Source organism: Nelusetta ayraudi, unplaced genomic scaffold, assembly GCF_046127955.1.
Source record: "Nelusetta ayraudi isolate G7.1 ecotype Tasmania unplaced genomic scaffold, CSIRO-AGI_Nayr_v1 ptg000106l, whole genome shotgun sequence".
Classification (NCBI taxonomy): Eukaryota; Metazoa; Chordata; class Actinopteri; order Tetraodontiformes; family Monacanthidae; genus Nelusetta; species Nelusetta ayraudi.
The window spans coordinates 433,269-504,957 of NW_027466156.1; the positions used below are offsets into that span (position 1 = coordinate 433,269).

Consider the following 71,689-nt stretch of genomic DNA (forward strand, 5'->3'; position numbering starts at 1 on the left):
TCAGCTAAAGATGGAGTGGTGGGGGGCCTGGCCAGGTGGGATTTCTTGTTGATGTCCCGATGAGAACCCTGCAGGTCTGATCTGATCGGGGGTGGGTTGGTGGGGGTGGTGTATGGAACCTTGCTCGGGGGAGGCCTCTCTCCGTTTGGTTTACAAGCTCCGCTCTGCTGTCGCATAAATGTTTAAACACATCCCGAGGATCGCCGGCTCCTAATGGGGCGTTTGATTGGTTGATCAAAGCGGGGGCTGTGTGTGTGTGTGTGTGTGTGTGTGTGTGTGTGTGTGTGTGTGTGTGTGCGCGCGCGCATGTGTGGATATTGGATGAAGTCCTCCCACACCTGACAGACCTTGAAATGGCTTTGTTAGCGTCTCTCTGCGGTGGCCGGGTGTCATCAGTATGCGCGCTCTGTTGAAAATTAATTTCATTAAAGGACCCCCTCTCTGGCCCTGCCTCAGCTTCTCCTCTTTAGAAAGCCCCTCCGTCCCACCCCCACACTGTATGATTAGCGCACCCACCCCATCCCAAAAAAACCTGGCTAGGAGTGGCGGCTAGGTCGGTGGGGGTCGCGCAAATGAAAGAGAACGACTTCATTGTGAGATGACTGGCCCATAAATCATCGGCCGTTTCCTATAAATCACGGCAGATGGCGGGGAGCGAAGCCGAGGCTCATGGGAGCTCGTGGCGGACCCCGTCTGCGCATGACGGGGAAGGGCCGAGCTCGGCAGGGGGAGGACGGAGGAGGGAGAGGGAGGCTTTGGGGAGGGGGTGGGGGGTGGGGGGTGGTGCTAGTCGCTGGCTCGGGGTCACTTCCACACTCGCAGACGAAGGCCGCGGACGTGAGGGTAGCGGCGGGAGGTGGGCGGAGCTCAGCTGATGAGAGTCAGACTGATGACACCCCCTCGCTTATCCGGTGTAATCTGCCTGTTTAATATGGAGACACCTCCACCTCCCCCCTTCACCCCCGCCATCATCCCCAAGCTGCACTGAGACCTGTCAGGTTGACACTGAGTGTCGGAGCCGCACACCTTTATTATTCATCATGGTTATTTAACAGAGCAGGATTCAGCCGCACTGCTGTTTGCTGCTCTGTCAACTCCGCGTCAGGACAGAATTGGCTCTTTTTTCACCTTCAGTTTACTCCAAAAGAAACGGCTTGAGGTGGGGCGCTGGGACAGTTCTTTTTCATATTTTCCTAAAATAAACAAATATTTCAAAGCACATTTTGTGCTGAAAATTATACAGGAAATGTACAACAAAACTTGTCAATTTTAAAAAAATACATTTAAATCATTTTCTCTGGAAAGTTTAGTTTTCTTTATATTTTATTCATATCTAAGTTTTTGTGTTTAATCCTCACAAGGACAGACGTCGTTCATCTCTCGGCCATTGGAGGGAGCTTGAGAGCCGCTGGCCGTCGCAGAGCAAGTGCGAGTCGTCTTTGGAGCATCTTCATAGTGGAACTACTCGATGTCAAGCCGTCCGGTCCCTATCAAATGCTTCCTGAGCTACTTCTGGTTCTAATTGACTTGCCCTAATATCCACATGGGGATGGAAATAAAACTTTCAAAACAAAACCATTAGAGAATCAAAACTTGCGTTAAATTTCTAGAAAACATTTAAGCTCATAGTTCCCCTGAATGTGGAAACAATCAAGGTCCCGCATATTTCCTCTCACCCGCTCCCTTGACCTGTTGGAGTTCATCGGAGGCCTCGGCTCGGGTCATGATTGGTCCGTGCGGGGTCTCCGGGATCAGGGGAGGAGCCCGGCCTGCATCTGGTCCAAATTGTCCCTGTTCAGAGAGTTTGTTTTGCTGAAAGGCCGACAGAGGAGCCATTGTTTGTTTTGTTCTCCTCTCTGCTCAATTTAAGACATAAAAGACACAGCAAGTCGCTGCTCCAACCTACATTTGTAGTCTGTATATACCACTGTTTTTTTGTGTGTTTTTGTGAATATATACGTGTATATATATGTGTATATATGTATGTGTATATATGTATGTATTTCCACGTGTGTCTATATACACCGTGTGCACAATTATTAGGCAAGTTGTATTTTTGAGGATTAATTTTGCTATTATACAACTAGAGTGCTCTTGTTCAATCCAAAATGTGAACAAACCATCAAACCTGAACATTTAAGTAGTAAAAGTGGAATTCTGGCTTTCTTATGAGAATATCTTTATATACACCATTATTCAGCAACTTTTAGTGTGCACAATTATTATGCAACTAAATGAAAAACAAAGATTTTCGCATCTCACTTGTTTATTTTTACCTTTTAAAGTGAGAATAATAAAAAAAAAACAACTCAAAATGAACAACAAATTAAACATTTCAGAAATTAAAAAAAAAAAAAAAAAATTATAATAATGATGAGAGCAGGCCTTCGCTGAGGCTCAGTCCCGAATAATAATAAAAAAAACAAAACCCAGTCATCAGTATAGCCACCCTTCTTTTTAATAACATTCACAAGCCTTCCATTCGCGGAGTTAGTCAGTTTCTTGAGCTGGTCAGAATCAACTTTTTGTGCAGCTGCCGAAACACTGTTCAGAGAGGTGTATGGTTTACCTTTACTGTAAATTTCCTGCTTCAGAACGGCCCAAAAGTTCTCAATAGGGTTTAAGTCAGGTGAAAAGGGGGGCCATGTCATTAGTTTTTCATCTTTAAGGCCTTTACTGACCAGCCACACAGTGGAATACTTTGATGCATGTAATGGAGCGTTGTCTTGCATAAAATCAAAGTCCTCTTGAAAGATGCAGACGTTTTCCTGTACCACTGCTTGAAGGAAGTGTCTTCTAAAACTTGGCAGTAGGTCTGAGAGTTGATTTTGAGTCCGTTTTCAACCCAAAAAGGTCCAACTCGCTCATCTTTAACGATACCTGCCCTTACCAGTACCCCCCCCCGCCCACCCCACCTTGGCCTCTGAGTGGAAGTGGAGCTCTGTAGCCATTACTGATCCAACCACAGGCCCATCCATCTGGTCCATCAAGAGTCACTCTCATCTCATCAGTCCACTGAACCTTTGAAGAATCTGTCTTCAGATATTTCTTGGCCCATTCTTGACGTTTCAACTTATGTCTTGTTCAGAGGTGGTCGGGTTTCAGCCTTTCTGACCTTGGCCATGTCTCTGAGAACTAAATACCTTGTACTTCTTGACACTCCAGGTAGGTTGCAGTTGTGAAATATTGCAGAACTGGAGGATAATGGGTTCCTGGTGGCTTCAAGTTTGTTTCTTCTCAATTTTTTGCGGTTAATTTGCATCTTTTCTTCTCTACACGTTTCTTGCAACCTTGTTTACTATTTGCTACAAAACGTTTGATGGTTCTGTGATCACGCCCCAATATCTTAGATATTTCAAGTGTGCTGCATCCCTCTGAAAGACTTTTTTTTTTTTACAATTTTTGTATTTTCAGAGTCAGCCAAATCTCATTTCTGGCCCATTTTTCCTGAGGAGAAGAATCTGCCTAATAATTATGCACACCTTGATATAGGGCGTTGATCTCCTTAGGCCACACCCTCCCTCATTACACAAATACACATAATCTAATATGCATTATATCCTCTTTGCATTCAAGTTTATACAGCTTGGGGTTGGAAATTAAGGATAAAGTGATGATATAGTCAAAATAGTCACTTGCCTAATAATTGTGCACACAGTGTATATATATGTCCGTATATATTTATGTATACATATATCTATATCTATATATAGATATGTATGTATGTTATAACACCTAATTGCAACAACTTTAAGGCTCTAAAAGTTAAAATAACGTCTCCAGTGTTGCGCGATCAGACATGTGCCGCCCTCTTGCTTGTCATGTGACGAGCATGTTCTGATGTTGCCACGTCGCTGCTTTGAACAAGGGCAGATGGAGCTTCTCAAGGTGGACGACCAGCAGCCCCCTCCCCCCTTGTTAAAACAACCGTCTCACCCCACTCACCCTCCCTCCTCGCTGCAGCCTCGGCGCTGGCATTAATGCAAATTATGGCCTGATAATTTAATAACTCTGCCCGCCTGATCTGTCCCTTTTATTACAATTATCATCAGGCAGGGGGTTGCGTTCCATCATGGCAAAAATAAACACCATCCATCATCCTTCTCGATGATTAGCTGTTGACAGGCCCGGCCACGCTCGGCATAAATGGACTCTAATTCAGAACGGGGAGAGGGGGAGCCCGGCCAGCCCCCCGCCTCCACCCCCAGACGCCCCCACTCCCAACTTTTATTAGCCCTGCTGATAATCACACTGTGCTTCAAGACAGCTACTATTACCGATTGGTGTTTCTAGACCAGGCATGGACAAACTACGGCCCGGGGAGGAATATGCATCCCTTTAAACTTTTTTTAATCCAGCCTGCCAAACTTGAAGAAATTATATTAATAGTCAGTAAGTCATAGAATAGCTGTATTTTATCCATTTTCTTCAGTGTTCTAAGTCATTTCAATAATGAGCTACATATCATGGGGCTTCAGAAACACATTTTGTTGTAACGCTTTTGTTCATTTTCAATAGACATTAAACCGCAAATCTTCTACATATCCCACGATATATTTTTTCCTCCTTTGAGGTGGGTCACCAAAACACTCCATCCATCTGCTGCACATTTTAATACCCATTGTGGCAGACGGGTCAAAAAGTTTGCTCACCCCTGTTCTAGAAGGAAATAGTGGAGCTAGCAGCATCCACGGACGACGGTGGTACATTTTTCCTGCCTGTGTAAAGAAAACACGCCACCGCCGCTCCTGCAAAGACGAGGCCCATTTCTAAAGTGGCGAGTCTCCACGAGTCTCCCGTTTTCACCGCCAGCAGAGCAGCATTAAGACTTAAACCGGCATTGCGTCAGTCTGTGAATGTTTGATGCGCACCGCCTGGTGCAGCCCTCTGGCGCCAAGGTGTTTCAACCCCCCCCCGCTGATCATCAGTCGCCCTACTGATGAGTCTTAGACCAGGGAATCGCCGATTTATGATTCCCAGGTTATGTTCCGCTTCTCGTCTCTGTCTCTGTTTGCGCGGGCTATGAAATAATAGCGTTTTTGCTTCCCCTTTAGCGGCGATGAAGGAGTCGAGATTGAGACACGTCCGCCCCCTGCTTTGTTCTCTGCTTTTTTTTCACTCTTTTTTTGCTCCTCTGGCTTTGAAACCACAAGTACAGATAAAAAGCAATTCTTCTCCCCTCGAGGAGCACTTGTTTTCTCAACACAATCCTCAAAAATCATGTCAACGTCTGGAAAAAAGAAAGAAATGTTCAAATCTCATACTGGCAGCTGAAAAGGCAGTTGCCCCTTACCCTCAGGGGTTGTCAGGTGGGGAGAGAGGGGGCGCTGGTTGCACCTCCCCGTGGAATATTTACAGCCATCGTGTCAATCTTTAAAGCAAAACCAGACCAAGCAGACACGATTTTGGCACGGGAGCTTGTCCCCAGCTCTCAATTGCAACTTCCAAGGTAAATACGATAAAACTGAGGCTTGAACTTCCTGTTAGCTTCAGTGACGGCCGGTTCAGACCCTGCCCATTAACGTGCAGAAGGAGTCCCATGCAATATAAAAATACATTCTTTTTCCAATTCTAAATATCTGGTTGAAGTCACTTGGGGACATGAAGCCTATTAAGAAAAAAAAAAAGAAAAATACGGTAAGGTTATTCACTTCCTGTTTCAACGAGTGCACCTAAAAGTTTCAGTTGGATTCTTTTTTTTCTTTTTTTCGCCTGAGCGTTCTAATCAGAATACGGCGGGTGTCGGCAGACACCTGCTGGATGACACCTGGACCGTCCTGGCATACGTTTAGCACTGGGACTTCCTCGGAGGAGGAGGATGAGGTGGAAGAGGAGGGCAGAGCCTTGGGAGGCTTTTAATGAGGACCTCCATCCTCCACACCTCCAGAGAGCTCAGACCTAGAGGACCCGGCAGGCAGCCGAGTGGCCGCCACTGACCTCCGCTCAGCTGCCACCGGGATCCCCGACACCACCTCAGCTCCTAGTTGGCTCCCTGTCCTCCCAATTCCCTGCTCCCACTTCATGCATTTAAAGTCCAGCTCCAAGTTTTGATGGACAAGTGCCGATTCAGAACATCCCGTCAAACATCGAGAAGCAAAGAATAACATCTGAGCTGCTGTTAAGGGCTCGTTCAGATTGTAGTTTCTCCGTTCTGGAGATTTCATTTAGTCCAGTGGCTCTCGACTGGTGGATTCTGAGGACCCACATTTTTTTTCCCTTACAAGGAAGTCGCCACCAAAATTTATTTTACAAAAATTAAAACGCTAGCCTACTTTCTATTATGTCTAGTAAATGAATTATGGAAATTATTGAAATGAATTGTGTCTTCTGCAAAATAAATGCCCAACATTTTCTCTCGTATAAATATAAAGGTATTAAAAATATCTGTATTTAAAAAAAAGAAGAAGTAAAACTGCCCATGAAGCCGCGACCCAATCAAAACATCTTCTCCACTTAGTTTTTCAGTCGCGACCCACCACTTGAGAAACGCTATTTCAGACGGGGTCCTCCTTATCGAACAAGTGCATGAGACTGTCCATGCATCTTCTTAAGTTGCTGTGTGTTTTCATCACACACACACACACACACACATATACGCTTTGTTTGCTCTGCTATAAGAACTTGGACGTGCACGACTCTGGAACCCAGCGATCCCCTGATTACATGTGAATCTTGGTGGGGACTTTGCTCCAAGATAATAAGCGCTGTAAATGTGTGTTTATGCCTGTGTGTGTGTGTGTGTGTGTGTGTGTGTGTGTGTGCGCGCGCGTGTTGTTTTTTAATTTATTTTTTGTTGTTTCCCCTGCCGTGATGAGCCGTTAATATCGCAAAGTCCCTCAAACAGATGGCACGTTGTTGGAAAGCAGATGTTATTTTGCATAGAACCGATCATGAATATGGATGCCATATTAGTTCATGACACCCAAGGCCTCATGGCTGATTGGCCGCCTCGCCACTCTTTGAAACAACACCGAGAAGCCTTTCGCTGGAGTTTTGGCGTCTTGCTCCTAGCTGACCCTGGAGTTGATGCTGCGGCTCATGCATTTGGGGTCTGGAGAAGAATTGTCTCCAGGAAGGAGGCTTTCAAAAACAACCTTGTTGAGAAGAAAATTCTCTGGCAGGCTTCCCAAACACAGTTTACTGGAGCGGGCTCAGGGAAATGTAAAGAAAATAGCAGTGACATTACCTCACAGTGCTCGAAGCTTTCACTGGTGCTGCATCCATTAAAGATTTAACACTCTGTTCTGGGTGTCTTATTAAAAGACTATACCACTGTTTTCTTTTTTTTTATGGTCTCCAAGACCTCATAGCAGCATTGACCTCCATCTCTCAAGATGAGGATCATTTAAAAGGGGCCTGAGTTAATATTAAGCAGCCGTTGACTTGGTGGCCCCTATAGGTGGCCCTATTGAAATTAGGAGGAGCTGTGACTTAATAATGCATGTGTCCCTCTGGGGTTCCATATATGGCCAAAAAGGTATGGTAGTAAAGCTTTAGATTGTGCAGAAAAATATTACCTTTATACCTGGAATAGCTGTTGTTGATGGCTGCCCTTTGTCTTTAGTAAATTCGGAAAACTCTATGAGGCAAGTGTGATAAAAAAAAAACAACAAAAAAATCAAAGTTCTCTGCTCATAGGAAGCCCACAAAGGCCCATTTCCCCACAAAATATCTTGTTTATGACTCACATGAACACGGTGTGCAAATATGCATTGCAGAAAGCGCTCAGACGTATCAACAATGCAGTATTAATTTTCCTCAGTACATGCCCCGAGTCTATATGTCCTGATACACGCTTACATCATTTTTTGTGTTTTTTTTTTCTTTTGCTCGGTGATTATATTTTATCACCTCATGGTTACCAGACCTGATATTTTTTGTGTGCAATGTGCATCGCATTTGGGATTGCATTTCAGTCCACTAGATGGTGCTAAGTGCCACTGCACACCAGAGGCCTGACCTTTGCCAAATTTAATAGCTGAAAAGTAATTTCAAGAAATGGCAAAATACGCTGTATTGCAGTACTCAGCATGTTACAATTTTGTGTTGTTGTGACAATAGTATTTTTAATTTCAAATATACTATGTTAACGCACAGACTCAGGAAAGTCTTGATGGCCTCAGTATTGAGCTTGATTTCATTCTCTTTTTTTGTGCCTTTTTTTTAATCCTCTCCATTGCTTGCAGTAGAATCACATGTATCACTGTAGTTCTGATTTGGGATGACACAAATCAAGATGGACTCTGAAACGGCCCCATTTGACCAGAAGCTCCTGAGATTGATTCATAAATTAATTTAGTCGCTCAGCTTGAGGAGGCTGCACTCCAGAGGGGATTTACATATCGGTCTAATAGAAATGAATGAGGCATCGGAGCACTATCCAATGAATGAGGCATCGGAGCACTATCCATCATCGGCGCTGACACCGGGAGCTGTCAGCGCCGTAATGACAACGCGCTAACGGCGAGTTTCTCTGTGACATCGTTGTCATCGCGGAGGGGAGGAAGGACGGAAGGAAGGAAGAGGGTGTTGAAGGTTGCAGCGAAAGTCCCCTTCACGTTTGCGTCCGCCAGGCCATCGCCGTCACAGACGTAATTGAGCCGTCCGCCGTCCACGTCGGCCTGCTCGTCACTTTCTATATCGTCATGGTGATCGCCCTGGCGTCAGACCGCACAATAGGCAGAGACTGGAGATCGAGAGCCACGGAGGAGGAACGTCTTCCAGGGAAAGTGGAACTTCAACTTGTGTAACTGGAAAAAGGATTTCACCCCCCCCCCCCGCACTATCCCCCCCGAAAATATAAATATCTCCAAAGGCAACCTCAAGACAGACATAGATGTTTGTCATTTTCAGGAAAAAAGATGAACCTTTTGAAGTTGAAATACCTGGACCAGTCTGAGATGAGTGCAGATGGAAGAAGTGAAAACAAAGATTTAACTATTTGGAAATTTTATACAAGCTGCTTTAGAGATTTGGAGGGTTTTTAAAAAAGCTTGTTGCTCATAAAGAAAAGGATGCCAGAGAGTTGTTGAACATAACGGAGCTCAGAGTAAAAGACATTCCTGCAAAGCTCTTTAAATCCTCAGACGAAGGTTTACAGCCGCCCGGGGACCGGGGTCGTAAAAAGCCACCGACCTGAAGTGCTGATGGGAGAAACCTCGTAAGCAAAAGACACTTTATGTAATTACATAATCGGACAAACCAGAGAAAGTCTGTGGATGAATACACAAATCCTCAAAAGCTCCTGAAATGTATTATGTGCAGACACTTGGTTATCCAAATGGTTATCCACGCTGATCATTTTTCATCTTTTCAACTTGCTGTGTGTTTTACTTTAAGACTTGGACAGTTGTCATGATATTTAATCATATGTGCTCTCTCATATGTGCTATCAAACCGTTCCTTTATTTTTTTTTTATGTTTTTCTTTTGTTTTCTTTTTTTGCAAAATCGCCCACTATCGTTCCCTTGACTGGAATTCCTTTTTCACTTGCAATCCATGAAGTCCGTCTTCACTCAATCCTCAGTCTTTAATGAAGAAGTAGCTGGTTATACTCGATCTTTGCAAGTCTCATCTCCACTTCTTGTTCCATGTTCCGTTTGGATTTCACTGCCCGCGGCTATATTCTCCCCCCACTTCACATCTCCAAGACAATAAAGAATACCAGTGGCAAAAGCAATCACAAACCTCAGATCAAACGTATCCCCGGCTGAATTCCCTGACAGACTAAAATCATTTGTTCCTCCCGCTGAACGCTGAGCGCTGCGCTCCCCCGGAACCTCCTGCCCCTCTGAGCCGCTTTGTTTTATGTGGTTTCAGCAGCGGCGTCCTCTGGGTCGCCTTGTCAGAACTAATATTGAAGTACACACGGGCTAACCGCAGTTAGCGAGCAGCCGCACCACACGCGTCCGGCCTTTTCCCCTCCTGTTAGCGTCCCTTTTCATCAGCCTCCTAGCGAGGATTTACATGGTGTCAAGGCTGCTCTCGCAGCCGAGGTGAGACGAGGTCAGGGAGAGCTATTTCAAAGAGGTCGAGTAAAGAGTGTGTGGCACCTCTGTCTGACATGAAGGTTTGAGGAAAGTGCATCGCTGGCAAAGCAAGTGTAAGGCCGTGGCTTCAAAGATGAAAAGTTCCGATGTTGAATTATTGAAGTGACTGACACTTCTTTTCACAAATCATTCCAAAATCATGATGGCTTCAGATGGCAACCATGTAGTAGGAGTTGTTGAACTAAAGAAATGATTATTGGCAGTGTTCAGTAGAAGGTGTTCATTCTTATCTGTTGCAAAGCATTTTGAGAAAACCTTAAGGATAGCATAGGTGTGGAATAATCATTATAATTTGCAATATCATTGTGAGTTTTCTCTATTTTGGATGTTAAGAAGAACAAAACAAATAGCAGTTTAAAAAAAAAATAAAATAAAAAAATCAATGTACGCTTTGTATTTAAAAAAATGTACAAATGTTATATACAAGAAAACTGCACACAAACTGGTGTATTAATGTACAAAAAACAAAAGAAGTTTGATCCTGTTTTCACATTGCCAAAGCATAAACACACTCAGTACTGTAAACATAAAAATGAAGTGGTGACAGAGAGGGTTACAAGTCAATGGTCTTCTGCTAAGTTGCTCTTGTTGGTATATCTTCACAATCACCAGCTTGGTTTCACACGTTAGATGCAATCAAGATATGTGTTGGCTGAGCCAGGCACTTAATCAACTCATCTCTGTAGAAAAACAGAATTTTTTTTGATAGTTTCGGTCATTTTCAGAACCCAAAGCAAAATAAAAAACACAAGTATTGCTTTCCATCAATATACAAAAAATGTCATTTTTAAATAACATTCAGATAAAAGTACAATAAAAACGGTCACAAACTGCAGAGGCTTTTTGGTACATTATCACATTACATTTGAAGCGGATGAACATTTTCTGTGCATCAGCAATTACATTTATGTCTTTAAGACATCAAGTTGAGGAACTTGCTCTCTTCTGCTAATGCAGTCAGCAATGAGCTCATGTCCCCAACGGCCATGTTCCCTGTTGCCACTGGCGCAGGGGGCAGCGTGACAGAGTTCCTGGGTGTCGTCAAGCGGGAGGAACTCTGAGACAAGCTCTGGAGCAGACTGGGACTCAGGGTTCCAGACATGATGCTGGAGTGATCCCCATCGTCCAGCATGCTATCAAAGTCAATCTGCACTGGCTCCAGTGCTGTGCTGCAGTCAGTCCTGGAGGCCTGCTCGTGGTTGTCGGCTGAGTTGGGAGACAACGCATTTTCAAGAATTGATACATTCACCACAGGAGGAATGTCCAGGTTCTCCGTGGGCTCAAATACTTTGATCTGCCCTGTGTAATACAAGGTGTTGTCTTTAGAACAGCCACTGCAATCAAGTCCTAAAACTCCACTTCTTGTTATCTTAAAAGCATTGTCAGGTTTGGCATTAATAAGGTGCCTTGTATGCTGCAGCACTCTTGGTGCTGACTGCTCATCTTTTGTAGATTTTGGTATATCTGGCGGCCTTGGTTGCAAGTAGCTGTGATTCCCAGTTTGCACTGGATTCTGGAAAGACATGTTGCTATTTTGCTCTCCGGAAATCCTTAGTGATCCGTCATAGTCCTCTGTTTTTATCTGGACATGCTGACAGCCAGTGCCAGCAAAAGAAATGTCAGCTGTTTCCATGTCAACAGCTTCGTGTTTGTATGTTTGGTTGGACGCACCTGCCCTGTTGACCGTTTCAACGTTATTGCAAAGCGGATAAGTGGTGTTTCCATTTTTATCATAAGGACCTATGCCGTCACCAAATCTGTTTTGGAAGGTTATTCCTTCATTGAGATTTGCCAACGTCTTAGATTTCTGTTGTGCTGTGCTACCATGATGTTGGATCATCTGCTGGTCAGAGCCGATATTGTTGTTCAAACAACCAAAGTTCTGGTTATGTTGAAGGACAGTTGCTCCTCTTCTGTGCTGGTGCTGGTGGGTATCCATTTGCCCCAAACAGGCCCTGCCGCTGTGAGGAGGGAAATTAGTCTTGCTATTCCTCAGGAGAGACTGACTCATTGCTTGATGCTGGGTGGGACCGATGTTAGATTGGGGGAAAACTGGAGTCTGCAGGTTTATGTTGGTGTTCACTGTGGCCAGCTCACTCTGGTCTCTCTGTGAGTACATGTGTTGCTGTCGATTAGGGTTGGTTAAATCTCCAGGAGGCATCTGGTTTTCCTCAGGAATGTCTCTACTTATTGTCTCCATAGGGATATTCTCTAAAATTCTAGGAGGTTGAAGACTGTAAGCGTAGCGGTGGGGACTACCAACCAATCCAAGTCGGCCTTGTTGGGTCAAATGTCTGCGATCTTCGGCAGAAGGTGGATGTGCATGGTTTGTTCTATTAAGTGTTCCAATGCTATTGTGGCGCTGCATTTGTGGGAGGCTTTGTGAGTCTATGGCCAGCCGTCTCACGGGGTCACTGGCTCTGCGGGGGATGTTTGCAGGAACCTCATGCGGCATTAGGCTCCTTGTGCCGTAGCTGCTGTACTGGGAGTCACCATGCAAGGATACTTGGGTCTTCCGACACATTTGGTCCATGTATGGGAGAGGTGTAGGCGGTACGCCTCCAGTGGCTGCAGCATATTTAGCCTTGAGACGGTAGTGTTGGGCTGGAGTCAAGCTGAGTGGACTGGGTATAGCCATTCCCCCATAACCTGCTACTCCTTCACTGCCCTCTCCACACTGGCTGACCTGGCTAGAACGGCGTGAGATGTCTGCAGAGATTGGGTCGTAAGAGTCGGCGGAGCTCACGTTGCCTGGGCGGTTGGCACCAAACTGGGAGGTCTGACTTGAACGCCGACTTGAGTAGCAGGGGGAGATTCCCGAGGATCGACGGCTCAGGGTGTAAACTGAGCTCAGCGTACTGGAAGTGCTGTCGCGACGCTCTGAAAGGTTTCCCAAAAGAGTTGTTTTCCCACAGCTCAGATCAGCCAAGCTGGAACCAGAGAAGGACCTCAGACCACCCCCCATCTCCAAGATGGACCCTGTAAATCAAGATATATCAGATTAGCTGGTGGAGAACAACACAGAGGCTAAAGGACTTGTATCACTGGTAAAGATCAATGATGCTCTTCACTAACCGCTTGTTTGAATGGGTGGAAGTTTGGTTCCAAGAACAGGGGGTGTTGTGTTGCTGGCCCACCGGCACGAGTCCCTCACTGTCTTCAGCTTCTCTTTCTTCAGAGTCTCCAGGCACTGACTGGTGTTGAGGTGCTTCCGCAGATGGAGACCCACCACTGCGACTCCGCCGGCGGAATCATCGCAGGCCAGCGGCTCCACAAAGGGCAGTTCATCCAGGTTGCTAAGGTCCCCCAGACTTCCCCCGCTGAGCGCAGCCATTTCTACTCCACTGTCATTGTTGGTGGCACTGCCAAGTGGTGACGGTTCGCTGCTACATGATGACTGACCGCCAGGGCTGGACTGATACATCTAGGACAGGAGATGAATTGAAGGATGGATAAAAGATCACCAAACTGGAAACAGAAATGCAACTGTTTTATTTTAACATGGCACAGAGAACAGAGAACAGCAAATCATTGGTTCTTTTCTCTTCCCGCCTAATTGCAAATAATGAATGTTTTTTGGATGTGAGTTGGGGGTGTGGGGGGGTGCATCATAGATTACAGAGTGGCTTAGTCTGTCTGTGAATAAGAAATGGGCAGGATGAAAGACTGCTTGGGCTGGAGCCAGTCCGATCGTCATGAGATGTGATCAGATTTTTCAGAGGCTCTGAGGCTTTTTCAACATGGAGGTAAGTCTGGTGCTCAGCGTGTCACAAGGACCCTTCTCAGATACATTTACAAAGAAAAGCCTTCAGGGTTTCTTCAGGATAAAACCAGACTGCTCTTTTCAATGGACAAATTCTAATATTTGGAACAAGAAATCTATGTAAAAATCTACTCAGATTTTTGCCTAAAGACTTTATGCTGTCATGCTCATACAGTCTCTTCCTTCATATTCATCTTCAACAGTGTCGGTGGGTGTCAGTTTGTTGCATGTGAACAACCCCGTGTCTTTCCAGTAGTGTTATGCCTCTATGTGAATTAACCCCGACCAGCGTCAGCTTCCCTGCATGCTATAATTTATTCGCCGCTAAAAAGCTGTCTTGATCACAGCTTGATAGTTGGCCGTGTTTGCACAGAGTGCCATAACCAATTCCCAGTGTTTGAATATTAATCCAGGAGTGGCTTTTATCACGTTCAGGATCTGGCTTCATGATTTGAAAGGTCTCTGTTGTCTGTGTGGAGAAAAAGGTGACGTATCGCTGATGACATGCAGTGTGAATCAAAATCCTGCCATGGCCCATGATGAAATGAAGAGGTGTGAGTCCAAAAGACTTTCTTCATTTTGAATTTTTCTCAACAGTAAGAGAGACTGAATGGAAAACAAGTATGTTGGTTAATGGTTTGATGTACTTAAGACAAAGGCGGGCTCACCTCAACAATTTCTGTCCGGGAGAAGAGTTTTAACAAAAGGGAGAGAATAAAAACAATCAAGCAGTGGAAAAATTAGAATAAAGAGTTGTTAAAAGTGGAGAAAATGGTTTGTTAGGGAGACTGCATCTTTGTAATTTCTCATATTTTTGGTATTATTTTGCATCAGACTTGGTTCTTTGTTTTCAAGCACTTTCTGTTTCGAGAATATGCTCTTACCACAGAGTTTTCCGTCTTGATAGATTTAACGTGCAGGTAGTCATCCACTCCTCTGGGGGAGCCATCCTCGGATGCCTTTTCTTCCCTCTGGCCTCTTCCTCTGTTCCCCATCTCGTTCTCACCATTCTCCTTTGGCGCTGGTGGCCTCGGCAGTAGATCACTGCGCTGTTTTTTGGTGACGTGGGCTTCTGGACCATGCACTGTCTTGACGTGCTTCCTGAGGGAGCTGGGATCAGTGTAGCGCTTTGTGCAGCCGGGGATCTTACACACGTAGGGTTTCTGAAAACAGAAGATCGTTGAACAGGCCCCCTGGTTTCTGTGCATCATTTGCCTTTCCAAGTGGACTAAAGAATGTCTGCTACCTCATTGGAGTGTGTCCTGTTCTGATGTTTGGCTCGATCTGAGGCATTGGAGAATGCCTTGTTGCATCCTTCGTGTTCGCAGACGTACGGTTTCTCACCGGTGTGTGAGCGCAGATGAGTTTTCAGGTTCTCAAGTCGGGAGTACGCCTTTGCACAGCCCTCAAACTGCAAGAACCAAAGAAGGGAATCAGGGCATTTTTCTTTATTGGCCCAGACTAAATACTGGACGGGAAGCAGAAGTAAAAGCAAAAGTAAAATAACGCCAAAAAAGTTTGAATGGTGCAGCTGCACGACATATAGACTGATATAGTCTAGTTCTGTTCTGCCATCCCAGGTGAAAAATGACACCTTTTTGTGCTGAAACGCGTGTGGCGTTTGGAAAGCGCTGACCCAAGGGAGGGCCGCTCCATTACCCACCGTGCACTTGTGTGGTTTCTCCCCCGTGTGTCGGCGCATGTGAACCACCAGCATGTACTGGGCTTTGAAGGGCTTCTGCTCCCGCGAACAGTCGTCCCAGCGGCACACAAACTCCTTCTTCTCTCCATGGATGTGGTCATTATTGATGTGCTGTGGGACACCCAGGACACAAACACACACACACATGAAGAAAATGAGCAGTTTTTCTGGAGAGACTTTCCACTAAGATGCTCTCATGTTGTTCGGGGGAGGATTTCTCAGTAGAGATCTGTCTTATCTGTGTGATTCTCAAAGGACGGCCGGAGCGTAGGACAGCTTTACACTTTGGCTAATTAGGAGTGCCAAAGATCCTTTTTTACCGACCAGATGAAAGCTGGGTCCATGAGTGAAGTTCAGATGAAATGCTCAAATATAAAGTCTTTTGGTCAGTGACATTGGTGCTTTCTTTTAACTTCCTACAGCATTTTATCGTCAAGGAAAAAAAAAATTTTTGCTAATAGAGTAGTTGCTCTAAAAACATGTTTTTTTCCCCATTTTGCATTTGACTGCACTTGCTTGAGCATTTTTTGGGTGAATTGGGGAACTTATTCAGAGATGCTGTGGTTGTTATGTGTGTTTTGTGTCTTTGACTAATTCAGCGAAACCAAAATAAGATTCTGAGGCCGATAAACAAGGTAAGCGGGAAGGAAGTAACAGAGTTTGTGGGAAACATGTTCCTAATTTACTCCAAACCAAATCATTTTAGTGATGCTACGGGGGATAAACTTGACCGCAATTTTATTTGCAAAGTGGAAAAAAAACATCAAAGCAGCAAAATGTGTCGACGACAGACGGCTGATTTTTTTTTTAAAAAGAATGCCACGCATAGCAGGTTTAATAGCCTGTGAATGGGTGGAGAGGAGTTTTGACCATGGGGAGGGGCTGTTGCGTTTTTTTTTTTTTCTTGAGGAAGAGAGAAGAATTAAGTTGAACCAAAGACGGACAGCGCCCCCACCCAGTCGGACCCGAGCTAATCCCCCTCAACCTGCTCCCGCTCTCCCCGTCTTTGCTTCATTGCCACTGTGGAATGCGTGAGACCCTGCTTGTTGTGATGGCTGAAAAGGAAAAAAAAAAGAAAAGGAAATGACGACGGCTTGACAGTCGGACCTCGGGCCCAGACATGCAAGCGCATGAACAAACGGAGACCATGGAGGCATTCAGTTGCGATCTTGTGTCAGGCGGCACAAGAAAAATACCATGTTTTCAACTTGCTCCTTTGGATGCACACTAAGGAGATGCAGCCATCCAATTTTCTGTAGAAATTTGGATGGCACCACTTGGGTTTTGCTGAAACATGTTTTTTTTTTTTGTTTGTTTTTTTAATATTGACTCTGAGTACAATTCCATTATTTTCTCTTTTAGAAGCCCAAATGCACATTTTGGGTCAGATGGAATTTAATTCTGACCTACTTTCTAGACAAGTTGTCCCCAGATTCATGTCTTTGATGCATCACGTTCCTGCAAATTACAGGCTAAGCTGCTTGTTTGCTGAAGTTTATTTTGCGGTGTTTGTGTGTGTGCTTGCTTACATGGACCAACTGCTCTTGCGTGTCGTACTCCTTGCTGCAGCCCTCCCAGTGGCAGTTCGTCTCGTAAACGGCCTCGGGCTCCTGCTTACAATCGTCCCGGTCTTCATCCTTCAAGTCCAGGGAGCTGCTGTGATGATTCTGTGGAGAAACCATTGGCAAACACGACACTGATTCGTTTATAGGATTTATGGAAAATTAAGTCTTTTTTTTTTGGGGGGGGGGGGGTTGTTAGACTGTGTCTTTTTTGTGTCAAACACATGTGGAACAGTTTACAGCCTTTGCAAGGCTCACGCTTGTGTTTGACCCGATCCTGGGAAGCAGTGGCGGCAAATTACAGATGACAGTCCTCACAGTTGTACTAAAGTTATAGAGGCTGGAAGCAAAGTTGTTGTGACAACAGCGCTGCAAACACACACGTGAAGTCTGTTTACCAGTGCCAGGCCGCCTCTAATTAGGCAGCGTGAAACCATGAGGAACTTAACAACAACTTTTTCTCCACTAAAAAGAAGAAGAAGATCTGGACAGAGCTTTTTTAGATGACAAGAAATAGAACAGTTCAGTAGATTGTCCACGGTAGGTTAACAATTGCTACCCAAAATAAATGGTTTCGTCCTTCCATACAAATATTCTGAACATATTCACTGGAATTTTATTACTAATGTTCTGCAACACCTTTAAACAATCTTTATTTAGGTGGCCAAACTGTCTTCACTGAGACGATTGTAAATGAACACACATCCATGTGCAAGACAACAATTGACACAAAGATAATCCTTTCTGGCTTCTGTACACATCCATGCACGCGCTCACACACACACACACACACACACACACACACACACACACACACACACACACACACACACACACACACACACACCACACACACTACGTGCTGACTGCAGCATGTTTTGTCGCTGCCCCACGCGCGCTATCTTCATCAATTCTGGTGGCCCCCAGACGACGGCGCACTCTGCCGTCCCCATGCATCAAACCCAAAGCTGCCTTGCGATCGGAGAGCAGCCGCAAATTTGTCAAAAGCAAGAGAAAAAGGCTCCTCAGATGACAATAAAGCCCAGCCAATATTTCATGAAAATGAAGTGCTCTGGCACAGTTTACAGTGGCCAGGGAGCCACCGAGAGGGAGAGGTGGGGGCCGGAGCTGCAAAGCTCCTATCATGAGGAAATTCTTTTTTTTTTGCTTTTGTTATCCGAGACTCGTTTTACAAGAGGGTCACGGGAGGCTGGGGCTCCCTGGGGCCACCACTCAGGATCAGGACAGAGAGGCAGTGGGAAGAAATAAACAAGTGGAAGTCATTGACTTTTAAAAATGTTTCTGTTCACCAAATTCTTTTTTTTTTTTTTTTTTGCCATTCTAAAGGTTTTTATGTATTTTATTATTATTATTATTCCTTTTTTAAATATTTTCCAGAGTTGAGCAAACTTGTGCAAAAAAAACAAAAAAAACAATGAAAAAAAAGATCTTCTTTCTTAGCAAAGTGAGGAGACCAGTGGTGTGTTAAGAACTTTTGCTTGCTGTTGGGTGTTTACTGTACCGGTGAAGAAGGAGAGGCTGGCCTCAATCCCTCTGCTTCTGTTTTGACCTTTGACCTTTTGGTCATCATGGGGTCGACCGTACTGCTCACTGCCGAGTCGGTGCTCAGGTTCTAAAGACAAGGTATAAAAGAAAACATCATTAAGTTTTCAACTATAAGGCACAACAAATGAGATCACAGCTCTTACGCTCTGAACGCACATACCACCTGGGTTTTGTTTGTTTAGCTAGTGTAATGAGAAGGGAGAAGTGGATTCAAACGTTCAAAATGTCAAGGAGGATTAAGTCTCTCATGAAAGTAGAGATTTGAGAGTTCCCCTCACAAGAAAAACAGGATAATGACTTGAATAAATCCAACCAAGTATTTTGAGATCTGGACACTTTTTTGTCATCCCTTTTACCCTTTTGAACACATTGGCCAGGAGAGAGGCCCAGACCAGGATTAGGCTAAATGTTTTAACTGTGTTTCAGGAGTAAATGACCAGTGTTGGACTACCTGATCCAGTGAAAGACGATCTCTATAGGAAATCAGTATGTGCTCAATGTGTGTCAAACTGTGAATCAAAATGACAGCATGGCCAAGACGATATCACCAATGTTACTGACATAATGAGAGAACAGCCAGCGCAGCAAAATTTCAGGTTTGGATAAGTAGTTGTTTCAGTCCGAAATTATTGGAGGGAAAGAAGAGGTAATTACACCGACAGAAATTATGTCAATTACAACGCAGGGCTTGATTCATTCTGAGAGTGTTAAAATACGCCAGCCTCAAACATTTTAATTCCATGTCAACACGAGCAGTAAACAGCAAACGTTCCAGTAGTGCAAGCAGATGGAGATTTGAAGGGGCAGCAGCCTCCTGATTGATTCCCCTTTTCCTCTCTTGCTGGTGGTCCTGCATTTAGACCAAGTTTACGCTAAATAACCATACAATCCAATAGCAAGACTGAAGTTTGTTTTTTTTAGACAAAAAAATCTGTGCCCCCACAGATCCCTTGTAAAAAAACAAACTCAAAACAGGAAGCTGCAGCATCATCAATGTGGATTCATAATTAAGAAGAAAAGGATGACACTGAAGGCCTCTCTGTACTCAAGTCTGACTTTGGACATGGTTCAGTTAACCACAGGACGATCATCAAGTGATCATCATCATTGTCATGAAGTGATGCCTCTCACACCTAGAGGGAAGCTTTGAACGTCAACTGGCTCTCATTGTAGAATTGTGATAGATAGATAGATAGATAGATAGATAGATTGATAGATGGATAAATAGATAGATAATGATTAGATTACTCAATTAAAATCCATGCTTCTTACCTTGGCCGGCAGGCTATTGTTGTGGCCTGAGCTTGGCAGTGAAGATAGGCCGAGGCCTGGCTGGTGCCTGGCGAAGGTGTGTGGAGGTTGGAGGAGAGGTGGGGTATGGCCGAAGGCGCTGAGCCCTCGTTGTTGGGAGAGCAGCTGCTGGTAGGCCATTGGGTTGATGGGGTGAGGGAACGGAAAGGAGGGGCTGCAAGGAGCAAGAGAGAGAGTCAGGACTCATGTGTTCTGATTTTGCGCTTTTAAGCCAATGTCGTCGTAAAGATGAAACTGAGATGGTATGTGTCAGGAAGTTTGGAGGTTTAAGGGGGATACAAGATAGTGCAGTGTTCAGAACCAGTTTCCCCACCTCAGGCCTCCAACCAGGTGTCCGTACGAGCTGCTGGCTGCTGAGCTGGAGCGAGAGTTGTTGATGTAGGCGACCAGCGAGTTTGGCGAGGTGCGTATCATCGTCTGAAGGTCGATACTGGCGTCTGACAGCGGCGAAATTGACAGCGCCCTCTTCCTGCTCAGTCGGGGTGTCATTCTGGGGCTGGAGAAGCGCGACACTGTAAAACAGACGTCGAAGAAGTGTTTGATTAGAAACCAAAGTCTTCTTTGGCTTAAATGGCCAAACTATGGCCATATTTGGTTATTTCCACGGCCACAAAACACAGTTTTTGTTCATTTTTACAGTGCAGTTATCACTGAAAATACCTTTTTTGGATCTGACAGAAATGATGAACAGCACTCATCCTCCATCCTGACACCACATCTCTTTAGATCTAATCCAAGCACATCATCCATCCCCTGCGAGACTCTAAATACCCTCAATCTAAAACAAATGACTCCTCAAATCTGATATGTTGCTCCTCACCGGATCACTTTGTCGTCCTCCTCAGATTCTGTCACTCCAGTTGGAGACCGGGCCACTAGCTGGGCTCCAGCCTGGAACACTGTGACTGATATGGCCGTAGCCTCAAGGTGACACTTGAGCCCCACGGAGACCAAGAACAGCCCTATCAATAAGTGATCACAGCTAATACCATCAGCCATTTGTTCTAAGTGACAAAACCAAGCCTGACAGAGAATAAAGGATTTAGAAGTCCCCATATCCATTTACTTCATTCACATTACTTTATATAGCTAGAATTGTTCAAGACACAAATGATAAAAGCTGTTTGATAAGCATTGTTCCTATTTGAGAAAACATATTTTTGGTTCCATACTTTTGTTTCTCTTCTAAAAGCCTGGAATAAAGTCCCTGACATTTGCACACATGTGAAGACCCCATTAAAATTCAGACATAACGAATCAATCCCCTCACAATAATTCCTTCCCTAATTACTCCAGATAAACATCAACAGCCTTGGCTCCACTTCACAATGCTAAATGAGGGCAATTTACGGAGAATTGATTCCAACTGCGAGGAAATGTATGCAGAGTGCTCTGATCGATCTCCTGAAAATGTAAATCCAGGCATGGAATTTAAACTCCTTCCATTTTAACTATTTTGCACAGCCTTATACAAGCTTAACTTTCTTGACAACACATGGTCACATCTGGAAGTTGCAGCCTCAGCCAAACCTTCAGCAAGTTGCCCACAAACCAGAGCATGATGTTAGGCTGGGTTTGAGGTTCAGCCAATAGAATATGTTCTAGATTTGCTGCATTTCAGGGTAGCACGAGGGCATGAAAAAACTACACATTAGTAAAGGTTTGCTACACTTGATGTGATGATCTTACTTGACATCAAGAAACATTTTGGAAGAAACTGTGTGGCCAGATTTGGACTTTTGGACCAGTCCAACATTCCGGTGTTCTTGAATCTTGATGAACAATCTTCCAGACAGATTAATTATGGTCGTTAATTCTGTCCCTAACAATGGGGACTAAAGGGTTGTTTCCATTTATCTACTACAAATCTTCAACATATGCTATCAGTTTGGCAAATTAGTGCTAAGAGACCTGAGCAGGTGGGCGGACGGCCACATCAAGGGGACTTATGGGAATTTAATGATGAGAGAAAGACATCAGTGCTTGTTTCTTTCTGCAACAGCTGCTATCCTGGGACCCTAATTTGAACCAGTTAACGACCTAAAGTTGAAATGTAGCTTTGCTTGCTGCTGATGATGGGGCAGCTTTTACTTTTGCTATCTTTGATCGTAACGACTCTTGTAGTCGTATCCATCTCTGCAACCTGTCCTCGCCTCTGGGGAGACACCTTTATTAATGTGCCACTTCCCCTGATTAATGGTCCAATGGAAAAGCTCCACTTGCTGGCCACCCCCCTACCCTCCCTCCCCTCTCTGCCTCCTCTGTAGAGATGAATATCAGCAGCTGATAGTGGCACAGAGCCTGCGCGTGTCGACTGATTTGGATAGTGAATGAACTTGTGTTGTGTTGTTGTCACTGTGGCCTGCATGTGACTGAACTCTCTCCAAACCGGAGAAGAACCAGGTTCAAATAATGTCACTCGTGTTAGTGGAAAGAGTTGTAGTAGAAGCAGCATTCTAATGAGAACTCTAAAGTAAGTGTGTGTGAACCTTTTCTGCGGGAATATGCTTCAAAAACCAAGTTACCATGCCTTAAACAGCTGCATATCTTTTGGCCTTTATAAGTTGATGACATTTTGACAGAAAACGACTAACGTATAACCTCAATAAACCAAAGTTTATACTTTGCCTGTTATTTTTGGCCCCTCTGGATGTAAAAAACTATTTGGTGATACTGATGACAGGATGAAAATCCCCCTGCAGACTTGAAACAAGCCGGTGTTCAAATTCACCCTTCATGTTGCGCTCGACTGGATTGATAATAGCCCTTCAAAATAATAAAACAAAATGGGATACAAGTGGCATCACCTTCTGAAACACTGTGTTAATCTAAACAGCACCATCGGCTTTACTTCCTCTTCTCACGATGTTCTGAGGAGGGAAATGTTTGGGCCTCACTTTTAAACAAACGGGCACATGCTGCACTTGGCAAGCGGAGTCCCCGTTCTCACATTAAACAGCCTCGGTGAATAACTTAACCATGACAGTTTGGCCTCTCTGAGCCAAATGTGCTCTCTGTTTGTCTTGGCCTCAGCGCCTGCACAGCATTAGCCGCGGCTGGAGGCGCAGTCTTGACGGCCAGACGGCTTCTCGTTGTTGGCAGCCCGCCGACGTGCTCAGCAGCGCACGTTTGGCCTCTGACATCACAACGGGACTCATTCAAGATCCAGTGCACTGGGGTCCGAGACCGACGGCGGGCGTTTGGATAAGAAGTGAGATTAAGTCGCATGTAGATGATGTTCCTCTCTCTTGTGTCCGTCATTTTGAGCTCTCCCTCTTGAGCACAGCTCCCCTTTTAAGGTGCAGAGCGAGGCGCCGGATCGTTTATTGCGTCAAATGTACCTGCTCTAAAGACAACCTGTCCAGCAATAGAACATGCTGCTCGACAACACAACAGGTCTGCAATGTTTATGTGGGATCTGCCATCAGTTTGGCAGGAGAAATGTATACAAGCGCTCAACAGTCAGCCATCCTGGCTTGATTCTTCCCGTTTCCTCTGCATGGCAGCAGCTCAGAGGAAAGAGAAGGGTGGGCTTTTCATGCTGACACATGGAAGGGCTGTGAGGTAAGCTTTACAAACCTTGAACCTTGAAACTTTCCATGGATGCATCTGGAAGACCATGGTCTCCCTAAGTTACATTTAGCTATATATCCAATATGACTAAAACAGCCCATTTTGACCTTTTCCAAATACCTGATTTTATACAAAAAAAACATATTAAGATAGAAACAAAAAATAGAAGTCACGCTAAAGCACAGCAATGTGCGTGTGCACAGTTACTCACCGTCGACAGGGGCAATGTAGTCAGACAAGTGGGCGCCCGCCGTGGCTCCGCCCCCTTGGACGACAAGCTCCCCATAGGGGCTGCGATGGCTGGCCATCAGGTGATAGTACTCTGCTGGGCTGGTCCCCGGTGGAGGTGGAGGAAGCCCAAAGAGTCCGCGTTCTTTCAAATGCTCATGGGCCACTGTGAAGGGAGAGGGAATGGCGTGGATGAAAGGAGAGCCCTGAATGGAGCCAGGGGGCCACTAGGTCTAAATCAGTGATGTGCAACGGCCTGTGAAGGTTTTCCCACCAACCCCTCATCCCCCCTTTTGGCCTGTTTCAGGGTCCCGTCTGGCTGGTAGCGGCTAAACACTAAGAACTGTCTCAAAAGATCCAGGAGTTGAAGTCACTGAAACAATCAGGGTTTGTTGTTCGGCTTGTTTCTCCCATTGGACTTTTGGCTATGAGAGCAAAGTAGAGTAGTTCTAAGGTAATAATGGTTCTAAGAAGCAATTTTAAACTACAACTGCCCTTTTCTGTTGTTCTTCCGGAGCAGTTTTTCTCCCGGTACATTTGCATTCTTGTGCTGAAAATGTAACAATGCTTTCTCCCTTCCTTCCAAGCCTAACCGCCATATTTTATACACTTATGTAAATCTAAAAACACTGCCACATTACCAGTGACAGAGGGTAAAGAAAGATTAATATTGGGCCTTGCCCTTGCACTAGAATCTCTTACTGCAATAAAGTACTGAGGACAACTTATAACAATAATAAATATACCAATATCCTTGGTATTCATTGATACAATTTCTATATATTCACACCTACTGGCATTTACAAAACATTTTTGTTTCGCAGGAAAACTAAATGAATGAATGATAAGAGAAAACTCTTTTGTTTCCTTACATGATTGTTTTTCTCATTACATTCATATTAATGTAGTATTTGGACTTATTTCACCTCCCCACAGGAAGAAGTTTGGGGAGTTTTATGAAAAACAATCCTCAGCCATGTATATTTTAGCTTTTCAAAACAAACCACTAGCTGTGAGAAACTTACAGTCTGCAGGGCTGAGTCCTCTGGTGGCTGAGATCATGGACAGGGTAGGGCTGCCGTGCACGGTGCGCAGGTAGTGCTCCATGTGAGGGCTGACATACGGGTGAGGTGGGCTGAAGGGTGAGTCACCCGTTGGGATGGCGGCGGGTGAAAGACGTATCAGGGAGATGTCAGAGATGACGGGGCTCCCAGCCAATCCTGCAGGGCTGGAAGACGGACAGAAATCTTTTTTATAAGACATCAAACCACAAGCATCAGCAAAAAAAACAACTAATTGGAATGTTAATGTTTTTGGTAAGATTCCTCAGATGTCTTCAGCAAAGACGTTGCATCGTTATCGTTTTTCAGGTTGGCTGATGTCCTGATGGCTAACATAGAGGGGGAGGAGCTTGTGACCTATTTTGCTGCCAGCCACAAGAGGGCAATTTAGATGCTTTGGGGATACAGCCTGGGAATTTCGCCATTGGCCATCTTTGATCATCTGTCCTACACAACACAGTCTCACTCCGTAGACGGCACATATTGACGTTTTGTCAGAAACCCACGACGGCACATAGTGCCTTCTTCGGATGCCAGCAACGTCATTTTGCGCCTTCCACGGTCGCTCATAGAGGTCCAAAGACGGCAAACTGCGGCTTCTCTGGGATGAGCGAATCTGTTATATAGATCTATTATATTACATAAAAGAGTTTTGTCAAGCTTGCGGAAAGATATAACAGATTAGCTCATCCCAGAGAAGGCGCAGCTTGCCGTCTTTGGACCTCTATGAGTGTCTATGAGCGACCGTGGAAGGCGCAAAATGACGTTGCTGGAATCCGAAGAAGTCACTATGTGCCGTCGTGGGTTTCTGACAAAACGTCAATATGTGACGTCTACGGAGTGAGACTGTGTTGGTCCTACACAATCCAAACTTGTGCCTCAGTTTCACAACTTCTTCCTCTTTTGAAAGTGTAAAACTGTTCAAATACGTTTGTAATTTTCTTTAGTTCCATGCGCAAGAGGAAAACAATTCAATTTGTGACCAAATTTCCTCAACACATAAACTAGGGTTTTTTTTATATTTTGGATGCTGAAGCTGCCCTCCTCCCAAAAACTGGATCCCCTGAACTGCATCGTGAACACACTAGGTGTTGTTTATTGGAGTAGACCTATCCGGAGAAGGAAGGTTTGGTGTACCAAAGATTGTGTAAAAAAAACTGTTGTTGCCCTCAATCAGTTGCATTGAAGATCTTTTGTACACAACAAGCTATTAATAAAGTTTTTGGGAGTTTTGAGGTTCAGGTCGATCTTTGAGGGTCTGACCTGTGCAGCCATGCACAGCGTCCATTATCCAACAAAGGCTCTAACACCTCTCTGCCTGGTTGCATCACAACTGAGGCAATATTCCCCCCCTCTCTTTTGGTTGTGCCGAGGATAAAGAGCGGATTACCTGGCCTGGAACATAATCATTGCTGTGCTGCGTTTGTAAATTATGGATGCTCTCATCGTGTAACCGCCTGCAGGTGGACTCGCTCCCCCTTTGAATCCAGTCTGAGAGGGTTTGTTTGCAGGGATAACAATCACAGTCTGAATCACACAAAGCCTATAAATATTTCTCTCTCTATGTTGCTGCCTGAGCGGCTTTTTTTTTTTCTTTTTTAGCCCAGCGTCTTCTCTGGAAAGGAGAGCAGGATGGTAGTGAACGGATGCTGTAATATCTAGTAAGTTCTTCTTGCTGGGGGAACACGGTGCCCTGGCTTTGAGGTGGGACAATTTTGGCCACAGGAAGGGGAAATGAGCAGGCAGTGGCTTCTTTTCATAAGGATAGATATACCAAACTTGTCCTTGCTGGTAGTTGGTAGTTGCTTTTACCAACTGAGAACAAATATGGAGCAAGATGGCTCCGTAAACCGCTGTGGTAGGCTCCACCCCCTGTGAGCCCAACATGAATGGACGGATGTATTGGCTTGGCCATCAGCAGCTTGCTCAGTCGGGCTTCCATCAACGTTTGAGACATATTGCAAGAAAAATGAAAAAAACAACAACAACTATTGCCCACCTTTCTCTCACTTAATGCAGTACCACAATTATTTCCATGAACACGGTCAGAGTTTATAATATCCTTGAGCGTTCTCTCTTAACCGTGAATTAAACACGTCTGGATTCCCAGCAAGGCCGTGTGTATTTACTGGTGAGGTTTATTAATACAAGCGCGCCACATCTCACACCTCTGGGCAGACGGTGACCTTATCCCTGGTTCCTTTTTACTGCTGTTTACATTTGCTTGTGTTGGCATGGACCACAGCAGCTGTTGATATCATTAATGAGGTGTATGACTTTATGGTCTTACTGAAAAAATAGCTGGAATGAATCTAGAGTTGTTGCTCAGGATTTACCCATTTAGCCCAAGCTTGGGAATAGGGAAGAGTGAAAAGTCTGTGCTGTACAGTACATTAACTGGCTTATCAGGCAAAGGAGTCATTTCCTGTTTCATAAAAGTCATTCTTATCATGACTTTGGTGGGAGCAGCTCTTAAAGGAATCGCATCGACCCAATGAACATTGACAAATTCCTACAAATTCCTCCTTTTGGTCTAAACTTGGGCACAGGTATCACTCTGTGTATCTGTTGGATTTTGTGTGCTGCTTCTCGGCGACACCAGAGATGAATTACACTGTGACACAGAGTCTCGTCTCTCTTTGTCGTGCCCGGGGAGTATTCTGATTTAGACAAATCGCGCCGTCTGAAACCCTGCTGAATAAAAGCTCCCTCTGTAGGTCTGAGTCTGCTGTGCAAAGTGGACGCCTAAATCTTAGGGGGCAACAACTTTTTTGGGGACAACAACCCCTCAACCGAAAAGTTACATTGCGCTGGCCTTGAAGCCTGCAGTGCTTTGTAAGATTGTAAAAGTGCTTTAATATAAACTAGAAGAGTGTTGTCAGCTTGATAAGCCGGACGACACAATTTCATTTTCACTGACTTCCAAGTCATATGACTTGTGACACCACACCAGGAGACCGCAGAGAAGTGTCTCAAGGCAGAGGAGTCGCTAAGATATTAAGATCCATCTTGAAAAACTCCAGCTCATTAACAAGTTTTTGATTAAAAAAAAATACAAAAATAAGCTTACATCAAATGCTACACAAGAAGTCTGCTGATCAGTTTGCTTCACAGTTACTTAGTTTCTTAAACAGTTCTGTCTTTAGACCCCCCCCTCAGAGGAAAAAGTGTTTCCTCCCTGAGTTCCACTTACTAGCTCTGCTGTCACTTGCATGCGAGGGAAGCAGAGAGAGGAAGGAGTAAGAAAACCAAAGAAAAAGGCGGAAAAAGACGGAAAAAGGAGAGGCTGCTTTTTCTTATGACAGGCTTGACAAAATAACCAGCCCTCTCATTACAGTATATGCAAACAATGATAAAGGGGACGGCGCTGAGGTGTCATGTTAGACAATCAAGGAGGGGACCTCTGACTCGCTGCCACGGCTGGATAACAAAGTGCCGCGGCAGGCGACAAATGACACCGCACTTAATTTGCTGCGCAATGTTCCTGTAATTAGGTGAATTTGGCGCGGCGGAACGACAGGCAGATCAAGGCCTTGATGAATTACGGGTCCACTGTCAAGATCAAATCACATTAATCAAGGTGGCCGAGTCCGCGGACAGCCTCCCTACACCCCTCCCGCCCTCCACTTTCCCGGGCCACAGCGTGATGAATAGCCCTGCTTCCACCAGGCGCCAAGTATGCATCACCATCAAATCTGTGAATTTAAATGTAAGAGTACTATTTGGAGGAATCTATTGACTTTTTTTCCCCACTCCCTCCCCATTCTTTTCTCTTTTTTTTGGTGCCCCTGCGCCAGTTTCTCTTTTGTTATAAAGAAAAGTTGGAAGTGCTGAAGAAGTGTGCCGCAGCCTCGCAGGTTGCGATTTATGGGCTGCTGCAGAGATGACAAACTATTGAGTGCAAAACACAACCAGGAAGTGCCCAGTTTGAATCGCTGCAGCAGCAAAAGGACTCATAAAGTTATTAGCAATTGGGACGATTACACACTTGAAACAAGACTACTGCTGTTCCTACTAAGCAAAGTTCCATTTCTCTGCCTGCCTGTTTGTGTAAACTTATTATTTTGCTCGCCGCACTCTAACCCCCCCAAGAAAATAAATGGAATCAGGCTCTCTTATTGAACCCCTGCAGCAACCTGGAAGTGGAACTCGCCACCAGCGCTGTGGTTGCACACTGGCCCCGGCGCTCCTGACCTCTACACTCTGGGAGTTTAATTACGGCGCTAGCTCCGGGGCAGCACGGTTCTGCGACACACAGATTAGCTCTGCAACAAGCCATTAATGAATATGAAGAGGTGCAGGTTGCGGGGCTGAGTGTATGATTTTGTCAATGACAGATTGTGCCCCGTGTGAAACGAGTTGGCCGCGGATACATGATGTGTTTTCTCCATCTCTGCTTTTTTTTTTTTTTTTTGCTTATCCTGCATTAGAAATTCATAGAAGTAAATCACCAGTTTTCTTGGGATAAAATGAACTTTTTTGTCTTGTTTGCATTCATTTGACATATGCCTTCTGACACTATGGAAATAAGCTTTAATGTATTCAACACAACACTCATTGTACTCTTGAAGCAATCAGGACTACTCACCACAGTGCCATGTCTTACTATGGCTAATTTCATTTTGTAATCTGATTGATTGAATAGTATTTTTTAATCCCTTTTAGCCCCTTTAATCACAGATTGTAAATGTCACATTTTGATACTCAAAAAATGAGTTTAGAGGTTAGTCAGCAGCATTTAAATCAACATTAACTTGAATGGAAGATGAGTAGAGTGTGCCTTGCTCAGTGGCACTTGGGCTGCATTTGTATAACTTTAGCCGACCGTTGGACAAAAAAGACAAACAAATCTCTGCCACGCAATGGAAACGCAGCAGAGTCAAGTGAAAACAGCAGTCGTATCATCGATTATTGATTATTCAGTTTGGAAGTCAATGCGTTGTCTTCCACTGGTGCTTTTGGCCTCGGCCATCACTCGGCTCTCATCACAGGCGAAAACTGTGATGGGGAAAATGATAGGGATTCTCATCTTTCATCAGAAAAGAACTGACAAGCCTGCCGTGAGTTTTCAAAACCCTAAATCTTTGTTTTTCTGTTTTTGCTAAAAAGAAATGGAGGTGACTTACCCATGCATGGCGTGCAGCGCGTGCGGCTCGTAGTGGTACCGCCCCTCGTGGTGGCGCATGTCAATCGGGATCGGCGTGTGGAAGGTGGGGAAGACGTGGTGGGGAGCTGCCGGAGCAACAGAAAAGTACAGACAGAGTTGGTGAATGAGCGCGTGAGCGGAGAGGAGACTTCAAAAAAAAAAAAAAAATTCTGAGGTGGACTTTGAAAGAAAGAGAGGAGGAATTTCAAAGGCAAACTGGGGCCCTACAATAAAAGCGACGGGAATCTCGGGCGAGCTGAGCACTTTCGTGTAACATATTGGCACTATCACACGGGAGGAGTGGAATAAATAAATAAATAATCAAAGTCGTCCCCAAGAAAGCCAGCAATGTTGGACATAAAAGACATCCAGCCGGTGCTTCTGACAAAGACCTGAAGCTCCTGGAAGACGTTCTTTGAACCAGGCAGGGTGATGGATGGTGCAGGGGGGTCGGTGGGGTCCGATGGGGGGGTGGGGGGTGCACGGAGTTGAAGATTTCCTTCAGCACTTTCTTCATCCAAACAGCAGCGAGGCTAAACGCCAAAACAAACCTCCCCCACCCCCTGGGCTCAGCGTGATTTACGCACTCTTACCTTTCTTCTCACTCCTTTTTGGCCATCGTTAAGTAAATGTTGCTTTTTCCACAAAGTTACGGGACTTGCGAGAGAGGAGTAGATTGTAAAGATAAAGCATTGATTGTAAAGATAAAAGCGAGAAAAGCAGAAGGGGCTGGCGGCGGTCAGCGGCAGATCCTGTTTGTCTAACATGGTGCACGAGTCACATGTTTTACGTGCCCCATCTGGCTGGCAACTCAAAACGTTTCCGCCGCTTGTGGCGCGATGAACCTGACGGTGATAAAAGACGCAAATCTGCTCCTAATTTAAGTCTTTTTTTTTTCTTTTCTTTTTTTCAAAAATTCCGTCTTTTACGAGTTTTCTTTTTGCGTGTCTTGTTGTGCGTTCCTTTAACGGGGTGGATTCCTCTCAGGTCTGGGAAGTTTACATGGAAAACATCAGCACTAATTAGTGAAAAAGCCCCAAAACAACAGCGTCGTTATCTTTGTTTTACCGCCATATAAACACAGTCTTTGATGCCATTTATGGAGTTATGTTTCTTGTTAACATTTTTCACAGGTTTTTTTTAACATTATTTTCAAAACGGCCTACGAAGACTCCGCCATGCTCTGTGTTTGCATATCCTTCCTTCTATTTACATTTTTCCTCATCGTCTCGTCCCCGCAGATACTTTTAATTGCAACCTGGTGTGTCAAGCTGCTGCTTTAGGAGGAGATGGGTGGAAAAAAGAAAAGCAGAGGCAGAGGTGAGCCAGCTGATCTCCCGGATGAATCATAATTCTTGTCGTATCACACACACACACACTCACACACTCAGCCTGGTGGGAATCTGGCAGGGGTGACCTGGGATTTCTGAGCAGAGAGGTCAGGACCACGGATCATTATCTGCTTTCGGCAGTGGCGACGGCAGGTCTCCACCCGGGGCTCCCAGGGGCCCGGGACCTGGGTGAGTCAGCACTCCGGGTCCATTCCTCTCACTCTGCACCCTGACAGCATGACAGACAAGCGCCCCCCCCTCCACCCACGTCCCCAGATGTACCGCAGAAATAGTGCTCTTTACATGGGCTGTGCTTGTATACCGCCGAGGACTGCTGCCGGATTCTTCCAGCATAGATACATGTTGAGTTTATGGGACAAACAAAGTGTGAAGATCTAATGAAAAATATGTTATGGTGACCCCCAACCTGAAGTATATATACTCTGACTGTAACAATTTGAGAGAACAGCTGAAAATACACATTCACAAATCACACCAACACCTCCAGGGGGAGTTTTCCCTCTTCCTGTCATCTTTATTTATCACTGTCCTGCCTTTACATCTCTGCTTCTCAACACCTCCCTGCGTACCACTACCGCTCTGCACTGTCCACCATCCATTTTTCAACACTTTCAGCCTCCATCTCAATGGGTATCAGCACCGTCTCGTCCCTACCATGACACAACTCACGTCCTTGTTCATTGCATATCTCACGTAATTACCCACGGTCTGATTTTCTGCACAATGTTTATGAATCGGGCCCAGAGTACAGCGTGTACTTTCAAAGCAGTCGGGGTATGAATTCTAAAAACGAGGGGTTTGTGTGGGGAGGAAGAGCAGCAGGAATCTGGGTCAGCGCAAAACGTGACGTACAGAAGAATAAAAGTTTGGGGTAACAGAACCACGGTGGGAAAAACTCATCAATATCAGATAACGTATGCAAAGCAAGTCAGTTTGGGTATTTTTACACTTTTAGATGTCTTTTGAGAGAGTGATCCTTTTTATACTGCTGAATATGGGTCAAAAAGACCTAAACAATTTTTTTTAGGGTAAAGTTTTGTGCTACATTTCCAAAAGTTTTTTAATTCTTTATCCTCAGTTTCTCAAAAGACCACATGTAAAGTTTCATAATGTTTTTTTGGATTTACTTCACATGTCCATTTGGGAAAAGCATAAAAAACCATTGACCACACGGCTGCATCTACACTGACACAGACATTGTTTAACTTAGTGCTTAACTGTTGCTGTATCGCCGCCTCTCATTGTCCGGGCCATTCTTGAAATGGGCTAAATTGGAGCTTTTAAAAATAAATCTTTTGATATTCAGATTCTGGATGTGAACCTGTAGACCAGGTGTTGGGCTGGTCCTCTGCCGTCCCTTTGTGTCCAGCCTGGAGGAGGGAGTCGGATTTTTGACCAGGCAGGCTTATTTCATCACCGAGACAGTTCCATTGTTCTAGCCGCCACAGGAAGAACAAAAGGCGAGCGCTCATGAGAGTTCAAAGTTGCGCGCTCACCTGATTGGCTGGGCCGCAAACCCCCTCCCTGCCCCTCCCCTGGGGCGCGCACAGCGGTGCCCGAGGCTCCAGCCATCTATTAAGTCTTTGCTCGCAAAAACATTAGTTTTCGCTTGGGGTGCAGCGCAGCATTTTCATAGCCAGTCCCTGTCCTCACACTTCTCTGCGGTTATCTCAAAGTTCATTCAAGAGAAAACTTTACACTTTCGACAAACTTAAGACAACACCCTGTTTTTTTCCACATCTGGCCGATAGTCATCGGCCTGCGTTGTCCTTTCCTTGGAGTCAGACAAAGCAGCGACTCTCTGTCCCCCGTCGTCTGCTGAGATTTACGGTGACTGTAACAGCCAGAAAGTAATTACAGTGAGAGCTGCCCCAGCCCTTGCCGAGAAATCTTTCCAGTCTTAGTCACCCGGCCGATGAGGATCGAGGCAGGAAATTACAGCATAGAAAGTTGGCTCGGCTCCGGCAACATGCAAACGTAAACACGGGGCAGGCTTTTTTTTTTCTATCAGCACCACTGGAGAAATAGTCCCTGTCAAAAGGTGGGCCTGGGGGTGTGGGGGGGAGTGCCTCCAGTCGACACTTAGCCGTGCAAAACTGGGAACATGTGTAGCTAATTTATTTTCAAAGCGAACCTCGAGCGGTGAAGAAAAACAGGAACTTGAGGTTTTCAGTCTCCGACGTTGACTCGCTGCTCAGTCACTCCTGCTCCTTTCGGCAAGGTGGTTCCCGGGGGCTATCGGTCTGGGGACACCTGGTCTCAGGGCCACACGCTAACAACCTCCATGCATCACTGCACCGATGGGCCGCTGACGGGCGCCTCGTTGCGTTGTCAGTGTGTTGCTTTTGGACACTTTAAAAAGAGCGCCAGGGTTTTACACCCGGCGAGCGATGGCCCTGCACTCCTGATTAATTGTCCACCCCGGTTTAATAGCGCTGCTTAACATGTAGGGTTTGTCCAGATTAAGTAATTACCTGAAAGCCGAGGTTTATTATCTGCGTGGACGAGCCGCTTGATAAAGGCGCGCTATCGCTGGCGGCGGCAGGAGCGGGGAGCAATAATTAGAATACAATGAATTAAACTGCGGCTGGTGTGGCTGTCGCTGTCCCGACCCCCACACCCCACCCACCCACCACCACCAGCTTACATCCATATTATCCCGCTGGCACCTCTTGCCGAAGGGTACGCCTGGGAGTACGCCCGGCCCCAGACTGGTGGAGTGGGCCGTGTGTAGGGGGGGGGTGGGTGGGGGCGACTCCGACGGGGGCCGTCTGTGAATTAAACAAAGACCCAGTTCTTCTGGAGCAGGCGGGGGGGTGGTGGTGGGGGGAGGGGGGTTGGCGAGGAGACTTTGGCACATTAGCTCTGTGAGCTTCTTGTTGTGGAGTCCTAATGAGGTGGAGGGAGGCCTCCGCAGATACAGATGTTGGCGGAGGTGGTGGTGGTGCTGGTGGTGGGGGGGTCTTTTGAGCGATGTGCCCTGTCTTGGCGGCACTGATGAATGCATCGCAGGTGGAAGCAAGAGACGTCTCTTCGCACCCCACGAGGAGGCCCCCCGGACCTCCAGCTCCATCCCCTGGAAATAGACGGAGGCCCGTCCTGTCGCGTCAGCACACGGCTGCCTCCCGTGTCGATAAACGCTCCACCTCTCTCCTGACACGACCTGCCGGAGCAGAGCAGTCTCTATTTTTTGACCCGGCTGCTCCCCCCCTCAATCTCCTCCTCCTCCTCACACCAGTACAGCTTTATTTTACTGCCGGCTGTGTTTGTTTGACATTTCGCGGCTGCTGCACTCGACGGAAAGCAGGCACACGAAAGACTTCCTCGGTCCTCTGCCGATTGCTCGGACCTCTTCGACTCTGATAAACAGTTTGGAACAGACATCCAGGGGAAAGCTGTGACCTCAGGATGTACAGAGTATTCAGCATGTTAATTACTCTGAGCCCAACACTTTGTTATGATACAATGAGATTACTTCTAAATAGATATGCAGTATGGAGAATCAATTGTTTGAGAAACCACTGAGCTTCTAATCTAGGGTTGGGAGTCAACTGGTTCTGACTTAGAACCGGTTTCAACTGATCAATTCCATCGGAATCGTACACCTCCAATGTTATTGGTTCTTCTTAACGATCCTGACACGGCGTTGCGTCATGTGATGTCGTGTCACGTTATGTCACGTCACGTCACGTCGCGGGAAGTCCGGGACACTGTGATGCTCATCTCCTTCAGACAGAAATGTGAAAATGTTATCTAGGCACACATGCCTATTTTTCTAAAGAGAAGACTTGTAAAGAGACTTGTCACTGTTTTATATCATTTCTAAGAAAAGGAGTGTTTAACTATTGACTGACATTTGGTTTCAGCTTTCAAGTTAAAGTAACCAATTTGCATTTTTGTTGGGTTGTTGAGAGTCAGACAGTGTTAAATCACTGTTTAAGCTAAATATGTTCATGCTGTCTTGTGCAGACATTTTGGAAAAAAATAAAATGGCTGCTTTTGGTGCTGAACACAGTCAAAGTACTTTTTCCCCCTCAAAGAACTACTAGGGAATCGTTAAGAGAGTTGATAAGGAATTGGATTGATAAGCAGAATCGACAATAGCATTGATATTGACAAAATCTTATCAATTCCCACCCCTTCCCACAACCTCAAAAACTTTCATACATATATGTAATGTTAAAAATCGGGATGTGAACTCGCACACTTGTGTGTTAAGAGACTTTTTTATGCTGATGTGGTTGCTCCGTCGCCACGGTCGCGACCTTTGGCTCCACACTCTGCACAAAATTCTCCTCACAAGAGCGGCCGCACTCTCACACACTTCAGAATGGCCTTTCCCTCAACAATGGTCCTCACTTTTTCTTTTTCTTCATTGAAAAGAAACGTGTGGGAGACGGATTGAGGGAAAACAATGGAGAAAAAGGAGACAAACCTAAAGGGAATTGACTTTCTAATCCTGATTAACACTTTCCCACTGCTTTGCAGGTCAGGATGGACACATTTAAGGTATTTTTTTGCCCCTTGGATGATAAAAGATACCTCTTCATGTATTTTTCTTTGTAGCTTTTAATTTCAAAGGCAAAAAGTAATGTGGGCAAACCGCCACCAAACAACTCAGGAGAGTTTCATGTGAAGAAGATGCAAAGCAGAGCGTGATGAAACTACAGTCTTTTTCTTTGTGATCTCGAACACCAGCGAAGGGGATTTCCACATCAGAGCTCCCATCAGGTCCACCCAAAATTACAAGATCTGGACTTTGTTTGAATGCCCCTCTCCCCGAGCACCACCACCATCCCTTTGACAGAATATCTGTCCGTGGCTTCGATGACGCGTCCGACAAGATCCCCTCGTCCCCCAATAAACAAGCCTCTCGCCAACTCTGCTGGGTTTAGTTTACGCTGCTCGGTTGGCTTGTAATTGAGCCGCAGCCTTTCGTAAGGCCAAACTTTGAGGTTTCCAGAAGAGGACTGTAGGTGTGATTACAGCCTGTGGGGTATGTTGACCTCTCTGCGCCCGTGGTCGACTAAAACAAGAGCCAAATGGCCTTAAGATGGATCTTATGGCGTTGAAGATCTACTGTGGCCTACAGCCACCACTGAGATCAACTGCATCCGAACTAATCAGAAACTTTTATTTTTATGTATTAGAATTTATTCTTAGGGTTTGTGGAAGTCAACATAACTGTTTACACCATATTTTTAGTTGACTGCTGTTGACTCATTCTGGTTTTTGGGGTCTGTACAACAACGGACTGTCTCCAGAGCACCACAAATCATGCTTCCTGTTTAAGGAGGAGGACCTTGAGGAGGTGGTCTTGTTAAAGCCATTGGAGCCCTTCAGCCTTTCTACATCTCATCCTGACGGGGTCACCTCTGACCCACACGATTCAGCCGCTGAATGGAGTCGGCGAGGTCCACAGAGTCTGGTAAACAAGAGCAGTGTGTAATGATAAAGTGCCTGACTGAGGAACACAAGGAAAAGAGGCCACAGCACACAATTAAACGCTGACTCGCCTCGTCTGGACAAACCCGGAGCAGTGCGGAAGCATTTCACAAGGGGTCCTCCCTCCCCAATAAAGTCCTTCTTAAAACAAAACAAGTCTTTGGACATGAGGCTTTGTGGAGCATCATTCCTGCAATTCATCCTAAAACCTCCCGCCTAACGAGTGTCACGTGACTACTGAATCACCACAGTAGTAAGTCAGGGGATGGCGCAAACAAGAGCCGAACTCGTATGAATATCTTCCTGACCTCATTTCAGCACTCGCCTGGCCTGGTTTCTGGTTAATTAGCGGGCACAAACGCCACCAACGGATACCGAAACAAAGAGCATTGGGGGGAAGCAATTAGTCTGAAAAACTATTAGCTTTCCTGCCAATGTAGACTTTGCATTAAGCAAACTGATAGGCTGCAGAGTCAGTGTGGGGGAGGTTCCCGCTATCGGATTTTGCAATGCCGCCAATCCACAGCAGCCTCGGTCTTCGCTGTTTGGCCAAAGTTCAACTCCCGATGCAACACTTGTAGAATTATTACTAAAACCTACAGGAGCAACAGCAAAGGTTTCTAGTCGAGACTTTTTTCACAGGGTAGATTGTCAAACTTGGTTCAGTCTTCGTGTTTACCACCTTGAAGTCTCTTGATTAGGAAACCGGAGCTCTGCTGAGGGGATTGGGCCTCCTACCCCTGCCCAGCCCCCGCCAAGCAAGAGGTGCGAGCGGGGGCAGAGGCCGCCCGCAGTGTCAGCCCGCTTGCGTTACCCTCCTGGGTGAACGCGCTCTGCGCTGCGCAGGGGCCCGGGCGGACGAGCTGTCAGCCGTTGATCGAGTTTGGCCGTCAGTACGAGCCGTGTCATTACGCCCACATCCCGCCGGATGACATGACGTGAGCCCTGCAGCCCCGCGTCCTGCTGCGTCCGGCTGCTGTAGGTGGAAACAGATTGATGTCTGAGGCAGAAAGTGATGGATTTGACTCTACCACCCTTTAGACAGTGAAGGGGGAAGAAAAACTTCCTTGTGGTAAAGCGGCTGAAATGTACCAGGGGATCCAAACGTCTCATAAAGTTTGGAGGTCAAAGATTGTAGTTGAGGCTTATCCTTCATGTGCACTTTTCATTTTCCCACAAGTCCTGGAGTGATAAAGAGTTCTCTCTCTCTTTCTCTCACTCTGGATGAAGGGATGGGGATATTGTGCAGAAGCTGGAGAACCCCCCTTTTGTAAAAGTATAAAAGAGTGGGTTCACTAGCCGGGCTGAGTGGGAGGAGTGGATGCAGCACCGTGACCCTGTGTGGGTTCAACTGTTGTCTGACCCACTAAGGGCTCCTTTCAGCACGGCCGGCGTGCTAACAAAAGGTGGCTGAAGGTGGGGCAACTTAAAAAAAAACAACAACAACTAAGTGAGCCAGTAAGGTTGCTTAGAAGGAGGCAACGAACTCGCTGCAAAATTGGGGGTGATTTTGAGCCAAAAAAAAAAAAATATATAGCCAAGACTGATTCAAGTGATTGGCTCATGGTTTGAACTGGTGATTAAAAAAGCCGTCCAATGTGAGTCCTCAAGAGTCACTTTTGTCATGACTCGTTTTCCTTGTGTTTTTCTCAGAAACAAAAAACACAACTGGGAAAACTTTGCTTTGGCTGTTTGGACCGTAGCGATTATGTAGTTAATCCATCAGTGTGACCCATCGCTGTTGTCATCTGTTGATTTTAATCGTAATTATTCAAAATAAATGATTAATTTATAGTGTTTCATAGCAACAGAGGAAAGTATACATCGGTGGGGGAGCAGATTTATAAATCCCCACAAAAAAAACAACAACTAAGTCACTCAGGCATCCATTTAAACCTCATCTGAAGGCTTCATCTGTCGAAAGGAAGCAAGATTCTGATTGGTCTGAGTGTTTGCAAGGCCTGGCTAGGCTCTCTCACTCTCTTTTTTTTGTGGTCCTAATCCGTTTCATTGGCTCTCAGAGTGTCGGGCATGCGGCCGACTAATTGAGGACGCACTTACTTCACCACGTTTACAGGGGAAAACATTCCTCAGTGTCACATCAGAAACTCACATTCACGCTACTTTAAAAGTCACCACGGGCCGCTGGTGATGCAAGCGCGGGTCTCAGTGTTAATGGGGCAGGTTTGTGTAAAAAAAAAAAAAAGAAGAAAAAAAACGGCCAACGCCCCCTCGCTCCGTCAGACCTCTTAAAATCCACAACTGCCACAGCCTGGCGCGTCATAAAGATTTATAGCCGCTCCACAAACGCACCGGGCCGCACGTTTATCCTCACCTGCGAGCTTTGATTTCCGCCGCTAGCCCGTCTAATTAGCCGTTATTGCTAATCTCCAGCTGCTTCCTGCAGTACTTACAAGGCAATTAGTGCGCCTCCGGTCGTCTGAGCGTAACTCGGTAAGGAAGCGCCTGCGGACGGCGAGGCAGCTCCGTCTGCAAGGCTCGCCGAGTCGGGAAGAACTCATTCCTGGCTGGTAGCGACATCGTCGGCCACAGCCGTTCAGAGAATTTCTTTGTTTTAGCCCCTTCTGAAAGTTTAGCAGCGTTTTTGTACCGTTGCGTCTTTGGAGTTTTTCAGTCGCAAAGGAACATATCGGTTATACGTGGTGTAAGAATAAACTGCGTTCAAAATGCCTTTTGCAGGACCATTACGCGACTGAAATGTATGCCAACGTGATTGGCTGCAAGGTTTATAGCGCAGTAGGTTTACTAGAGAAGAAGAACATCCACAATGTACATTCTGGGTTCCAGGTGATTTGGGGACGTGGCGGCTGATCATTACATGAAAAGTCAGCTCTGTCGTCGCTGCAGGTCGAACCTCTCTCGGCTGAAGACAGATGTCTGTGGGTGGTGTTTTTGTGTTTTTGTCCACTGATGATGAGGAGTACACTTAGGCACAGGCCACTAATTCCTTCTTTGGACAATTAACTGAGCTTGGAATAAAACTGGTGAGTCGCGTTTATTCCTGGTTTACTTTTTGTGGTTGGTGTTTGCGTTGAAGGGCCCAGACATCGTCGGGGGGGATTTCCATCTCCTGGCAGGCAGAGAGAAGCTGAATGTGGGGTGGGGTGGGGTGGGGGGAAAAACATCTGATACTCCTCTGGTTCCTCTCTGACAAACTGGGACTTGATGTTTCTGTCTTTGTTTTTTTTTCTCTCTTGTTCTGTAACAGCACTGAGGGTCCCACCAGACTGCAGTTTCTCAGGTCAAACCCAAAAAAGAAATGGAAGCAAAAAAATAAAATAACCTTTGGATGGATATAATGATCTTGATGAAGCTGATCTCAGATCAGTCGTTGCTTTAAAAAGAATTAAGGCAAATACGACTGAAAAAGTATAATATTTTATAGACAGCTTTAAAGTTGTTTAAATTTAAAAGCTGCTGTTTAAAAGTAATTTGAAAGTAGCTGTTGTCTAGCCATCTGCAAGTGTAGAGGGAGCACGGATGATGATGTCTCTGTTTGCCCAACGGGGTCACAAGTTAACTGAATGCACATGCAGCACAGTTTCCACTTGTGCTGTGTGTGTGTGTGTGTGTGTGTGTGTGTGTGTGTGTGTGTGTATCTAGTGCAGATGTTAATTTCCTCTATTGCATGTGCAAAAAACCAGGGCTGTTAAAATAAATTAAAAAATGTTTCAAGTCAGATTCAAACACAATCAAATCTAAAGTTTTGATTCTGCCCATCAGATGACAATCCGGGTTAGTTTTTGTTGCAGACTTTTTTTTTGTTCTGACACAGTCGCTCTTCTGCCGTTTTCCTTTTTTTGTTTTCTCTGTTTGAGCAGCTAACCACCAATAAAAGAAAACAAAAACAAAAACAACTAAAACTGCAGGGTGACTTCTGAGGCAGCCGACAACTCATTTGCAGTTCTGAGCGAGCGGGAGGGCACGGACACGACTAGATGGAGCGGGGACAGGGTCGGGTGGAGGCGGCTCGGGAACTAATCCCCTAAAACATCCGCGTGTGTCGCTGGGCACAGCGGTAAATCCCCGGGAATGTCCGCCTGTTGTTTTTGGGATCGGCACGAGCGGAAAACCTCAAAGGTTTCCGAGGGACTGGACGTTGCTTGGAGCTTGCGGTTATAATGCGGGGTTAGCCTGAGCCACTTTGACCCGGGACCGACCTCGCAGCGGCCAAGTCAAAAGGGGACCGACGTCGATCAAATTGTCCACTGCTGTGCCTTGTTAATCTTAATAAAAGAGGGTTAAGACAACTTCTTCTGGCGATACGATAAAAATAAAAGCATTCAGCGCATTTAGGAGAAGAGTCGTGTCTTGAAATGTACTCACTAAAACATATCAATTTAATATCACCCTTTAACCTTAAATATTTTTGGTGCACTGGTGAAGTAATGTTTTGGTAATGCTTGCAGGCCCCCACTTCCCTTCTTCCCATAATATGCAGAGGGCGACTGTCTTAAGACAGAAAAAGTGTTGAGCTTGCGACTCCTTTTGGCTACCCTGCAGCCGGTTATTGGGATAAACATGAAACAGGCTGATGTAAAATCTTAATTAGGGCTGTTTTCATCAGTATTTGTGAGTTTGTGAGCTTCCACCAGGCTTCCAGAAGGAGGATTTCCAGTTTCACTCACCAGATAAACATTTAGGGTGTTCAATATTTTTTTTACGAGTTTGCTTCATGACACATTTCTATTAATAAGATAAATACAAAAACAAACATGTAATCTTAGACACGTCCGCCAAAACACAAACACACACACACACACACACACACACACACACACACACACACACACACACACACACACACACACAAGCACGCGCCCTCAGTAAAACTTGAAATAAAAAGAAACGAGGGCATCTTGGAAAGTCATCAAGCTAAATGTTTGCAAAGACCTAAGAAAAATGTGTGTGTGTGTGTGTGTGTGTAGACTGGATGATTGCGCACACATGTAAGTCTCTGTGTGATAAACAGCTGCCTGAACCCTGCAGTGACTGGGAGAAAACAAACAAGCAAAAAATAAATTCTATGGATGCTGCTGCAAAAGATCCAAATCTGAGCTCTCAGTTCAGAATTAGATTTTTCTTCTTCTTCTTCTTCTTCTTCTTCTTCTTCTTCTTCTTCTTCTTGTTTTTTTACACTGACGTTACTGTGATTTAAAAAATAGTCCCGCTCTCCTCCATCCTCGTGTGTGTTGCTGATGGCAGCGGTCAGAATTAAACATTAAACATTAAACATTAGATAAATTAAATATAAAGTCCGAGGAAAAAGTCGCCCTGTTTGCATTTGCAATTAGAATTACTGTGGCTCCTCTGGTGCTGCAGCTAGTTGTCTCCAGCAGCAGCAGCAGCAGCAGCAGCACGCCTGAATTACGGTTTACGTGCCGAGTGCTGGCCCCTCTGAGGCCTCCCCGGGGCCGGGCCTCATTTAAACGGCAGGACGAGAGAGAAAAGAGCCGCCCCCTCCTCCTCCTCCTCCTCCTCCACCTCCTCTTCTTCTTCTTCTTCGCCCTCCTCTCTTCCTTCCCCTCCTCGGTCTTCTCAGGAAGATTAGTGGCCGTCCTTTTGGAGTGGGAGGTGGCTGCTGAGCCTTTCTCGGTCACATTTTTCTCTGCCAGCGGGGCCTGACCCCCTGAGCGCTCTGCTCCTTGCTGCGCTGGCTCGCTGCTCGCGGTGACGGCGAGGGGCCCCAGCGCTCTCAGCCACCATCAATTACTCACTGTCCGCCAAGGAGCCACACTTTAGCAACCAGATAAAGAAATCTGCCTTATCACTAGCCCACCTCCCCTAAAACACTATTTAGATGCCCAGTGGCCCCACCCACCATCACCACCAACCCATCGCCTACCCCCATACTGGAGCTTGGTGAGGGAGGGGGGCATCAGGATTCATCTCATTCATGTTAATGCCACTGTTTAGAGACTCAGATCGAAACAGACCGGGTCGCACCGAGGAAAGAGAATTGGCCCAAACATCAGGAAAATGCAGAAGCTTTTCTATGTATTACAGCCAGAAATCTACATCCAAACCATTCAACAATTTTGTTAATACCCTATATCAACTATGCATTTCTTTCACCAGTATCTGGATGGCTTCTCTTAGTTCCACCTCCCCCTCTGCCTCGGAGGGGCTCAGGCTCAGTACTTACAGTTCCTCTCTGTGGGGACCGGCCCATACTCGGCGGAGGCTTACAGGAAGCAAGAGGAAGCGCCGAGTGGGGGCCATCAATCTCCCTCCCCGACGACAAGCTCACTCTCGGCAAGATGTATGTCACGAGCCACCAAAGCCAGTTAATCACATCATTAGCGGCGCGCGGCGAGCTCGCTCCGTCCCAGTTTGGTGACACAGACGGAGCGATGGAGCAAAGGCAAGAATTCACCGGGAAAAATTAGCATTGGTGAGGGATTTCTTCAGTTTTTAAAGGTAAAATTCATGGGATACAAATAACTGCAACTGCACTGTAAATAAGTCTGAAAAAAGTGCAGATTTTGCATCTAAGCATCCATTCCAGGAGTGATTTCCCCCCAAAAAGGTCCTGCTGCACATTGAGTAGATCTGGAAACCTGCTAAGATCATTAAATCCTCAGATATTGAGGCAATAACCAGATAGGGTGCCTGTTCTCAATGACCGATTTCAGGGCAAAAGATAAAGTTTTGGCATTTTTTAGAAGTGTTCTTGAACATCAGGAGCATATCACAGGTCTGAAATGTAATTAATGGCCTTATATTTTTTGTTATTTACCCACACAGGTGTCTGGACCCAGAATAGCTTCCTGTGCTCCAGATGGGTTGATTGCCAGTTCAAAATGTAGCCTCTGAATTTGGCCAATAAGGATCAAGTTCAGCCATCATGTGTTTCCTGGACTGAAACGGATGGATTTGGAAAAAGGCAATAAGTCTACATTTACCCAATCTGAGTGGAAATCAGATTTCCACCGCGCCTTAAAGAAACGTCTCTGGCTCTCATATGTATAAGAACAGACGGGAAATCTCTCCCGGAACAAACGGGGCCGACTTTAATCCTCCGAGGGGCCCGAGTGGAGAAACTGACACGCGCATCAATAACAGTTGGCGCGTTCTTTGTCATTTCTGCTCCCCCAATATTCACCCTCTAAATACCTACAGTTATTACAGACGGGCTTGGAATCATCAAGGTCCCCGAGACGGCGTGAACCTGCGCGCCAGAGGCTCGGCCCCGCGTGAGCAGACAGATGCACGCTGTCAAAGGAAATACAGGCGCCCATTTGAATCTATTAAGCGGGCAGCAGGCGGGCAGAGTCCTGGTCCGGGCCAGGAGGCTTGGTTGGGACGGGAGGGTACAGTCCGGGAAAGGGGGGCAACTGCCAGAGCCCAGTCTTGATGTACCTAACCGAGGTAATGCCCAGAAAACCACACACTGAGTGCCAGTGCGGTATTTTCATTTTGGTGCCGTCGTTCTTCACTCTAATGTCGAAACTAAGGTTTACTACCGTGGTTTGCATGGGGGAAAATAAGGGAGGAAGGAAGTGACGGGATCAGATAGCAGCGTGTGAAGCACCTGGGTCCATCCTAATTGACTCGTACCGTGGCGTACCCACTCTTTTTTCCTTTTTTTTTTAACAAAGTGACTCTCACTTGAGCTTCATTATACGTGCAGCCCATTTCCATAGGCCTCTGGGAACAGGACCCGGGGCCGCTTCTCCATAAAACAAATGACCGCCCCCATGATAAATGGTTCTATTAGCAATCCAGATTGTTAAACTGTGATATAACAGATCGGAGTGAGGCGGCGGGGCCCATTCATTTTCCCCCCTCCCTTCGACACACACATGCGCGCGGGCGCTGTAAATAGCTTGTTTTTCATGTGTAAATAACGTATTAAAAGTCGGCATTAGCCGCGCGCTTTGATAGAGGGGGGAAATTGTTCCAAATAAATAACGCGGGACGGGAATATAAAACTGGGCGGGCGTTTTTTTGCGCAGCCGGCGTGGAGGTGGGCGAGACTGAGGTGACAGGGGGAGCCGCAGCCAACAGTAAACTACACGCTGCCAATAAAAGCAGAGCCCAACAGCCGCAGTATATTAGAACTGTCTGCTTCCCGCCGCCGGATCGTTGGGCACTTCGCTCTCGAGTTCAAGGACCATCGTCTTGCGATGCATATTCACTTATCGGGAGCGAGCAACGGGAATAATAATGCATATTACAGCGATAAGTAATTGCTCTGTCTCGACCCAGCGGCAGCTGGTCACAAGGTTTTTTAGGTCCGGAGGACCGCGGGCGTCTCTATCTGATTGGTGCCGCCAGGCGGCTGCGATTCTTGTTTATTCAAGATTAAAAATACGAGGCCGTTTTAAACAAAGCCGATAGTGCGGGAAGAGTTATGGAGGGAGTGTTTTTCTGCCCCTCCCTCCCATTTAAGGTGAGATTAAGAACTCACCGGGGGATATTGAAAACCTTACGTTTATAAAAATGCGTGGGGGCAATTGAATTCCGTCGGGGTCGAGTGAAACGGGAGTATATCGGCCAGCTTGGGCCAACGTTAATGGCAATGGATGCCTCTTATGTGGCACAAAAAAGCAAATTTTAGTGGCACAATTATTAACGTGGTGCAATTTGCCTTTTTTTTGAAGCAGCAAAATTCCTCTGTGGAATTACGCTGGTTTGGCCCTTGACATTGACCCACTCGGCCTGGGTATCAAAGAAGATGGCGTCAAGAAGTGGAGCGAGCGTGTGCGCCACACTCCGCTTGTAACGCCGACCTAAATTCTTGTGCGGACAATGAATGTTTGATTTCTTCATCGTGGCAGCCCACCAAGTTCTTCATTAGAAAAGACGTCGCTGAGCCACTGGTGGTATTTCCATTAAAAAAAAAAAAAAAAAAAAAAAAAAAGCATTCGCCATCAGTCTGCATCTCGCCGCCTCCGCTCGGCTCCCCGGCTAATTTGCTCCAGAGGGGGAGCGCGAGCTCTTTTAGCTTTGTTACACGCAGCTTTAATCACAGATTAGCTGACAACTGCGCAACGCACAAAGCGACTCGCTGCTAGCTCACCTTGACTGCAGTACCTCGACTTGCCACTCACCCAGATTTGACGGGGTCAAATATTTTGGACCGCCTAAATAACTGAATGGTATTTTTCTTCTTTAACAGACAGACAAATATTTTTGAAGTTGTCTCATACTTTTACATGTAAACGTTGACGAGATGGAGGTTTATGTTGAAACATGTAAAAGTACCAAGATCGAAATATAAGAAAAATGATAACAATTGTATATATTCAATGAAAACAAATAGAATCACATTCAGTAATTAAACCAAAGTTATTTTGACCGCCTTCACTCCTGTGTTTCTTTTAAATCATCAAATCTTGAATGATTTGTTGCGCCAAGAAACGGTCAGTAAGACAGATAGGGTCACTTTCGGAGGAACTTCCAGCGACCTCACGGGTAAATACCAAGAGTGAACTTACTACTAGCAGTAAGGACATTATCAAAAGGCTGCAACCCAACACTCTCACCCCACTTTCACAAAAAAGGAACTTCCCCGCCAGATTTTCCTTCCTCAAATCAGAGCTTTTTCACAGTTTGGCCCAGTATCTGCTTCTGAGCGCCCCGCCGTTTGCTTTGTTCCAGCTTTGTTCCTTCTTTGTCAATTAATGAGTGTTTCTTTATGATGGCAGGCCACCAAGTCCTTCATTAATGACTAAAGATGTCACTAAATCACGCGTTTAATTTCCATTTCAAAGGCAGCCCCGTCAGCCGCCATCTCTGTCACTCTGCGAAGCCACGCGTCACCCACTGCCATCCCCGCTACTGCCGTCCCGTTCTTTTTTTTTTTTTTACTTTTTTTTTTCCAAACGCCCCTTCCCCCTCCCATCCCCCTTATACTCTGGAGGTAAGAACAAGGTCTTTCAGCCTCATTATGCCTGGCTTTCATCACACGTCTGCCGACATCTTTAAAACATGTATTCTCTCTCTCTGCCTGTCGGAGAGGACGGCTGCTGCTCTCCATTTAGTTCAACAACACAAAACGCTGGTTCCCCTACCTGCCCCCCACTCTCCCGCCCACCTGACCAACCCCGCCCCACTCGCCTCACTCTTGTCATGCTACCTGCTTGTCAGTGTTTATACCCTCAAACGGTGCCACACTGGTCGAGTGCAGGCGTCGGAGCCTTGATGAGGTATTAATGATGCTCTTTTAAGACCCAGAGTCTGCTTAGGATTCACGTCAGACCCTCCACCGTAAGTCACCTCTGACTGCTGCCGGGGCCTGGTGGAGCTTGAGGAGAGCGGGGTACATCAGCTCCCAAGATGGGCACTTTTGAAATGTATATTTCATTGCCCCATGTCGGCTACCCCTTTGCCCTCCTGGCGGAGCGCCTGTGAGACCTGGACTCAACTTGCCCCCCACTCCACCCACAACCACCACCACCACCACCACACTCCCGGACGCCACATTTGATACAATTGCCACTCTGGATGGGTGTGTTACCTCTCGTCTCTGATGGCTTCTTCGGCAGGTCCGGAAACCCGCTCCCGTCCATTTTGTCCTTCTTCTCTGCACTCCTGGATGCAGAGGTCTCCATCGCCAACGCCTCTGAAAAAAAGGAGAGCAACACAAAAGCCATCAATGGCCGAGCAGGCGAGGATGTCCATGGCAAGGAGAGGAGAGGAAGTGTTAATTTGGGATAAGTACACTCAGGAATCACTTGAGACGCTCTCGGGGGACCTGCTGAGGGTACTTGGATGTTCCCGCTCAACAGCGTTCCTCAAAAGGCACGTCGGGGCCACCAAGTACAAAGGAAAGCAAGATAAATACTTGGCAAATGGCAACTGAGATGGAAAAACAGAGGTATCCTTGCTTGCAGTGATCTTTCCACCACAAACGATCCTGACCATTGGTATTCCCTGCAATTTTTCATTGCATCCTATTGATGGATCACGCAACTTCAGGTTCACTTTTAAGAGGGTAATTATGAACTGAGCATCAAACATCATTTGACACTTGTGACTGTGAACCAGAGGGTTAAAGGTCAATTCCTCAAGAAGCTAGCTTCCTTGGTCCAGAACCGAGCGACTGTTGGCTCATGTGCGCATTCAGGAGCAGAGCACAAAGCTTCAACCACGTGGAGCCGGCCCGCTGCCACTTGTTTATCTTTGCTCAAACTGCGCGATTATCCTGGGCAAACACGCTCGCCATGAAAGACGACTCACCACCGTGCGGCAGTCGTCCCGCAGTCGTCCAGCAGTCCTGCATTAACGACTCAATCAGCTCTCAGGCAGAAGGGAGTAAAGGGTCAGTGGTGGGGGGGACTCGCAGGGTGTTAAAGGGGGATAGGGAGGGAGCCCAGGGTCTTGGCCTGTGTGTCATCAAAGTTTATTTGACTGTTGACCTTTGTGCCAGGCCATTCACATAGGCTTTGGGGCTTGGGCAGTTGGAACAATGCAGGTTTATCTTCAAAGGTGGAATAGCAATGAAGCAGAGCCATTATTAAGTGAGGCGGCATAATGTGACTTAAGGCGGCATTGTTCGGAAATAAATGTTTTGGAATGTCTTCGCTTCTCAGAGTTTGTGTTGCTGCCGATACACATACTATGAGTTGTATGAGGCTATGGGCATGTTCAAGCCAGCATATTTTAAGTTCAGTAATATTTCCCAGAACACAATTGATTTTTTTAGTATTGTTTTGATGTGGGATGCCAAAGGTAAAGAAACCATGCATGGAGTTTGTCAGTTTAATATCAGCTCTTGTACAAACTTCTGACTGACAGTCCTGTCTGGTGTCTTTATTGCGCCAGATGAATCAGCGCAACAGGTGTGTGGGGCCAGGAGTGAGGCCTCATGGGAAGTCCCTCACCACACACACACACACACACACACACACACACACTCGTTCAGCTGAGGTGATATACGAGGCACATAATGGCAGTCTTTCACGCTTGCAAATCCTCAGATCTGTCCTCGCAAATCATTATTAGTTCAGGCTTAACATTTGCTGTTCACACATTGAGCGGCTTGGTACTCCTGGTGTTAGCACTTGTTAGCAAACTGAGAAGCATAACCACATGGTGTCTTCAGAAAAAAGCAAAGCTTTAAAGGCTACATGTTTGTCGGCATAAGAAACGTTTATGAAATAAAAAAGAAAACTGTCAGGGCAAGCATTGCTAGAAAGATTAGCATGTTCTTCTTTCTTTTCTTTGTTTTAAGCGTTCAAGGTATCTTTGTCTGATTTGTTTGCTATTGCTGGCAAACTGCACTTTTTAGTGGGCTACGTTAACAGTTAGCTTCAGAATTTACTGCAAAACGTCTTTTTTTTTCCTTGCATCATTTACAAACGTTTTGACTAACTACACGACAGCAATGTTTGCTGTTAGCATTAGCAGCTTGCGGCATGTGCAAGTTTTGCTCCCAGTTGCTCCTAAATCAACAGAGGAGCTGGTGGAGTGCAGGAGTAGCCTTCTTGTGGGAGCAGCTAACAACCATGTTCGCAAGTCAACAGCTCAGTTAGCGCTGTAATTAACTGCCAACCCCCACAACCCCCCCACTGTTGGCTCTTTTTCATGGAGCAAACAATGGCTCATTTGAGTATAATGGCCAGCAAAGGGACCCTTACAATAAAGTTGTTTAAGAAAACAACAACTTCAGAGGTCTTTCCTATCTTCCTTTCACTTGAGGGCCATTGTGGAGCGATGATGATTCACTCCCTCGCCTCTTTACTACTCTACCCCCTTTTACACTGGAAGGAACACAAACACCTGTTTGTTGAGGCAGCACATCTGGTTCACATTTTGTGTATTTACCTCACCGCCGCCGCTGTTTTTTGCTTTTTTTAAAAGTATTTTGTGATCATTTGAAGCTATTTTGTTCCTGCGCAATTACCCGAAACGTATGATTTTTTGCGGTGTAGGTTCAAATAGCCTTTTTTTTGTTGTAAACTTATTTCCCCCCTCCATTTTTTAGGCAGGGTCAGAGAGGCCAGTCATGCATCAGGTGAAGTTCAGCCCAAATGTCACACTGAAAATGAGCAGGTAAGCTCTTCAAAAAGAAAAAAAAAAGGGAGGGGGGGGGGACAACAGAAACCTCCAGGTGGCAAATGTGATTTAAAGTCCCGACTCTCTGAAATCAGCCCATTTCCTACTTCGGGGGGGAAAACAAATTCCTCAAGGTATAGCCGACTTACACCGGCGCAGTTTGGCTCATCACTGAATATTACCGGCAGCCGCCGTCGGGCCCTGAATTATTAGCAGCCGCTCTTGTCAAGCAAACAAATGACTCCAGCTCAACTCCAAAAGGTCAGAGCCCTGGCAGAGTAAAATCACCGAGCGCACAGTCAATTCCTTGGCGCTGTACCTCTTTCCAAGGGCCACTTGCCAGGAATTTATGGTCGGGCCCAACACCTATTCTCCTTTGAATAATAGCCGTCCCGTAAAAGTAGCCTGGGTCGGCGGCGAGCCTTAAATAGACCATGGCCCCCGACAGACAGACAGGGGCTGGTCTGGTTGTTTACGGTGCGAGCAGGCGGATGTACAAATAAAGGCTAACGGTGACATTTGAATTTATACGACGACTTCCCACACACACTCGGAGCTTCCAAAAGAAATGAAATCTTCAATAAATTTTGGAAGCTGGCAAAACGGGGCAAGTAGGAGAAAACATCTTGTTGCTTATTATTGCTGGCTGGGACTTTAAGGCAACTTCCTGTTGCTGTTCTGACTGCCCAGTTGAATCATTAGCGGAGAGGATGAGTGTTCTGCACTTCTGAAAAATAAAAGCCATACATTTTAGACCCTTAAAAGTAGATTCTGTGCTTGAGAAATGTTTGTTTTAAAGGAATTGGAGAAAAAAAACGATGTACAAGTAGGCTCGAAATCTTTTGGAGAATTATAGTAAAGACCTGTAAATACAATAATTCATATTTTAAATCTGTATAAACATTATTATTTTTTTTAGGTCTTTCTTTCTTTAAAACCTCTGCGAAAATGACCAGAGTTTGATTTCTTTTCAGTGTGACGAAAAGGCCCCGGAGCTTCGGTCCAGCTTCCTCGCCAGCTGGACGTGTCCTCGGACTCTCGTAAATCCCGCCTACAGCTGTTTGACAGCCGAGTCTCCGTAGCCGCAACGTCGACTCCGAGGCTTTGATCCCTGACCCCCCCACACACCCTCTGCCGCCGTGGCCACCGGCCAAATGGCCTCGCGCCTGCCACCGGTCCGCTCGCTGTTTTTACAGCCGCCGCCACCCCTGCCGGGATCGCCGACTTCCTCCTGCAACACCTCACAATGTTGCCCGGATGTGCCCTTGTGTTGGTCAGAGCCTACGGGAAGTGTCTCTCTCTCACCTTGAGTTTTGCAGTGTTTCTTTTAGGTTTCTTTTCCATCTCATCTGCAGACAATCTAAACATTATCCATCAATCAATCAATCAATCAATCAATCAATAAAACTTTACTTATGAAGTGCTTTTCATGCCACTAAAATGCCATACAAAATGCGCTGGGTGTTTTTTTTAAGAGCAGGTGATCGTCATACATCCATACATACACATATATATATATATATGTATGTATGTACATATATATATATAAACTCACTGATGTTTATCCGAAGCTGCTTCTTAATGAATATTTCACAACACCGAGTCAAAATGATTGACGCCCACAAAGTTGTAAGACGAGTTTTGCAACAGCAAAGTTTTCTAAGAGAGACACGAGTACGCAAAACCTCAGCGAGGCTACTAAAAAATATATGGTTTGTTTGTGGTGAGGCTTTACAACCATATAAAAAAAAAAAAAGAAAATCCTTACAGCCAATCATCCAGAAATAGTTTCTGTCATTTCCTACATGCAGCTACGTGTTATTTCCCGATGAAGTTGCACTTTAATTTTTGCGCTTTTGTATGCATTGTGTTGACACGCAGCACACTATGTATCAAGACTCAGTCAGTGGTCCAGATACGTGCAGCTGTTTCCACTATGGCGTCACAGCTGTCAAAAAGCATCGGGGGGGTGAGGGCCTCTCACCTGAGAGCGCAGCTAACGCACAGTGACACCTGCCGTGGGACCCTCGCCCTCCCCCCCGCCCCCCACCCCCGCACCCCACCCCCACAGCACCACTAACAGTATGTGTCAGAGTCTTCCTCCCCCAACCTCCAAAAACAAGTAGAAGAAGAAGAAGGAGAAGGAGAAGACGTGGGGCCCCTCCAAGTGGGCCGCAGAGATTCCTCCTGACCTCCGAGGGTCCGACTGAACTCGCGGAAAAAAGGCCGCCGCCAGTGGTTGTAGTGGGAGGCGGCGGCGGCGGCTATAGAATAGCATGTGGGCCCCACAGGGACGACACATGGTGAAGAAGTTTGGTGGAAAAAGGAGGAGGAAAAATTCAAGAAAAAAATAAAATAAACAAAACCAAAAAAAACCTCCAGGAGGTCTGATTGAGAAGGAGCCGATGCCTCTCCACAACCCGGCCGGCCGCCCAGCTGCATGATGGGAGTTGTGATCCTGCCCCCCACCCCCTCTGCAGTTCACTCTGATCTACTGCTGGTGATCACTTGCTCCTTCCTCTGCATGTCAAAATGTCACGACGGGCACCCCCCCACACACCCTCTCCTCCTCCCACGCAGCGTGGGGCACCCTTCATATCCGCCCTTGAAATTTACACACACACGCACATTGACGTACACACATACTCTTGGCGGCTGTCGGGCCTGATCGCCGCGTTGCCGTCGTCCCTTCAGGAGTTAATTAACACGGCGCATCAAAGTGGATCCCGATGAGAACTGTGGGTACACAGCGCAGAGGAGGAACTACAGGCGCCCAGCGACCCCCCCCTGCCTGACCCCCCCCCCCCCCAAACCCCATCACCACCACCACCACCACCCATCTTTGATTTCTGATGTCTCTGCAAGTGTGTGTGTGTGTGAGTGCGAGCGAGCGAGTGTGTGATGCCGTTGCATTTAGCGCAGCCCTGTTTTCATCATGTGTAATTACAGCTGCTGGATAGTTGGAGGAAGTTTTTTCTTCTTCTTCTCGCGTCTATGGAGGGGAAAATAAATGTTGTTTTTTTTAAAGTGTGTGTGTGTGTGTGTGTGTGGGGGGGGGGGTCACAGCACGATCAGCCCTGATCCCGATGTGCGTGTGTGTGTGTGTGTGTGTGTGTGTGTGTGTATGAGAGAGAGGGAGATAACATGGTGTGAACAGACAGGAAACTTTGCAGAGCATTAATGTGAAATTAGTGCCGACTTCCAAGGGAAAAAAAGTACATTTTGATTTTAATGGCTTAATTTCAGGAAGGGTGTTTTTAAATTTAAAAGAGAAAAAAGGACAACTTTTAGTAAAAATTAAACGCACATCTTTTCTCATTAGTTCTCCAAAACTCAACACTCGACACTTGTTCTTGCTGCATAAATCTTTTTAAAGAATGACACCAATTTGTCCTTCATGTGCAATAGTTTTTACTTTTACAGCTGTTTTTTTTATATGATTCTGATATTTGCCACACTTCTTTATTGAACTAAATTGCAAAACATTTCAGTGAATTTGGATTTTTAATTATTATTCCTTCTACTCCTACATCCTCCTAAATAACAACATTTTCTTGTTTTTAATCTATTTGAATTCATTTTAATTTAATGGATCAGGAGAAGTTGAAGCCTTTGAACTAATCACCGGTTAAAAACAGCTAACAGCTGCTGGACTGTTGGAAAGCCGGCGAGACTCGTCTGCTTCTTTTTCTTTGACCTGCTCAGGTTAAAAAATGTGATTTATTTTCAGGATATTGTTCTTTTTTCCCCTCAGTGCCGCCTCTTCTTCTGCTCACGTGGACCCGGCGGCCCCCGGGGGCCACACGGCCTAAATTGGCGCCAACTTGTTGTCTTGCCAGGACAAGAGACTTTTGAATCCTCACAGCAGGAGGAAGTCGGGTCGGGGGTTTTTTTTTTTTTTTTTTTTTTAAGAAAGGAAGAAAACGTAATTTATTTTTTCTACACACTCCTCACTCACGTGCACCGCTGCCTCCCCACACTTTTCTCTCCGTCCCGCTGGCTTTCTAAACTAGTTAAACCGTCGCTGCACTCCAGCCGGGACAGAGGTGGTTTGAAGACGAGGATGAAGGTGTCACTCCCCCCACCCTCCCCTTACTCCCCCTCCTCACCCCCTCCCAGTGTCAGGGTAAATAATGTGAAGGGCCCCCATTATTTCCTCCCCTCTTTTCACTCCCTGACTGCTGGAACTCTTCATCCCGCACAATAGCAAACTCAAACTTTTTCTTCTTTTTTTTCTGATGCAAATGAATGCAACTGGCCAACTCACCCCCCCACACACCCCCTCCAATAATAATCTACTCTGAGGGTGTAATGGGGGGGGGGGGGGGGGGGGGGGGGTTCACAGAGGAACCAGCCTGCAGGGCATGCTCTCACTGTTTGTGCCTCTGAGACGAGAACTATGAGGCCTTTTTTCTTTTAAGGCGAAATTTTCGGCAGTTGCAGGAAACAGACAATTATTTAAAATTTGCAATTTTATCATTAGAGAGGAAAGAAGATGTAATCATCTGCTCAGCTTATTTGGTTTTTATAAAGTTTTTTTTTTTTTTTTTACTTGAAGGACTTTTTTTTATCCTCTATTGGAAAAAAAAACTCTAATTAATTTTAAAAACACAATTTTTTATTGTATTAATTGAAAATATTTTTTAAATTAAAAAATGCCAAATGCAAAACATTATCGGGTCTCTTTCACAATTAGGAAAAGGTTTATCTTACTAATTAATTAAAGGCGACTTTTTTTTTTTTTTTTTTTACTTTATATGCTTAGATGTATTTAAAAACAATACTCAAGAGCTTTTTTTTTTTTTTTAAGAAAATATCAGGTTGCAAATTCCTGGAATTCCAGTCAGTGTGTCAGCATCAAATAACCCGCAAAGAAATTCACCACGCAGAGAAAACACTTAAAAAACAAATAAACAAAAAACAAAAGAAGAAGCCAAAACAAAACTTTGCTCATGTATCTGCGTGCAAATCAAAGATGAGCAGAAATGTGGGAGCGCGTGTTGTTAAGGGGGTCGAAACACCTTGCCGTGTTTTTGTGGAGCACATGGCCGCAGCGGACTCACCCTCTGCTGGTCCTCCTCCTCCTCAGCGCAAAGACTTCAGCTCAGACTCGATCAATCTGCTTGTGGGAAAGAAAAAGGAAAATCCCTTCGCAGAAACATGAACTCCGCAGCGCCTGCAAAACTTTTTACGTCCTCCGAGAAGAAGCGAATCGACGAGGAGCGAAGGGTTTGCGCGCTGCGGGGACAAGCAGAAGAAGCCGCGGAGTTTGTGCCGGTCGGGAAAGTTCACTTCAGCGACTTTCTGCGCATGTTTTCTTGCAGTCGCGGGTCAAAGTTGCGGCCGAGCGCCGACTCGGACTGGAACTTTTCCAGTGCGGGATGCTGCGGAGGCTTCGGGATGCGCTGCTCCTCTCCGCGCCCTCCCCTCTCTGTGGCTCCCTCCTCTGTCTGGACCGCCTCCTCTTCTTCCTCCTCTTCCTCTTCCTCTTCTTCCTCTTCCTCCTCCTCCTCCTCCTCTTCTTCCTCCTCCTCCCTGACCTCCTCACTCTGGCGACACCCGCATTGATCACTGAGGAGAAATCGTAAACATGTTGAACCGCTTTAATGATCAATAGCGGGTTAAAAGAAAATCGTGGCAATCTCGTTGGAAAACATTGACAAACTTGTGCGCTTTGCAATGTTGATTTTCACCAAATTAGTAATAATTGCCCTCCGGCTTTTGTGAAAGTCTATGACTGCAAAATAAAACTAAAACTATATTTTATTTATTTATTTTAGTATTTTAGTTGACTTTATGACAGAATGTGAAGTTAATTTTTAATTATATATGAAATATGTAACATATTTTTTGGTGAAATTACTACAATTCTTATAGTATGACCTCTCAAAAAGTAAATTTCTTCATTGAGAATTTTCATTTAACTATTTGACTGCAGACTGTGACGGATATATACTGTATATTAGGCAGCGTCGACGCGAAAGGTTGACACCTGCTGGGTGGTTTGTATAGTGCAGGTGGGATTCCTGAGTGAAATGAAATCCATTTAGTTAAAAACAGCAATTACACGTTTAGTAGGATGTGATCTGTTGTTCAGGTGTGGAATACATATATATATATATATATATATATATATATATATATATATATATATATATATATATATATATATATATATATATATATGCATATATATATATATATATATGCATATATATATATATATATATATGTATATATATATATATATGTATATATATATATTTATATATATATATACATATATATATATATATATATATATATATATATATATATATATATATATATACATATGTATATATACATACATACATACATACATACATACATATATATATATATATATATATATATATTATATACATACATATATATATACGTGTATATATATGTGTACATACATATATATATATATATATATATATATATATATATATATATATATATATATATATATATATATATATATATATATATATATATATATATATATATATATATATCTGGTTGTGAGATTGCATTCAGGAGCAGTGAAGTTGTTGCAATTAAATTAAATTGCCGATAATCATGTAAGAATTCTGTGTAACAAGACTACTGCTACTACAACTACTACTACTACTACTACTACTACTACTACTAATAATAATAATAATAATAATAATGATAATTATAATCATAATAACTCTCGCCGGGGCTCAGTCCCGAATAATAATACATAGTAAAGACAGAGACGGCTTTCCTTCTCGAAGACAGCAAGTTTCATGTCATTAATATTTGGATATTTGGCTCCATCTACTGGCCAAAACTGAGTATGACTCATTTCCTCATAAATTAAACACCCTGTTGGCTTAAAGGGGACCTATGATGCTTTTCCACTTTTCTGAGCTTTAAAAACTGTTACAATGTTGAACTCTATCGTCAAACGATCTCGATATCATCAAATAATGACGTTCATGTGTTTGGACGTGAGCCCTGCAAATTGTTGGGCATGGTTCTAAATGCTCTGTTCACGGAGATTTTTTCAACACTGGGCACGGAATTACGTAATTGTGTGCCGGATCTCCTTTCATGGCCAAGCTCCGGCACCCTCTCACCGGCAAACTGAGGAAGTGAGGCTCAGCAGCGACGAAGAGTGTGACCCCAGGCGGGGGCGTACACCGGCAAGGCTGGGGGTGGAGTGAAGTGAAACAGAGCGTTTTCGCGGGACACAGTAAATACGAGGAAACGAGCCGCGAGATACGCAAATCTAAAAAGCTTTCAGCGCGGAAAATCATGCGTTGCTGCTCTGGAGGGGCCAGATATCAAATACAAAAGCCCGAAAATTAGTATAATAGGTGACCTTTAAGAGTGAGTTAAAGCTGTGATTTTTTTTTCTTTTCTCGTAAAAGTCGTAAAAGTAAGTAATTTCATGACTTACAACATTAATTTCACTAAACCTGCAATTTCATATGCCAAACTGGCCTGCTGACCCTGTGTTTTGGAAACGCACTGACTCCTAAGTTCTCATATCTGAAGTTTTATTTATTCCTCTTGAAAGAAAGTTGGCCACTAGATCACAGACTTGTATCAGTGAGGCCGCCGTGACTCCGGCACACCACGAGGACATGAGTCAAACCAAATGAAAATAAAGCGCGGAAGTTGAATCATAACTGTTAAAAAGAACAGTCATATGGAAGTAATCTTCCCCCTCCGAGCCCAAACGCAATATTGAATATCTTTGGAAGCGTTTTTCTGTGTGTGAAATCTTTCCCCCATCTCGCCACCTGACACTGATGATTTCCACAGAGCCGCCGGCGAGACGGCCTGTGCCGGTGTCTGTCCCCTCTGTGGGAAAAGAGTGAAATCCGCCTTAATAGGGTTTTATATCCACGTACGTCAGAGAGGCTGCAGTTGGAGTTCACAGCGGCGGGTCACACCGACAAAGCGAGGGGAACTGCATGTTTTACTGTTATGTGTTATCGGCCAGTGCTCTTGACTGACACGCCGTCTGGGCTGCTCTGGTGCAGGAAACAGTTCCTGGGCCTTTTGTTTCTCCGTCAGTTTTGAAGCTCTGACACCAAAGTTCCAAAAAAGAGATCAGAATGCAGTCCCAAGGTTAGAGAAAAAGAGCTTAAATAGATACATATCACAACTGCTAGAAACTCTAAATTGATTGATTTATAGATTTATAGCTTTTCTTTTAAATTCACTATTACAAACGAAGATAAAATGCAACAAAATCAGAGGGCGGCCTGCCAGAGGAAAGAAAAGGTAAATTAAGTACAAAAGAGCCAGGTTTATTATTTTTGCACGCACATAATTGAACCTTAAACACTTTGCCGTGCGCGGTCCCGCCTGTAAATATTATCACCTTGTGTCTTGGCTAACATCTGCGCCGCCTCCGTCTCAGCTGCAACCGGGTCCGCTCTGCTCCTCGTCGAGTCTGGCTCAGAAAACACATGTTGGACGACCTCCTGGCCCTTAATATCCGCCAGGTTTATTTGCTACGACCCCCCCTCAGTCCCCCAGCCCCCCCTGCTTTTCCCCCACTGCTGCCGCGATGCGTATTAAATCAGATATGTTGAATGGAGATGCCCCGCCCCCTCTGAACCCCGGCCCCCCTCCCCCAACCCTGCCACCTCATCCTTAACCCCTCTAACCTCAGGTTTTGCTAAGTAAATCGATTTAGACTCGGGTCTCTGCTGTGTTTGCTGTGACTGACCGTGCGGCTCTATTGACCTTAATATAGGGGCCCCGGGATTAAAAGGCCCTCAGCCTGGTGTTGTTGCTGGGCGCGGCGACAACGTTATTGTTTGACAAAAACAGGACAAGTCTCTACGAGGTTGAGTGCTTGAACAACTTTGTTCTTGGTTCAAAATTTGGCGCCCCACGTTGGTCCTCGTTAGCGCTGCAGGTCAGCACCAGCGGTGTTCGGGCTGTGGATCAACACCCCGTACCGGAACAAAAACTTAGCACATATGACTCTCTGGTGACTGCATCCTAGGTGGATAAATTATAATTAATAAAGCTGTCCATGAAGGTCAAACTGGTGGAAAAGCATGATTGAAATATTCCTTAAATGATACACACTTCTTTGTTAAAGTTTCTCTGTAATCTATCTATTTTCCAGAATTAAGTTTCGCTCATATCCTGGGAGCTAACTGTAAGTGTAAAGAAATATCGCAGCCAGCCACCAGGTGGAGTTGATAGAAAACCTTTACCTTTACCTTTGAAGCCAGTTTGTGGCTTCAAGTTGACGTTTTTTTTGAATAGTCATCCAAAGTGCAAACATTTTAGTAGTCAAACTGTATGCTGATGATAGTGTGCTGAACCTGAAGCCGTTTTTTTTTAGTCATTAGTACACACTAGTCAAGGTTAGTGACAACAGCCAGTTAGTCAGTTTGGGTGTGTAAAAGCAATGTTGTGAATAAACAGCGGACTGGAACCACAAATTCTGCTTTGCTTGAAATGCGCGTGCAACGTGCTACGTTTTGGCAAAGTCACCAACCTGCTGCTACTTCAACAGGTGGTTTCGATCACATCCTAAGAGTTTCTAATCCACCAGGCCTTTCTTGGCAGACAGGTTCAGTAAAGCCCTCTGTTATTTCTATCTTTATGCAATTATTCATCATGCAGGACTCTTTTTTCACTCCCCCCGCCCTCTCCTCTGTCTCTACATCAGCTTCAGCTCTATAGAGAACACTTCACTCCTTTCCAATTAGAATAAATGATTGCAGCGTTTCTTTCTCCATTAGCCGGCAGGGGCGGACGATTTGGAATCCAGCATTTGACACTAATAGTTTGACAATCTGCCCTCCGCCTCCGTCATCCATTCATCGGAACCAGCAGGCCTGAAAGGTTCCCATGCTGTGTAGGGTGCCGCTTGTATATAAATGCGTGCGTGACTCTGTGCTTGTGTGTGTGTGTGCGTGTGTGTGCATTCACTGGCTGGCTCTGGGCCAAGTAAAATCTGTCAGTCTTTTCGAGCCCCATCAACCTCCGTTGGATGGGACAATGAGGTGGACACAGACTCCCCTGCCGCCTCCGTCTGTCTCGCTGTCTCACTAACTGATGACACAGATTCATTCGCGCCCAGTGGGTCCGGGGCTTTTTATCACTCCCTCGCGCCCTTTTTTGCTTCAAATGGATCTTCTGCAGCGGCGTCAACGACGTCTGAACCCTGGAAATTCAGTCACAGCAGTCAGAGCCGCAGGTCTCTGCGGCCGCGAGACGTGTCCCACGCTCTTCGTCTGCACCGTCTTGCCCAATCAGTGGGTGCCGTCACGGCATATAGTTCCTAGAACTTGGTTGAAGGAACTACCTGTTTGATCTTATGTTAATGATCTTATGTTGGGTGGGCGACCTTGGGGGATACAACCTGGACTATCCAAATTGAGTGTCTTTCTCAAGAGTAGGAGACAGTGGGATTATATTATGGTTTTATAACCAAATTTAACAGGCCAGGACATAGCCGGCACCGGGGCGTCTCAAAGTTTAGGTTGAAAAAAAGTTGTTCCTTGCCTCCCAGCTACATGCGTTCACTCCCACGTTTTCCCACCCGTAATCCACGGGGGTTTTAAAGTGGCTGGCAGCGCTGCCTGCTGGTGGGGGGAGATTATCCCGCGGTGAAAAGCCACACAGATGCCTTTGGCCACCAAGCATTTTTCCTGCTCAAGTGTCCTCGAGAAAAGGCTCTTGAGCGCTCAAGCTGCACAAATTGTTCTGTATGAGAGTGTCGGCCGCGCTAATAATGTAAAATGGAGGACACCAAGACGTCACTGTCCTCCCTGCGCACAAAGCGCGGCGGTCGGCCCGCTCCAACGGTCCCTGAGCCGATTCCCTGATAATTCTCTTTGTGCGGGGTCAGGCCTCGCAGATGGGCCTGTTCTTTTTTTTTCCTTCTTCTTCTCCTTCCTGCCCGCCCGCCCGCTCCGTCCGTTCTCATGTCTGACATCATGTATGGGAGCGCTTGTCTCGGCTGGCTGGACGCACGTGGCCCTCTCCAGAACCCAGTGACACGCCAACAATGCATGTCAGCGTCAGCGGCGGAGAACTCGCGGGCTCCACGCTGGGCAGAGCCGAGGGAAAAGTCACACTCAAGTGATCTGAGAGGAGATGAATGTCAAGTGTGGAGGAGGGCACCCCTCCCTCCTCCACCCCCCTCGCCGAGCTCCCCATCACATCTGACTGAGCCCCATCGTTCGCTGCTCGCCCCGGTGTAGGCTGGAAAGGGCAGCCTCCTTTCTTTTGTGAGCAGCTTTGTTTTTTCTTTTTTGATTTGGGAAATTTTAGCGGAAAGGGACGCACTCTTGATAGCTCTGGGAGAACGTCTTCCCAGAAACACCATATTTTAACCATAGCTCAATTATGGCTAATGGTTCCAATTGGGGTTTCAGGCAAGCACATTTCCGGCACCGAGGCCTTTTCACCTGCTAATTAAACAACATTTTAGCCCAAACTACCTCCAAAATTGGTCAAAATTAGTGGGGCAATAAAAAAGACGTTAAAATACGATTTTAAAAAATTTAAGTAGTTTGTTCAGATGTTCATAAAGGAGCTTTCAATTAAGCGGCACAATGTTTCCCTTATCTTGGCTTTGGACAAATGAGACAGTCACAGCTTGATGCAGCTTTATGATTCATTGTTTCTTGATGATAGAACATGTGTGTGCATAGAACACCCAAATAGTTTTCAGCAGTTGGTTAAATCTACAGTGTATCTGGTGAACTGACAACACTTCCGCACTAAAATAAAAAGTTGTGAAACTGGTTAGGAAAAGTTTTCAAGCTTTCCCTCCCACGGCACTGTGTGGATCCCACTTCATCAGACGGAGTTGATGGTAGACGGAGGAGCCTGAATGAAGTCATCACTGATGCTGTGCCTGGAAAGACCCCTGCAGGTTCCCCAGGACCTCCCTCCAGGGAAAACCTCCTCTCATTCCGCCTCCAAAGTCAAATCTCAGACGCGTTCCAGAGAATCTTGCCTTCCGTCAACGTGGCCACGCGTCCCATCTTGGCCCAGAGCGGGCGTCTCGCCGCGTACCTGCAGCCGTTCCCTCTCCCTTGCACCGTCTCTCACTCTCTGTCTCGCACTCTCACTCTCTCTGTCTCTCACTCTCACTCCCTCTCCCTCCTTGTCCGTTTGTCACATACAGGACAGCAGTAATTGCTTCTTTGTACTTTAATTAGATCTGTGCACAGGGCCCTCATTCACACGCCGCCCGTCCCCTCTCAAACCCTTCAATCAGCGCCATTTTGTCCCGGACACCAACCTCCGCTGTTTGTCAGGAGGAGAGGGGACACGGCCGCATTATTAGCGCCATTGTGCCTGGCGTGCCGCATGGTGGGTCGGTATTGGAATGAGGGCCAGAGGGAGGGAAGGAATCCAGATTAGAGCCCGGGGTTTGAAGGCTGGGTTTTTTTCTGGCCCCTATTGTGCAGCAGCGTTGGGAAAAGGCCGGCTGCGCAGCAGCAGGGCGGCTTCCGTTTGGGCCATTGTGGCCCTGCTGAAGGAGCCTCTACCAAGTGAAAGCCACCACCGGAGTCAGGAGCCCTATATACATGGAGGTTTCTTCAGCAGATAAAGACTTGCTTGCTCTCAAATTGAACGGCGACCCAAAGAGTCACGGTCTCACACTGGGTCCCTGCAAGACGTCCATAAAGGAAGCGTTGATCAGGTGTTGGGTGCAGTTGGGCAGTTGACCCGATCCCAAGGCCAGTCTACCCACTTTAGTATCCAATGGCAACCAATTAAAACCGATGAGGCAAAAATACACAACATTACAGCACACACTTGTAAGAGAATAACTGTTATGGCACCAGTTTGGAATTTAGTTTGATTACTTCTACTTGCTAGAAGTTGGATGAAACTGTTGTTTTCATTGGGCTGTCCATGAAAACAACTCTTTTTTTTTGTACCTGTACTGCCAAGATCAGCAAATCCCGGCATGCTGACGGTTGCAGCGTGCAGGCAAAGCAAAACAGCTCTCAAAGTCGTCTCACCTGCGTAAACCCGCAGTTTCCCAGTGACCTGCGTCTTCTCCAGGTCAGGCGCCTGTTTCGAATGTTCTGCACCCCTGGCAGGCTTTGGCCAGGGGGCCGAGTCCAAGTTGACCCAAGCTTTAGTTACGGTGCGAGACCTGGCCGTGGTAATGCGGCATGAAGGCTACGGCACGGCGGGCAGAAGCAGGAAGCTTATGGCAGGTTGTTTTCCTCGGAGAAGGGGAGTCAGTTGCAATGTAGCGTCAGCTGGATGTTTGGACCCCGACAGGGTTTTGGTTGTCCTGCAGGTTTGGCCACTAGAGGGCAGTAAGCAGCTGTGGCCCTCGAAGCCCCGTGCATCCCTGTTGCTATTGTTTTTGTTTTCATAATTGGGAATTCATTAAGCGATGTGTATCACATCATTATGGACAAATTCTCTACAGGTTAAAATCAGCTAAAATATCAAATACAAGCATTTTAAGCCCACTTCTGTCTCTGATGCTCGACTGCATGTGGCAAAATGTATATGTGTATATATAGATAAATATATTTATATATTTTTTTCTATTTTTTTCCCTTTGAAATACTTACAGAGGACTGATTCTTGGATTGAGTACCCACGTTTTCTGCAGCCACCCCTATCTGACCTCTTGTACTGAACAAGGGACGGGATGTAAATGTAACTGTCGGAGGCGGGACACGCTAGCCTCCGCCCGGTGTTGGGTTCAGGAGAGGAAGGTGGCAGCCGTCACCCCGGGCCACTGTCCCATGTCGGGGGAGTGTATCACATGGCCCGCCGGCCTCATCCATCACTGAGCAGCAGGGCTGCAGTTGTGTGTGTGAGTGTGAGAGAGAGGCCGTCTTTGTGTGAAGGACTCAACACTTTAAAGGGAAAATCTGGCAAATATTATCAACATCTTTTATTCATTCTAACGTCGCAGCCCGATAGAGAGTTCAAAAACGCGTCCCGTTAAGTCCAGAACGGCCGCAATTACAAGCGACTAATGACGGAGAGGTCAGAGGTCAGCAGGTGTAAGGGAATATCCCTGTGACCGCTGAGCAGATGGAGAGGAAAATATGACAGTGATGGGAGGAGGAGGAGGAGGAGGGTGCAGAGACCAGGACAAGGATTACAATTCTCATTCCGCTCATTGATTTCCTGTTAAATCTTCCAGTTGCAGCTCCAACTGTCGGTGGTTTCACGCACAGCGTTTTATTTTGTTTTTTCTTTGCTTCCAGCCGCACCTGTTCAATTTTTCACGAGGCCACGTCAAAGTTTTCATAAGATAAAATATTAATGCGGTGAGGAGTGTTTCCTGCCGGTCACCTGCCAGCCAGTTCACAGCTTGACAGTGAATGGATCATATTTACAAAGTTAAACTCGGGATCCTCGTTCTTCTTTCACCTCAGGTTAAAATTTGGCTTTGCCCCCCAAATCCTCAAAGGTGGCAGGTCCGGCGGCTCCACCACGGCCATGCATCTTCTGGACCAGCCCTGTGGCGTCCTGACTGGCGCCCGTGTCGCTGACGGGGCCCGACCGCGTTTCGGGTTGGGCCCTTTGTTCAGCTGGCAGCTGATTGGCTGCCGCGAGGCCATTGGTATTTCCAGCCTTTGTTGCTCACTGTCACATGACTGGAGGAGAAAGTTGAGAAGGAGAGAAAGGTGCCCGTGTGTATGTGTGTATGTGTGTGTTTGTGCGTGCGTCACAGCCTGTCTCTGTGTGACTGTAATCATATTTAAGTGGTTGTTTTAGAGTGATGGTGTATCAGTTTCAAGGCACATTCAGGATTCGAAGGCTCCGCTGTTAAACGCTCACAGCAGTTTACTGGGGCTTTAGTTCAGCATTACAGAAGTATTCATCTGATTGGACAAAAGTCCTCTTGATGGACAAAAATAGGGCCTTAAAATAACTTAAAATCACACTGAAGAGCCAATTCGTTGTGCGTTTGCTCATTTTTTTCTGCTGCTGGTTTGTTGGGAGCTTCAAAGGGAAATTCTCAATGATCCTCACTCCTCCTTCTGACAGTCTAAACTCATTTTCAGTCCCGTCGCTGTCGGGTTCTGTGCTCCACATTTCGCGACAAGCCGCTCCTCTTAAATCTTTAATGGCGCCGTGTCAAAATTTGGATAAGGTTAAAAATTAATGTGACACAGAACCAACAGTGCGCTGCAGGGGGCAGCCGATAAGCTTCCTGTCGGTTGAATGCTACACAATAAGCATTTTGAGGCTATGAAACTTGAAAACTGAATTTTCTCCATGTTCCAGGAAGTCATTTCACAAAATAAAAAATCTTCTGTGGAATCGTTTTGAGGATCGGACAACTAAGACAGTTAATCGAACCCATTATCTAAATCCTTAAATATCATCTGAAAGCAGCAGTTGATTTCAAGAGACTGCTGCGGCAAGGCATCTGCAGGTCAAAGGTCATGGTGCCCCCACAGCAATCCTCGGGACACCGTGTGATGAGACGTGAAGATTGTGGAGGAGCTTGGACTTGGAGGGTGGCTGGGGAGGCGGTGCTGCCCGGCCCCAGGAGAACTTTGTGATGAGACTCTCCAGATAAAACCTTGAGCAAAGAGATCTGCTTTTCCCCCTTTTAATTTCTGTCCTGTATGTGCGACAGACCGAATGTTCCCTCTTCCGATGGTGTTGGATAAAACAGCCGTGCTATTAAAATGTCACTGGCTTGAGACATTTTTGTGAGTAAACAACTGGCAGCGACGCCCGGGCTGGCGTCACAAGTTCCCATCTCCTTGGCTGCAATCATGTGACGCTCATCTGGGACGCCGGACCCTGCAGCTGTCCGCGGAAAAACCCCGCTGCACGTTGGCTTTGTTCCTCACATTCGGTCCATCGGAGCAGGGAAAAACTGCTTCGACTCAGCCGCCAGATGCGTCCGAGGTCCCGCCACCCGTAATTCAGCGCAGGCCTCGCAGATCAAGGCATTTCCTCTACACCCCCTACGACATCCATCCCCGACTTTCATTAAAGCCTGGACGGACGGACGGCTGGCTGGCCGGCGGAGGTCCGCGACACCCAGTGGCATCGTCTGTGGCGAGACGTGTGGAACGTGGAGGTCGGAATTCCTCGCCATCTGGCCTGGGAGGAAATGAGGCGGCGGGCTGGGCTGACAAAGGGACTGGATGTATGCATTCCTGTCTCAACTCTGGATATCCCGGCTAGCCGGGAGCCATCTCAGACGTAGACGGAGAAAAATTTTAAATACCGCATGAGGCACATCGTGGTGGCATCGGTGCGGTATTTTAGGTTTAATGGCCTAAATACAGGTTGGGTGCTCTGTGAAGTGTGTCCAAGGGGTTTGTTTATTGGGCTTGATGTCCAGGTGTCTCCAGCAAAACAGGCCCGAGGTTCCAGTACAGTGGGAAACAGCGTCAGGCTTTGGAACTTTTATCCAACTTGTGAAAGTCTTTTTTCTTCTGGCCCAATTTGTTGTAAATGACAAGTGCTCAGTGAGGCAGTCTAGAGGAACTGGGAGCTGCCCTCTCCAAGCATAGGGAGCACATGGAAGTGGCAGGCGTCCAAAAAAACCTCCAGATTGCTAAGATCTTGGGTCTGAATCATCTCAAATCCACCTTGAAAACCCATAATCATATCATAATCATAATTGTGGAATATCTAGGCCAGCGGGTGATCCTCTGAGGAGAAGGAGGTGAACGAGCTGGTAGAAGAAGACCAAGGAAAGCTGCTGTGTTAGCGCTGCCACTACCCAGAGGGACGAACCTCGGATATGTATTTGTCCCACGATATACGTATGGCTGTCGTTTCCTTGCGCTACTTCTCTGTTAAGAGGCATAATAACACACTGGAACCTCTAGGGGTCAGTGCCGAGGCTTCGCTGCACTCTCAATGGGCAGAGGTGTTTATGAATGGGCGCGAGGTGGAGGAGTGTGTGTGTGTGTGTGTGTGTGTGTGCGCGTGTCGGAAAAGGTCAGCGGGTCTCCTTTGTTTCTCCTCTCCCCCTCGTCTTTCTTCCTCTCTTCCCACGCCGCGGCGGAGGGCGATGAATCACAATCGCGCCGGGGCTCGCTTTGAACTTGAGCGGCCGGGGCAGCCGCCGGCTCGGGCAGACGCATTTGATGACAGGCGGCGCTCCGGTGCATCTGCGACACGCCGCTCCGACGTGTCATCGACGTCTGGCCGGCGGCCCGTTCACTGGCGTCAGCGGAGCCAGAGAGTTAGGAGTGGAGCTCTGATTGGTGGCCTGGCGTAAAGGTCAAAGTAAGGTATTTATATATATATTTTTTTTTTTTCATTTTTTGAGAGTACGATAAGCTGCCGTTTGACCTTATCACCGCAGCGGCTTAGCCGGAGCTCTGTGACATATGATATGAAAGCTGCGGGGATGAAAGAATCAGCACCTCAAACACTGTGTGTACACCACAACAAGCTACACCAGCAGTGACCCGGAGCAGCTCCGGGGAAATATGGCTTCACCTCTGACACTGTGCAAATCTCCAAGAGGCTCAAATATACCCGGAATATGTTTGTTTTTTTCATCACAAAACAGGAAGTGAATCCAGCCATCAAATGAGGAAGAACATCGAAGAGTCTTCACAACCAAAGATTTTTTTTATAATAATAATCTCCAATCTAAGTCGTTTCTCCTGGTTCTTCAGAGCAGGACTAGACCAATCATGTCCTTTGAGGTTGAAGAGGCGGGGCTAAATACACTCTGACCATGTTCAACAAAATGATCTTGCAAAGTCGAAGGAGATCTGTTGCATCACAAAACAGGAAGTGAATCCAGTCATAAATTGAGGAAGAACCCTGAAGATTTTTTACAATAATAATTTCCAACTAAGTTGTTTCTCCTGGTCTGAGTATGACAAGACCAATCAGTGTCCTTTGAGGTGAAAGAGGCGGGGCTTTTGCTACTAGCTTGTTAAGGACTGGAGTTCTGGATTTTCTTTTACCAGAGCTGGGCATGATTTCTTTCTTTTTGTGTTTAGTAAGATGAAACAAGGCGCTGTTTTGTTGGTCGAGGATGAGAAGCAAGGCCTCCGCGTTGCGCAACTTTAACTACCACAACTACTCTTTGATTAAAAAAAACTGATACCGCATCTGAAACATACAAACACTTTGAGGCTATTGGCAGGAGGAAAAGGATTTGCTTTGTTGCCGTGTTTACAGTTGTTAGCAACAGGATGGACCCCCGGAAGGAACGGTGTGATTGCCCGTGTGCACCCGTGCATTGTGTTTTTTTGGGGGGGTAGAGAGGGGGGGCTGGCGGGGGAAAAAAAAAAACACGACGGGTGGCGCTATTTAGGGAGGTCTGGTTTGTCTCCGCCCAATTAGCCAAACGGTTGAGCACAATTGTAACGTTTCAAATCCCCCTACTGCTCATGCAAGAGAAAAATCGGGAAGTGCGAGGAGGTCAGCGGGGTCGGGGGTGGAGGGTGGTGGTGTACTCAAACTTCAGCCCGGACCACCTGCTGCGCTGCTCAAACACTGTGGGCTTCGTGTTCCAGTAGGACGTTTGGATTTGTTGGTGGTCGTTTTTTCAACTGGTTTTCCCAAAAGGGTTGAAGAGTGCAAAAGGTCGGCGGCGGGGTCAGCTGCGCATGGCATGTTTTCCCCCTCTGAGGACGAGAACAGACACCAAGGGGCTTCCACCTCCTCCATCCTGCTGCTGCATCCCTCACGCCGTCTGGGTGACACTCAAGTCCACGTCCAAGGCTGCCTGTGTGTGTGTGTGTGTGTGTGTGTGTTGGGGGTGTCCAAACAAACTAGCGCAGGTAACCTGAGAGTGCTGACCCGAGCGATGAAGGTGGCGGCTCATATCGAGGGTCCAGATCAGCCTTGGATCCTAAGGGGCATGGTGGGGTGGGGTGGGGGGTTATCGTCCCTGATCTCTGGGCTTCATCCAGCCTGCTCCGCTTCGGCCTGAACCCTGCCCCCGCCCCCCACCCTGACCTCACTGCCGCGACTCATATCTGTCTGGAGAAGCCCTCGGCCAGGTGTGGGGACTTCCATCTTCCTGTTCCATGTTCTCTTCCTGTTCCCCCGCACACCCGGGCTCGCTCGACTGCCGGTTGCACCCTTGGCTGGTAAAATACTGCGTGCGCGCGCGCACACACTGGGCAAGATTTCTTTTTTTTTTAACAGTGTTCCTTTTAGTGGGAGGAATAAATTTGCAGATCAAAAGGTGCACATCCTGTCCCTCTGCTTCCTGGTTGGATCTATGACTCTTCCTGGAAGAAAATCTCCTCCAACAGGCTTTTAGAGAATGAAGGAAAGCAGTCGCCGTCATTATTTCTGGAACTTTATCCCCCTTCCTCCTTCCACCCCCGACCCCCCCCCACTAGGCTGTGTTTACACGTCAGACCGGGACTTTTATGTGTCCAGATTCGTTCTTTACGGTCAGTTTTTACAGAGACAGGAACGTCTCCCTCTGCCTCCCTCTTACCCACGATCCTCCCTGACCTCTCCCCGGGGCAGACGCAAGACTCTCCTCCGGGCCCCCGCCGAGTGGCGGGGGGATTCGGGGTGGGGGGACTCATGACTTGGGACCGCGCGCCTCCCAGAAGGAGCTGGCAGGGATTCACAGAGCGAGCCTGTCAAAATGTTGACGCTAAGAAACGTACAAATGTTGGTCGGCGAGTGACTTTAAAAGGGAAACATGTGTTTGGGCCCCGTGCAGAAGTGATGAGGTGGCGCCGACACGCAGATGCACTCAGCTTCCCCTTTCGGATCGCGGGAGGGGGATACAAATGGTTGCAGATAAGAATGTCAAGTGTTTTGTGGGCCCGGGTGGTGTAAACACAGCGGCTGGATGCCCGGGAGCTCCACTTTATGAGGGTCGACATTTAGCATTTTTAAGCATCTCTCGCTCTTTTGAAGGTCCCATTTGGATGGCGGCCACTGAGGCAGGGATTAGGAAACTACGGGGAATGATTGAATGTTAAAGGAGTTTTTTTGTGCGTGTGTATGTATGTGTCTCCTCGGGAGGAAAAAGACGGCAGCAGGTCTTGAAAGTCGTCTGCGGAAACGATATCTCAGCCGAGAGTCGCTTCTTTAATTGGACGTGGGGCAGCTGGGCCGGATCGTAGCCCAGGAATCTCCTTATCAGCTCCTGCTCTGTAATTTTGTCCCTTAAAGTCTGTGCTGTGTGTGAAACCATATCCACAGCACAGCTGTAAGTCTGGTTGGTAAAAATGAGGAGAAAGACGAGAGAAAGATGCATTTTGACGGGCAACAGATGTTATTTGACGAGTTGTGTGCGTGGCTTTTTTTTTTTTTTTTTTTTTTAAATATCTCAATAATGTAATATCTGTCTTCTTAAAATACATTGACTTGAATCCAATGCATCTTTGTGTATACTGTACATACAGTACAATTGTACCCTATGCAAACATCCAACAAACCAGGGAGCAGATAAAAGAACAAAAATTCAGGATTAAAAAGTGTGTCATCTTTACAAAAAAGTGACAAGTACATAAATTGTTAAAAGATCCTGTGGAGGTAGTAGTTGAATAAATACATACACAATTATCAAATTTTTTGAGTTAGCCTGGTCACTGAGTCAGTTTTTTGCAAACAGTTCAAAATCACCTCACAAGTGGAGACCTTTTGTCTCTCATTGTGACTAAAATAAATCACTCCAAACATGTCGTGGTGAGACTCGAGTTTGCAACAAGCTGATCCCCGGACATGTTTGGAATAATTTTGCTCTCCTCCGTCGGGGGTCAAAGGTCACACTCGAGGCTGCTTGACTTCCACTCTGTCACAGCGGCGCAGGCGGGCGAGGAGTCGAGCGGTCAAGAGCGAGCAAGCGCGCTGGGTTGAAGTGTGTGTGTGTGTGTGTGTGTGTGTGTGTGTGTGTGTGTGGGTGGGTGGGTGGGTTAACACAAAGGCTGGAGAGGGGGTGGGGGGTGGGGGGGTCATCAGGGCCTGACAGAGGGGATTAGATGAAGGGCCCAGGGAACCCGCTAGGCCGGCCGAAGGTGGGCAGCTGGCGGAGGGAATTCCCCCCTGTTGCAGCTCCGTCACCTGGCACCTCTTAAAACCCAGGTCGGGGACGACTGCGAGCGGTGCGTCCCTGACCTTTGACCTCCGTCCTGGCCCTCGGCTTCAGCAACCGGCTTCTACCAGCGCTCACCCCATGGATCACTTTTAACAGCATTTTTCTGCGGGGCTTCTTCTTCTTCCTCCTCCCACTCAGCGATGCGGTCGCTTTCACTGTAATGACATTGAGTTCCTTCTTTTCCTGGAAGTTTTTGGTGACGGGTTACCTTTACTGGCATTAAGGAGGAATTGCCACCCTTCCCTTTTCTTTTTTTTTGGTCGGTGGGACGATTGACGAACGTCACAGCGACCGCTGTGTGAAACGACTGTTTCAACTTCCTGACGACGTCACAAAGGCATCTTTTAGGGAAGTAACTGCTGCTGCTGCGGTGGTGTTCAGTCTCTTTCGTAAGTCTTTGAAATACGAACAAGTGTCATCAATGAGGTGTTGCCGTGCTTACAAGACGTTTGTAATCCTGCTTTTAAAACCCCTCGTGCTGGACTGACGTTGGCGCTGTGAGTTTCCATAAACTCGTGACTGACTAATCGATAATTGGGTGGGAAGGAAAAAAAATTCACAGAATTTGAAATAAGATTTGTCATATTTTAGTTTGCACAGCTAAGGCCTATTAAAATTAGATTTCCCTTTAGGGCCCGTTGGAGTGACCTCACAAATTATTATTATTTATTGGAAATGCTAAATTTTGGGAGAGCACATTGCTATTTGCTCTTTCACATTCCTGGTTAAATAGGCTTGAACAGCAGGTGTTATTTCCTACTGTTACTGTACTCCAGGTATGTGAAAATGCACAAAACGTGTGTAATGTTGAACAGCAATCTGACAGAATGCGTTATAAGAAAAGAATGGCAATAGATAA

The 71,689-nt window shown here is 46.2% G+C and overlaps 1 protein-coding gene and 1 long non-coding RNA gene across 2 annotated transcripts in view; one reads left to right on the forward strand and one right to left on the reverse strand.

The window, feature by feature from the left end:
• Window positions 1-10,396: 10,396 nt before the first annotated feature.
• LOC142903120 (zinc finger protein GLI2-like) lies at window positions 10,397-55,197 on the reverse strand. The gene is made up of 14 exons (XM_076048593.1): window positions 54,848-55,197; window positions 47,245-47,349; window positions 29,942-30,047; window positions 24,780-24,982; window positions 23,738-23,920; window positions 20,267-20,465; window positions 19,915-20,107; window positions 18,599-18,709; window positions 17,044-17,181; window positions 15,476-15,625; window positions 15,059-15,223; window positions 14,697-14,975; window positions 13,125-13,473; window positions 10,397-13,028 (listed from the first exon to the last, which is right to left on the reverse strand). The coding sequence occupies exons 2-14, from the start codon at window positions 47,336-47,338 to the stop codon at window positions 10,963-10,965; spliced, it is 4,236 nt and encodes a 1,411-aa protein (XP_075904708.1). The 5' UTR covers window positions 47,339-47,349; window positions 54,848-55,197; the 3' UTR covers window positions 10,397-10,962.
• Window positions 55,198-66,722: 11,525 nt separating this feature from the next.
• LOC142903175 (uncharacterized) overlaps window positions 66,723-71,689 on the forward strand; it is a 52,107-nt gene continuing 47,140 nt past the window's right edge. Inside the window, exon 1 of the long non-coding RNA XR_012929202.1 lies at window positions 66,723-67,025. This is a non-coding gene — a long non-coding RNA (uncharacterized LOC142903175). The remainder of the gene's footprint in view (window positions 67,026-71,689) is intronic.

Excerpts from the sequence above, each read along its gene's own strand:
- LOC142903120 (XM_076048593.1), bottom strand. The coding sequence starts at position 47,338 with ATGGAGACCTCTGCATCCAGGAGTGCAGAGAAGAAGGACAAAATGGAC. Across the intron at positions 20,108-20,266 it reads CACCTGGTTGGAGGCCTGAG|CCCCTCCTTTCCGTTCCCTC; the intron begins GTGGGGAAACTG and ends TGCTCCTTGCAG. Across the intron at positions 15,224-15,475 it reads AGAAACCACACAAGTGCACG|TTTGAGGGCTGTGCAAAGGC; the intron begins GTGGGTAATGGA and ends TGGTTCTTGCAG.